General features: G+C 42.5%; 1 protein-coding gene across 3 annotated transcripts; it reads right to left on the bottom strand.

The window, feature by feature from the left end:
• Positions 1-12,164: 12,164 nt before the first annotated feature.
• Positions 12,165-64,985, bottom strand: TMEM196 (transmembrane protein 196). 3 transcript variants are annotated; one of them, XM_029070181.2, is made up of 5 exons: positions 64,129-64,985; positions 26,514-26,570; positions 18,113-18,367; positions 16,546-16,619; positions 12,165-15,069 (listed from the first exon to the last, which is right to left on the bottom strand). In XM_029070181.2, exons 1-5 carry the CDS (start codon positions 64,273-64,275, stop codon positions 15,063-15,065), a joined length of 540 nt encoding a protein of 179 aa, XP_028926014.1. In that variant the 5' UTR covers positions 64,276-64,985; the 3' UTR covers positions 12,165-15,062. The 3 variants fall into 3 exon arrangements, with proteins under 3 accessions (XP_028926014.1, XP_028926015.1, XP_028926016.1); XM_029070182.2 differs by lacking the exon at positions 16,546-16,619 and having other exon boundaries at positions 64,111-64,985; XM_029070183.2 differs by lacking the exon at positions 16,546-16,619.
• Positions 64,986-68,735: the final 3,750 nt, after the last annotated feature.

Below are 68,735 nucleotides of genomic sequence, written 5' to 3'. Positions count from 1 at the left end.
TTTTGCAAACCAGATGTGGAGCCCTAGATGAAAAAAATGTAAAAAAACACAGATGTGCCCTACTAGTTGACATAAATTAAAAATCAATCCATTTTTACATGGTATTTGTTAAGTATTTACTATGTGCCAGGCATCTTACAAAGCTCTGGGGTAGATACAAGCAAATTGGGTTAGACACAGTCCTTGTCCCACACAGGACTCACAGACTTAATCCCCATTTTACAGATGAGGTAAATGAGGCACAGAGAAGGTGGTAAAGAGCTACAAATGCCTTGTTATCTAAAATCATTTATTCCTAATGTTTTCTGCATATTTCTGAAAGAATCAGCATCAAGCAAACAAAAGGCCAAAAAAAAACCACCAGAAAGAATATAATCCCGTTGGTACTTAATGGTGATAGTGTTAACTGCCTTATTTTCAACCTAACATGAAGAAGATCTGCTTCTAATCATTTGCCATAAATCAGCAGATGAGCTCATATTGAAGATAAGCAAACTTTCTTTAATATTTTCATCCTCAAAAGTAACTGCAGTTTGATTCAGGGCCCTGTCCACTCAGAGTGGAATGGACTAAACTGAGGAAAATAATAGTGGTATTTGTTAAGCACTTACTATGTGCCAGGCACTCTACTAAGCGCTGCGGTAGATACAAGGTAATTGGGATGGAGACAGTCCCTGTCCCCCATGGGGCTCAAAAACTTAATCCCCATTTTACAGGTGAGGGAACTGAAGCACAGAGAAGTGATTTGCCCAAGGTCACACAGCAGACAGACAGGTGACAGGGCTAGGATTAGAACCCAAGTCCTCCTGACTCCCAGGCTCGTGCTCTATCCTTTAGTCCATACTGTTTCTGAAGATAAAACTCTTGTCGGGTTCTACGACTCAGGCTGAAATTATGAGAATTAAAATGTAGTCTCATATTTGGAACAGTTTTTAGTTTCAGTGTCTCAGATCATTTTAGATTGTGAACACTTGTGGGACCAGGGATTTGGTCTATTATATTTCTTTCTCAGCACCTAATAAACTTCTTTCTATACAGTAGGTGCTTAATAAATGCTGTTACAAGGACTACTATTAAAGTGAGAAAGCTAGAGGCCGATATTTTTAGCACTGCTAAGACGCAAGCAGATTCCATGCAATTTCTTTTCTACCCGTTATCAGGTTTATGCTTCTTGTACGTGGTTATAATCCCAGCTTCAAAAGAGGATTAATCAATATTTCATTATTTTTAATTCATCTGGGGTTGATAATTATAAGGAAAAAAGTGTTAAATTATTACAGCTTTTTCAAGCCTGAGTATTTTATATCCGTATGTCATCACATTTGGGAATGCTGAAATACTACAAGTTTTTTGAACTTAGGGTTTGAATAACCTGCCGGAGTTCAAATGTTCTTAATAGTTCTTGATAAATTGTTTCTCCCCTGAAATACCCAATCTGATTTAGAGCCTTATGAGGTTTAGAACTCTCAGGACCTTAGAATGTTTGTCTTAAACAAAACTACTCAATCTTAGGGTGGTTACCGATGTCACTCAAGAAACTAATTTAATGTACTTCCTCGAGGACTTATATTAATGTCTGTCTCCCCCTCTAGACTCTAAGCTCGTAGGGAGCAAAGAACATATCTCCCAACTCTGTTGTACTCTCCCAAGCATTCTGTACAGTGCTCTGCACATAGTAGTAAAGCCCTCAAAAATACCATTGATGATGATAACTTAGTATAATGCATCACAGTCATTGGGGACTCAGTTTAATTCAGAGCTACCCTTCCGATTCAGTGACACCATTGGCAGTCCAATTCACCTATGAGGGTGTGTGTTGTTGAAAAGGCCAACTGAAAAATTCCCTTAAATACTATTCTTCCTATACACCTGACGTTGCTTGATTTACTCTGGACCTACAGCCTAGTAGTAAGAGTAGTTACAGGAGCAATAAGAGCAGCAATACCAATTATTGAGGACCTCCTGGGTGTAATAATAATGTTGATATTTGTTAAGCGCTTACTATGTGCAGAGCACTGTTCTAAGTGCTGGGGTAAATACAGAGTGATCAGGTTGTCCCACGTGAGGCTCACAGTCTTAATTCGCATTTGACAGATGAGGTAACTGAGGCACAGAGAAGTTGTGACTTGCCCACAGTCACAGAACTGACAAGTGACAGAGCCGGAATTGGAACCCATGACCTCTGACTCCCAAGCCCGGGCTCTTTCCACTGAGCCATGCTGCTTCTGTAATTCGAGGTACAGACAAAAGAAGTGCCCTCCAAAACTTGCACTCTACGGGGAAGTCGGGTATAAAAGTATTTTCGACTAGAGGAGAAAAATGACTGGGCAGGTGGAATGAAAGAGAAGCAGCGTGACTCAGTGGAAAGAGCCCGGGCTTGGGAGCCAGAGGTCATGGGTTCGAATCCCAGCTGTGTGACTGTGGGCAAGTCACTTAACTTCTCTGTGCCTCAGTGCCCTCATCTGTAAAATGGGGATGAACACTGTGAGCCTCATGTGGGACAACCTGATTACCCTGTATCTACCCCAGTGCTTAGAACAGCGCTCTGCACAAAGTAAAGCGCTTAACAAATACCAACATTATTATTATATAATCGGGTCATGGAGCAAAGAAGTATCTGACTGGTGGTTCCTCTGGTGTGATAATTGTCATGCTAGTTGAGTGCTTATTATATTCTAAGCACTGTATTAAGCCCTGGGACAGATTCGGTAAAACCAGATCAGACACAGTCCCGGTCCCACATGGGGATCTCAGTCTCCTGGTGAGGGAAAACATGCATTTCATTCATTCGTTCAATCATATTTACTGATGTGCAAAGCACTGTACTAAGCGCTTGGGATGTACAACTCGGCAACAGATAGAGACGATCCCTGCCCAACAATGGGTTCACAGTCTAAACCGGGGAGATAGCAAAACTAAACAGAACAAAACAAAACAAGTAGTCTGGCGTATAGCTCACCTCCTCCAGGAGGCCTTCCCAAGCTGAGCCCCCCTTTTTCCTCTACTCCTCTTTCCCTCCCCATCACTCCTATTCCTGCCTCTGCTCTACTCCCCTCCCCTCCCCACAGCGCTTGTGTATATTTGTACATATTTATTATTCTATTTACTTTATTAATGATGTGTATATATCTATAATTTTATTTATTTTGATGCTATTGATACCTAGCTACTTGTTTTGTCTTGTTGTCTGTCTCCCCCTTTCTAGACTGTGAGCCATTTTGGGGTAGGGTTTGTCTCTATCTGTTGCCGAATTGTACTTTCCAAGTGCTTAGTACAGTGCTCTGCACACAGTAAGTGTGAAATAAATACGATTGAATGAATGAACGAATCCCCATTTTTTCAGATGAGAAACCTGAGGCACAGAGAAGTTAAGTACTTGCACATAGGGATCGGGGGCTGTTCTGCCTTATGGGTCCCGAGACTTTGAATACTTGCCATCTGAACCTTGGGAATTCTTGCAACTGTGTTTTGGGATCCCAAAATCGACCCAAGAGATCAGGTCAGACAGATAAACTCTCATACTTTGATAACTCTGATATTATTATATTGTACTCTCCCAAGCTCTTAGAACAGTGCTCTGCACACAGTAAGCGCTCAATAAATGCCATTGACTGACTGACTGCAAGGTTGCTCTGCAGAGTACAAATTCATTGCCATCTGTTCTATCTCACTGGAAAACAGAAATAGGAAGCAGTTTCTTTTTTATTCTCTGAAGATTGCTTTAAAGCTATGTTTTAATAAAGCCCCTGCTTACTGCAAGATCCGAGTGGGTGGAAAGTCACACAGATCTCTGACATAGCTATTTCCAGAGGATGCAGTATGGAAGGTTTAGGGGTGGGTGGAAGATAAAAATGGAATTTAGTGGGGGCATGGCAGGTGCTGGGTTTTAATAACTTGCTGTTGCAGAATGAGACCACCAAATCTTCGAGGAGAGGCTAAAGGGATTCCAGTCAATCATATTTAATGAGAGCTTACTGTGGGCAGGGCACTGTACTGAGCACTTGAGAGAGTACGATATAATGTACTCTCACAATATAATGTACTCACATTATATATAATGTGTTGGTAGCCACATTCCCTGCCCACAAGGAGCTTACAGGCTGTGTAATCAGGCCAGGGAACCCCCAGGATTGTCTTGAAATACGACCTGAAATGAGGATGTATGAGCTTCACCTAGACACTGTTATCTTTATCTATGTGCGGGTCCTTTTAGTGGGGCAATGAGGATTGGGGATATTTTGCAAGGTCCTTTGGAGATGATAAAGAAGAACAAGTTTCATTTCTTGCACAAGAAGAGTTTACCCTGTAACTGGGCCAAGAAACAGACCCTCTCTGCCAGCACTTTCCACTACCTTCGAGACACCTCTGCTGCAACCTCGAACTCAATGGGATAAAGAACTTTTGGGTTCCCTCTGTTTCCCTTCGGTGTATTACAATCCTATCTTTGTTCCAAGCTTATAATAGGGGTGACTGCAGATACCTCCCATCTTTCACCACCACACTGTTTTATGTAAACACGACAACCGCTACAGGAATCTATCTAATCTATCCTAGAGAGTGGGCTTAATCTTCAAATCCTCTGGGGAAAGAGAATAAAAATCCCAGATTATTAACTGCTAACTGCTAGAGATGCAGCATGGCCTAGAGGAAAGACCATGAGCCTAGGAGTCAGAGACCCTAGGTTCTAATCCTAGCTTTTCCATGTATCTGCTGTGTGACCCTGGGCAAGTCACTTAACGTCTCAGTGCTGCAGTTCCTTCATCTGCAAAATGGGGATTGGAGCCCTATTTGGGGCCTGATTATCTTTTATCTACCCTCTACACTTAGTCCAGTGCTTGACGTATGATATTCGATTAATAAATACCACAATTATTGTTATTGTTAATATTATTATTATTAATGAAATGCTTGATAGTCTGCCAGAGGAGAAAGCTTATAGACTTTTGTTTTACTTTGATGTAGCAATGAGATAGATTTGTCAGTTATTTTGCAAACTATTTCAAAGCAAAGTTGAAGTCCCATGTGGATCAGAGGCATCCTAAAGGTGGAGGACAATTCAGTCAATCAATACCAGTATTAATTAAGCAACTATTCTGTGTAGACCACTATATTAGGCACTTAAGAGAATACACTTGAGTTAGTAGGCAGGATACTAGAAGTAGAGGCAGACAGTAAAGTATTGGGAAAGTTGTGAGTACTTAAATGTTTAGGAATTGAAAGAGACTGTGAAAAAATCCCTTGATGGACATAGGTGAGAAAGGAAAAACATGAGGAAAAAAACATGTGGTTGATATAGGCCCAAACAAATGCAAAACAATTCATATTCTGGGAATAAATAGGCAGAGACAAGCACTCTGATAGGTGTTTATGGAGAAAACATGGGCTTTCTTGAAGCCCGACTCCCTATGATGAATAAAGAAGCCTAAAGCTCTTTGGACAAGAGCTGAATAAGTGAAGGGTCGAAAGTATGTTTGCCCTGATGTTTCATCCAAATTCTAACTGGGCTCGTTTGATTCTTGTTGGCAATTTCAAGTGTATAAAACATTTCAAGTTAGGGGAAGAGATGTACAATGACAAATGTCAGTGAAGCAAAGGGAAGGCTTGGTATCGATGAAATTTGTAAACTCCTTGAGAGCAGGGACCGTGTCTACAAAGTCTATTGCACTGTACTTTCCCATCAGCTTAGTACGGTGATCTGCACACAGTAAATATTCAATAAATATTATCGACTGATTGATGAAAGAGAAAGTCAGTATCCATAATTTGGTATGAGAGGGAATAAAGGTGATTCATATTCCAGCTAACAGGAAGTTTAACCTTGTAAAATGAGTTCGACTCATGTTAGATATTCCCTCCCTATAAGTAATCAATCAATGGTATTTACTGAGTGCTTCCTGCGTGTAGAACATTTTTTTAAGTACTCTGGTAGACATGATTCCCATCCTCAAGGAGCTAAGAATCTTGTGGCTCCAGTTGATAGAAGAATCCCCAAAACTCAAACTGTTACTGATTTGGTCTTTACCATCCTCTTTCCCCACTCTTTTTCTCAGATGAATAGGATTTAGGAACTGCTAAAGAAAAGTTTTGGTTTCTTAATATGAAAAAAATACAGTGTTAAACGTCCTTGAAATTCATACCTAAAACTATTCCATGTAAGTACAATTTTTTTGGCAACCTGTTAGAAAAATGTGCTGTATCATTGTGCTGGGCATCTACTTTTCCAGTGATTCCTGTCCTCTGTTTCTTTACTAAGAGGATCTGACAATCTGTGCTTTATGGAATTGGAATAATTGAATTTCTTGGCCGTCGTCCCCTTTTTTAAGAAATATCACATGTGTTTCCAGGGAAATGATTTAAAAAAGAGAAAATAAAATGAGTGAAATGAGGCCAACTTGATTTAGGAGCAAAGGTCTGACACAAAAGCAGTCAAAGCACATGTAAGCTTTTTGAAACTTGGATACCAAACACCTCTTGTAAGAGAGATTTGGAAATCAGACTCTTAAACATGTTATTCTGACAGTGGGAACTCAAATCTGCGCCACAAACTAGATGTGTTATTTTGACAAAGGTAACTCCAATCTGCTGTGTTTCCCATTCTTGCCAAATGTAGTGAGTGTGAGGATGTTCTTGGCACACACAATTGCCGGCAACATGAAGTATGTAAATATTTCCCAATCACACCCTCTAAATCACAAGGTGACTTTGTAACCCCTTTAACTAAACAGTGGGGCCTTGAAGGGGACCTTCACTGAGATTAAGATTTCCTGAAAACCCTAGGACTTTTAAGTAGATGAGATTCCTTTTCTCCTTTCCCCACTTTATTAATACCACAGGCTGAGCTTTACTGATTCGTGACTCCTATTCATATCAGTAGGTCAGCCCCGCAGAGAGGTCGAAAAAAAATCCCGCAGCCGGAGAAACATTTTCCCAGGGACCCAGATGAAACATGGTACTCATCTGTTGATGAAAGCTTGGCTGGCCAAGTCTCCCTCGAGATAGGCAGCCATGATGGGCCACGGCATCGTAATGAGCAGACACAATCTCTGCACCATCACCCCTGCAATGAAGACCGTTCTATGGTCAAGACTCTTAACCAGGACCATTCGCAGTGACCCTATGTCATGTGAATAGAGCTGAATTTATTGTCCAGTTCCCCCAAAGACCCTTGACCACTGAAATGACATCTCTTTTTGCTGACAGACCAACAGCCCCATGACCCAGAGAGCCCCCTGTAATAATAATAATAATAAGAAGAATATCTCTGGTATTTGTTAAGCACATACTATGTGTAAGGCACTGTACTAAGCGCTGGGGTGGATACAATCAAATCGAGGTGGATACAGTCCCCGTCCCACGTGGGGCTCACAGTCTCAATCTCCACTTTACAAACAAAGTAACTGAGGCCCAGAAAACTGCCCAGGGTCACACAGCAGACCAGTGCCAGAGCCAGGCTCAGAACCCATGACCTTCTGACTCCCAGGCCAGGGCCCTATCCATAGCAAAGCCCTTGCAGAAAATCCCTCTGCAGAAAACCCACACTCCAGCGTTTGAGCTTACACTTCACGTCCCACAACTTACGAGTGATTTTGGTCACTTACAAATCCCTGTCATGTTCCCGTTCCTTGTCAGTTTCCTACTGGCATCTGCAACTCTCTCCCTGGTGTTTTACTCACAATCCTGCCGTTAGCATGGGGCGCTGGTTCCCCTAGAAATGGGGACCTCCCCCATCAGGGCCATCTCGACATTCAACTTTGTCTTCCCCAACAGAGACTCTTAAAACAGGGCCACTGGAGGTGAAATTTATTTTTTTCTGCATGTTTCTGTTAAACATTACAAGCACCTCAATTTGTTGACTAAAAACTGGTGTTCCCCTGACTGACCAGACTGCAGAGTTTTTAGGCATAACTTTAAGCTGCCCTTTCCTCTAGGCTCCTGATTGTCTATTGCTTCAGTGGATAGCCAGTACTGCTACCTAATTATTTTGGAATTCCGCTACTGTGTACAAAGGTAGAGATGAACTAGGTATCAGTCTTGCATTTCCTCTTGCCTTCAAAACATCTCTTCTTGAATATCCTCCCATCCCCTCAAACTTAATAAGTCTAAAACTAAACTTCTTATCTTCCCACCCAAACCCTGTCCTCCCTCTAACTTTCCCATCACTGTAGATAGCACCACCATCCTTCCTGTCTCACAAGCCAGTAACCCAAGCATTTTCCTTGACTTCTCTCTCTCATTCAATGCACATATTCAATCCATCACTAAATCCTGTCGGTCCCACCTTCACAGCATCGCTAAAATTGGCCTTTTCTTCTCCATCCTAACTGCTGCCACATTAATCCAATCCCTTATCCTCTCCTACCTTGATTACCCTATCAGCCTCTTGCCAACCTCCCTGCCTTCTGTCTCTCCCCACTCTAATCCATACTTCACTCTGCTGCCCGGATTATTTTTCTACAAAAATGTCCAGTCATGTTTCCCCACTCCTCAAGGAACTCTAATGGTAATCCACCTCTGCATCAAACACAAACTCCTTCCTCACCATTAGATTTAAAACACTCCATCGCCTTGTCCCCTCTACCTCACCTTGCTACTCTCTTAATAAAACCCAGCCCACGTACTTTGCTTCTCTAATACTAACCTTCTCACCGTACCTAAATCTCATCTATCTCGCAGCTGACCTCTCACCCTCAACCTGCCTCTAGCTGGAAACACCCTTCTTCGTCAAATCTGACAGACAGTTACTCTCTCCCCGTTTGAAGCCTTACTGAAGGCACAATTGCCCTGACCTTTATTCACCCCCTCCCAGACCCATGGTGCTCATGTATATAGCTGTAATTTATTCACTGATATTAATGTTTGTCTACCCCTCGAGACTGTAAGCTCACTGTGGGCAGGGAATGTGTCTGTACTCTCATAAGCACTTAGTACAGTCCTCTGCATGCAGTAAACCCTCAATAAATACAATTGAATGATTGAAGTAGCTCCACCTTCGGCATGTGATTTATTTTTCTTTTCTCTCTAGAGGTTTCATCCAGTAATAAGCCTCTTCCATCATCAAAGGATTAATGAATAATAAAAAAAAATCACTTAGTGGGCCACAGCTTTCTTACTCCCATCTAAACACAAACACCCACACACCACATTTGACTCTGGAATTGTTCAGGATCCTGGAATTTAGAGTGATTCTTTATGATATCATAAACAAGGTGGTTATTTCATATAACACTATTTATATAGGTAGATCTAATCTTGCTATTCTCTATCCATGACTAGGCTGCATTTCTAATATATTAGCATGCTATGGGAACAAGGTAGCAAATAAAAGCCACCTCATCCTGGTGATAATGAGTTTCTTACCATGGAAATTAATATGCCTTTTCATCCATTTTTTGGCTTGGTTTATGGAGAAATATGTCATCTGTTTCAAAGAGGCAAGTTTTCTGGTAACTGACGGAATCAGAATCTATAGCATTTAAAATCTGCTAAAATATGCTTTGAGGACTTTCACGTTGACATTGCTATGATTTAGATGTCTAGCATAGTAATTACCCAAACGTTTCCAAATCTCTAGAAATTGGATCAGTGAAAAATCTAAAATACAACCATTAAAGATTGGAGGGAATTTTTGAACTGGTATGATTCATACTTCACCCAAAGGTATACTCATAAAGGAAAAGAAAGCCACATTTTTTAAAATTATTGCACTAATGTTTTTTGAAACTTTCTTGTAAATTGACAGGGCTTTTCTTAATAAATGGATGGAAGCCTTTGTCATAAAAATGTATTATTTAAATTGCAGATCCCCCAGGTTTGGATGAATTCCCAATTGACCTTGCAGATGAAGAACTGGACTGCATGTGCGCCCTGAGGTTCTCCACTCTCCATGAAGCAGGAGGCAGAACTTTCTTTGTTGGGGGCAATTTGGGCACTTACCTCAAACATTACACTTTCCTGTCATGGGCCAGGAGACTTGGAGCAGAGATGCTTTCTTCCAGCTAGTGATTTCCTTTGAAGAGCCCTTTCCCGATCCCACAGAATAGAAGAAAGACCTATCTCTATGCCTCCAGCTGCTGTTCATATCACTGATGCCTAGGGAGACTCCTTTATTTAGATTTGCTCACATTTCATTTCCAATTTTCCTTTAGTCTCACCTCAGTTTTATTTGAGGCAAATGGATGCCTATTTACTTCCCTGTGTCCTCTCTTCCAGCCATAACATTTTAGTGGTAGAGTGAAGTTCAATCTGGCTCTGCTGGCAAGTTTGGCCTTCTCTGGGAACAAATTCTGTGTTCTTTATGCTGAAAGCCAAAATTACTGAACTGGCTGGGCTCTTTTCTTGCTCTTCTTTTTTTTTAAATGGTAGTTGTACCACTCAGGCGCCGAACTAAGTGCTGGGAATTTACAAATAATTGAGTTGGACACAGTCCCTGTCCTACAAAGGACTCACAGTCTTAATAGCCATTTCACAGGTGAGGTAACTGAGGCACAGAGAAGTGAAATGACTCACCCAAGGTCACATAGCAAGTATGTGACAAAACCAGGATTAGAACCCAACTTCTCTGACTCCCAGGCCCATGCTCTTTCCACTTGCTAAACTGGTATCTCATGTTTGGACAGGGATGCCCTCAGTTATGAATGCCATTATAGGCTAATTCTTTGCCCTTTCTCTTGCCGTCCAAGCTCCCCTGGCAGCCCATCACCCCCATTTTTCTCGCTTCTTACCAGCTTCCTTGCAGCACATTTTCTTACACTTTGTACTAGCTTCTCTGTTTCCTGGTGTGTTCCTTAATTCACCATGGACCCATGTTTTTATTTGACACACTAAACTTCTTGATCAATCTTCCAAACAGTGAGGCACTTCTAGTAAGTTACTTTACCTTGACTAGCCCCTGGAAGTTATTCCTTCGCAGGATGCTTCTGAATGAAACAGAGTTATCAGAAGACGACAGTCACACGTTCCCTGTAGCTCAGAATACAGCGTGAAGAAGGGAAGCGTTATCCTGAATTTAAAAATACGTGTCTTTACCCTAGAAATCCCCCAAACCAATTCTCTGCCTAAAAGAACAATTTCTTATAATTTAATCTCACAGAGCACATCTGAATCTTATTCACTTACCATAGAGTAAATGAGTTGGCTAGAATGAAAATCTTGGGAGGTAGTATTACCATAAAAAAGAGCTGGAATCTTGTTTCCTGGTATTGCAGCTGCCTCTCACATTAGGGACCAAGTAGATTCAAGTTGAGAAAATGCTAGATAAAAGAAATGAGGACAACAGTATAACGTTGCGTTCTTGGTGCTCTGATATTTGCGAGCTGTAAAAGCAAAGAACTCTGGAGAGAGAATGTAGAAAAAGAGAGTTAATCTTGAACAATTTAAGTTTCATCTTACAGATAATCAACACTGAGGGACTGGTGATCAAACATGAAATATTTAGAAACTTAAGGGGACCCAAAAGATCACTTAGGGAGTCATATGGCTATTTGAAGCATCACTAGTTAGCTTTATTATTTAGTTTGTCATTATTTGGCACAAAGCCCAAGTCGTCTTTTGTACTTTTGTGAGCTGTAATGATATTGACCAATTCAAGAACTCTCTAGCTCTTCTACTAGCTAATATTTAAGAAGTTGAGCTTTTGGGGTTTTTTTTTTTTTAATGACGTGTTAAGTGCTAACAAGTACCAAGGACTTTACTAAGTAGTTAGCTGTTTAAGGGTTTACAATGCTGGTAGGCTTTAAGAAGCTTCTAAATGGTTGAGTAACTCATAGAACTTAATGATTTTTCCTGCAAAGATCAGAATGATCTTAGCGACGCAAGAAATTTCAATGGAGCACATGAGACCCAGATACATTAAAGTCCTTAAACTGGGAAGTCATCATTTTTTCTGACCCAGTTTTCTTTCTGCTCACCAAGCATGCAATGAATCCAAAAGATTATCATTCTAGAAATACTTTGGCTTGAATCTCTCTCTCCAAAATTTCATGGACAGTTTTGTTTTGTTTTGGGTTTTTTTCGTAAGGAACGCTGATCTTCTTGAACTCTGAATGCTACTTGTCAACTCACACCTACTGAATTTCCAAGTATAACAAGTTTCCACTTCCAAATTTGGAGGAAAATGACTATTTCATCATGTGAACTGTCAGCACGAAGACAGAGCCACAGAAGCCTGCAGATTCAAAACACTCCTCGTTTATTACGTAGACACACATCAGCAGAGTCACGGTTCCAAGCAATCTTTAAAATGTGCCAATGTTTATCAAATTAATACATATTTTTAAAATGTCCAGGGTACTCATTTATTTCCTCTGGGGACTCACGGTAACTTTGACAAATCAATAGTCAGACTCTACATCACACCACCACACCGGTTTCATTGACTTTTCTACCATAGATTTAACATACCATTTCCAGTGAGACATTGGCTCGGACTAGAATATTTAAGGTAACCACTAGTAAAAGAGTAGTCCAAAATTCAGTGGGTTTAGAAATTACATTCTCAAGCACTTATACAACACACCGGGCAATTCCCTCTCCTCATTTGAAAAAGGATCACAAACAATTTGCTTAAATCACTTTGTAAACAACTGAGTTTTAAAATTTTCTTGAAGTTGAAATCACCACATTTTCAAAGTACTATGGGCACAGTGTCAAATGCACGCTACAGTTCGTTTGCCATTATTTTTAGCATCTTTCAAAAATCTGAGCAAAGGGAGGATTGTTTTTTCTTTATTTATATCTATTATTTAAGACTTATTTCTTATTTTATAAAACACATTTCAGGAAAGGCATTAACATATTATTACTCATAGGACAGGCCCTATCCTTACTGCAGTGTATAAACATACTTAGGAATGAAGAAATAGAGTGTTAAATCATATGTGCTTATCTCCTTACTGCAAAACTATAATCCCTCACATAGAAAGTTTTTCCCCAGCAGAAAACAGAGAAAATCATTTAGAATAGAGATTTTATCAATAGAGCTGTGTGGTTCTTTAAAATAAGATAAAAGGTGATTCAACAGTTTGAAACTTAATGGAAGAATTTCAACTTGCCTTCACCAGAATACTGGATACTTGCCCTATCTAAAGCCTGAAGACATCCCCATTTGGAAATTTCAAGACTCAAGTTTATAAATGTGCTTCTCTATGACTGCCTGCAGTATAGTAACATAATTGGAGCAGCAGTTTTCTGGGATCATTCCAGTGATGAGAATGGACCCAGTCCAGTGAAAGTTCAGTCTTTAAAATGTTTCTCTGTCAATCAGAAATTACTCCAGTGCTAATACATCTCTGTTCCCAGAAATGTAATTCCAAAGAAGTGGTACTTCCTATCTATAAGATATGAGCTCAGGTAGCAAATCAAAAATCTATCTCTGGAGCAGGGGGTTTACTCTCACTCTTTAAAATGAAAATTCCCTTTATTTTAGGTGATTTGTTTCTTTAACATTTACTTCCAACTCCTTGAGGGTCTAAAGTTCAGACTAGTAATAGTCATATCTGTCCAGTGGGAATCCCCTCTGCCCCCTCCATAAAAAACCCAAAGCTAATTTTAAACTACCTTTTTTCCACCCTCTATAAAGCTATTAGATGTAAAGCAAGTTAAATGGGATACTTTTATAGACCAACACACCTTCATCACTATATATTCAAATTCATAAATATATAGGTGTGTAAAAAATGTATGTATATATATATATATATATACGGGCCATATTTATAAAATATTTGGCCACGAAAACTATTACACAAACTTTTGAGTTTCACAAATCATACCAAACCACTGGCTATCCATTTTCTTTAGCTTTTTTTTTCAGGTCAGGAAACTCCACCAATACCAGTGACATCGATATTTACAGGTACTAGTTGTATTTCAAAGGCCAAAAAATCTGCATTACACTCTTCTACAAAAGACAGAGATTAATTAAACATGTGATTTGGTAGGGCCAGAAAAGTTTGGGTAGGCCTGAATATTGGGATCTTCCTGACAGCAATTACATAGACCGGACTCTAAGCTCTAGACTGTAAGTTCGTTGTGGGCAGGGAACGTTTCCACTAACTCAGTTGTATTGTTCTCTCCCAAGCACTTCACACAGAGCTCAATAAATACTATCGAATAATTGATGTAGCCTTCCCAAACCTGTGGGAATCAAATCTTTACAAGACCCGATCTTATCACGGAGTCTCTTTCTCACACTGTATACAAATAGGTATATTATAAATATATGCTGTGCGTATTTTTCTATATTTACAGTATATATACACATGCCACACTCTATTCATATTAACATTGAGGAACATGCAGATAAGCCTGCACACTGTGATGAAAGAAACATTTTGAAATGACGATCACTTGAGGACCCTTCCTTCTTTTGTGCAAAAATGCAAAAATATTATACACTTCATATTCTTTCAAAAAAAGAAAAAAAATCACTTCCCTCTATGATTCAGATTCCATTTTCTTTTATGAACAAATTACGAAATCTACTCCATTCACAAACTGGAAATATTTACAACTTCTTTACAACAAGGCATTGCTGAGGTTTCAATTTATGGCATTCACTAAGCATTCTGTCTTTCAGAACAAAGACATCAGTGGTTTATTGGCATTCTCATAATTTGTTCATTTAGACTGCATATGAAATGCAAGCCTTTTATAAGCCTAATTCACATGCGAGGCAAAGAGTTGCTTGTGCAGTACTTGAGTCCTATTTCTATTTTATAGATTCCATTTTCTGAAAAATCTTCACGAGAACAATCAAAAAAGTCTATGTAAAGTAGTAGAACGCTTCTGGAAAGCTGTTCAGCCAACAAATGGAGCTGATCAATGCAATCGGGAAAATCCAGGAAGAGAAATTTCAATTGTCAATTCTAAGAGGAAATTCGGCCGGGCCGCTCTGTAGTTTAGGAAATCTGGAAGTGAATGCCAGAATTGTGTCTCATTCCTTCCTAGTCCTTTGGTGTCTCCTTGCTGAAGAAAAACCTAAAAAAAAGTTCAAATCTTTAAAAACCATTATTACACTCTTCCATTATATATCAGCGGTGGTGCTCCATTGCTCATGTTGTCTGTCATTTCCTGTCATGGAAATAAAACACACGGATTAAAAGACATTCTTACAGTGTGAAATCCATGCCCTAACAGTGATGCACACCCCAAAATTTTGAGACGTTTAAACATGGGCTGAAATTTTTGTTGAATTGAAGGAGCTGACTTTTCAGGTAAATTTGGGGTGCGTAAATGGCTCTGGATTCCCAGGCAAGAGACTGAAGTCCTCCAACAGTCAATCAATCACTAGTATTTATGAAGCACTTACTATGTGCAAAGCACAGTATAAGGCACATGGGAGAGTACAGTAGACCTAGAAGACATGAGCCCTGCTTTCAGAGAACCCTCAGAGAAGCTGCTTGGCATAATAGATAAAAGCCTGGGCCTGGCAGTCAGAAGGTCATAGGTACCAATCCTGACTCTGCCACGTGACTGCTGTGGGCAAGCCACTTCGCTTCTCTGTACCTCAGTTACTTCATCTATAAAACGGGGATTGAGACTGGGAGCCCCACGTGGGACAGGGACTGCGTCCATCGAGATCTGCTCGTATCCACTCCGGCTCTTAGTACGGTGCTTGTCACATGATAAGAACTTAACGAATACCGTCATTATCATCATGAGGTGTCCAAACTTCCATCAGTACATTATCTCCTGGAATCCCTTCTTCCCACTCCTCTTCTTTTATTACCCACCTCTTCTCCCCCTTCCCCAAGTCCCACCACGATCCTCTGTTTCAGAAGTGCACCAGCTAGAAACAAGAGAGTGGTTCAGTCTCAGAATGCCCAAATCCTAGGCCTCTATATTGCGTCTATCAACAAAGGGGGTCAACAATGTCAACATCATTGGTAATTTTGAGAGAAATTCAGTGACTGAGGGAGACCTTCACAGAGCCACTAGACAATAACCAAGATGGTCTTTTGTGAACTCCTGATGGGTCTCTTCAGCAATATAACTTATGCAATAAAACCCTCTGAAAATGGTTGTAGAGACCAGCTTTGATATGCTTCTCCATAAGGAAAAGTTCTCTGGAGAGAAATACAAAAGGACATACGAAGAGGTCTAAAAAGCTGAAGACGTCCCACAAGGACAGTTTACAAGTGAGAATTTCTGAAGAGCTCTACCGGATTCGTGATGGACAAAGGGTTGATTGTTCATGAAATTTCCACATGAAATACATAGACAGTCGGGTCTCGACTTGACATGAAATTATGGTTCTGTGCATGGTGACAGTGAATTAGAGACATGATGCAGCATAGAATAAGCAAACTGTGACTCATCCAAACAGAAGGGTGTTTGGATGCCTGTACCCGGGCTGAATATTTTAAATACTCAACCATCTTCCAAGCTCCAATCTCTTCCTGGAAGTAGCGTCCGTGAATGCGGTACTTCCAGGAGTGACAATGTAGGAACGACCAAGGCTGATTGGCTACCGCCAAGACTTCCTCTGAAGGGAAGTCCTTCCTGCAGTGACATAACAACACGGTAACTCCCTAGAATTCGGCGTACCTTGTAGGTAACTCTGGAGTCGGGGGCACGACCGGGCAGCTGGGCAAGTCGGTTATTTCAATACCCCTCAATCTCTAATATAAATATAACAATTATACAATAAATATTGCACAAACAGAAACATAGAAAGCATGGCTAAATCACAGTAATATCAAAAAAAAATTACACAAAAAGAATCCTTAACCTAAATGAACAACATGTAATGAAATCTCTGCCGGCTGATATGTTAACACTGGGGAATCACTTGAAGTTCAATTAATATTTTGAAGGCATAGGTACAACTAACTTGAGATTACCTCCGTCATGTCAAGTTAGTAATGCCTCCTTACTTCGTTGGATTTTAGATTAAGGGAGATACAAAAATTCACCCAAAACTGCAGGATAATGCTCTGCCCACCTTGTGCCATCGCACTTTTTCCATTTTCCTACTGGGCAGATTGAGGTTGTGGAAAAGAAAGAGCTAATATGACACTTCCATTTGCTTGGGGGCTAGGCAGATTTATTTGTACAAAACGATCCATGTGATGATATCACCCTAGTATGGTTTTAGGCTTTGGAAAGGGGTACGTATCTCACTTTTAAGTGTCCTAGGACATATGGCTGAACTGAGGCGGACACTAAGAATTAGCTAAAAATACAAACATGCTGTGAAATTAGTCTTTCTGCTAGAGTAGGTTTCCCAAGACCTTGGGATGCAGCATGACTTAGTGGCTAGAGCACAGGCCTGGGAGTCAGAAGGACCTGGGTTCTAATCCCGGCTCTGCCACTTGTCTGCTCTGTGACCTTGGATAAATCACTTAACTTCTCTGGGCCTCAGTTATCTCATCTGTAAAATGGGGATTAAGATTGTGAGTCCTGTGTGGGACAGGAATTGTATCCAAACCGATTAGCTTGCATCTACCCCAGCACTTAGTACAGTGCCTGGTACATAGTAAGCACTTAACAAATACCACAATCATTATTATTATTAAGACCACTGAGAATGGACAGCGCAGCGTTGAACCAAAATCCAGGCACAGTATAGAAAGGATCGACCAAGGTCCGGTGAAAAATGAAGCAGTTTTCTGTTGATTTCTATTATAAATACCAAAGAGCAATCCTCTGGGTGTCTTTATTAACAGACTTTTAGGCCCCTACCTCTAATTTACATAACCAAGGAGCACCTCCTGCAAGTAAAGCCCTGAGGGAGAACAGGGAATTTATTAGCTCTCTAAAACGGGCTCTCGTGGGTACAGGAAGCATTCTGTGTGTTTCTTCTCAGCAAAATGCATACCAACCCAGTGTGATGAGGCAATCAATTATTTATGAAATGCTATATTTAGGGACTGCGCCTTTGAATAGAGATGCCATGGAGGAATCATGCTGGAAATGGATGTACACATGGAGTGCAAAGATACAGTACCTAAAAAAAAGCTCTCCCCAATATAGCGGGGGAATGCTCAGAGAGGTTGACAGCGTCTCATTTCCCAGAAACTCTTGCTCATAGAAAGCCGCAAGTGAATTCAGCTAGGACAGATTGCATGCTTCAGCACATGACAGTAGCTGGAGGAAGAGGCGCCCAACTCACTTTCTCAGCCATCTCATGAGAGTGGTGGAGCGAGTGCTCTCGTTCCGAGAACATCCTCCTTTGTTCATAGCTGGCTAGCCGGCAAGTGAGCCATGAAGAAAGGGTGCAGCCCCCAATTCCGATGCATGCAAGAGACATGGAGGCGAGGTGCAGGGAGTAAAGGGAGGAGGACTTCTTGGTCAGCGCCCGGAGGAACTGAAAATTCAGGATGCCTCCGATCAATCCGCAGATACAACAGGCTGAAAAAAGGATCATCTGGTAGGAAAGAAGAAAGGCCGTGTTACCGAGGAAGAAAACAGCGAACGCAACATAACGATTATTTGGACGGAGCCTCCTCGGAGGGCTAAAGATGGGGTTGGCAGCTCCGTATTTTCCAGCAAGATAATATTTTTAATTGATCAGTTGATTGTTTTATTGAGCACAGAGCTCTATACTAAGAGCTTGGGAGAGAATAGTACAATATAACGGGCAAGATAATGAAAGAGGAAGTTTTTAGTCAATTTTCCTATTCTACGGAATTTTCCAAGATGCACTTTCCTTTGCAGGAAGTGGGATTAAAATGCAAATTTGAACCCTCTCAATCCTATTTCATTTCAGACATTTCCTTCTTCTTTCATGACATACACTGATTATAATAATAACAATAATAATAAATATGATTATGGTATTCATTAAGCACTTCCTATGTGTCAAGCACCGTTCTAAGCACTGGGTTAGATACAAGCTAATCAGGTTGGATACAATCCCTGTCCCACATGGGACTCAAAGTCTAAATCCCCATTTTACAGATGAGGTAACTGAGACCCAGAGTAGTGAAGTGACTTGCCCAAGGTCAGTGGCAGAGCCGGGATTAGAACCCCGGTCCTTCTGATTCCCAGGCTCTTGCTTTAGCCACTCCCAGAAGTCAACTGGCTGCCTACAAGGTGGCACTGTGATGCTGGATTCTCAGTTGTTGGTAAGTGTAGTGACTCATCCTGAACAGAGCCCAACCACATATTAATCAAAAAAAAGTTTCATGCTGTATAGCCTAAGGTGAACCTAAAGTCATGCCTCAAATGGCTTTTAAGGCAACGATTTATTAAAACAAGATGTAGGCTGCGTTGCATGCTGAAATAATAATAATGCTATTGATAATAATGATAGTCTTTGTGGCATTCATTAAGTGCTCATTGTGTGCCCAACACTGTACTAAGAGCTGGGGTAGATACAGTATTTGAAGAATGACCATAGTCCAAGTCTCACATAGGGTTTATAGTCTAAGGGAGAGTGAGGACAGGTATTTAATCCCAATTTTACAGATGAGGAAACTGAGGTGCAGGGAAGTGATTTGCTCAAGGTCCCATGGCAGCAAGTGGCAGACCTGAGATTAGAACTCAGGTCTCCTGACCCCTAGTCTCATGCTTTTTCCACTAGGCCATATTGCTTCTCCATAATCCATTTACAGCAAACAACGTTTTACATCCACATACAGTACAAATAAAATGGAGTCAGAGGACCTGGGTTCTAATCCCAGTTCTGCCACATGTCTGCTGTGTGACCTTGGGCAAGTCACTTCACTGTGCCTCGGTTACCTCATCTGTAAAACGGGGATTAAGACTGTGAGTCCAACTTGGAACATGGCCGATGTCCAACCTGATTAGCTTGGATCCACCTCAACACTTAATATGGTGCCTGGAACGTAGTAAGCGCTTAACAAATACCATCGAATAAAATGTATACATCCGTTAGCAGATACACGTGGCTTCATGCTGCAGGTGAGCCTTATAGAGAGAGAGATGGACTGTCCTGACCTCAGAATTTTCCCTAGTCTCACCCACAACTAGCCTATTCTCCCTTGAACTAGCCACAACTAGCTACTGAGTCAGAAGGTCTACTGGGTGTAATCCTGGTGGGTCACTGTGCAAACTGCTATATCTGGGCTTCATCTATGGCACAGAGGGTGGTGGATGTTGTCCTGTTTTAGGCTCTGGGCAGTGTCAGATTACATTAAAAAAAATGGTATTCTTTAAGCATTTACTATGTGCCAAGCACCATTCTACTGGCGGAGATACAAGGTAATCAGGTTGTCCCACGTGGGGCTCACAGTCTTAATCCCTATTTTACCGGGGAGGGAACTGGGCACAGAAAAGTTAAGTGACTTTCTCAAAGTCACACAGTTGACAAGTGGCTCAGCTGGGATTAGAATCCACGACCTCTGACTCCCTTCATAAGGAGCAAGTCCCAAGCAGCAGTCGGAAACAGCAGAGTGTCTGTTCATCTAGCACCTATTTCTTGACCCACCAGGCCAGAGATTTCCTCATATGTTTTTCAGAGCCAGTGGGGCCTTGTCTAACACCTCCTCCTGTCCCACCCCAAACCTAGAATGTAAGACAGAAGCAGTGAAGCCAATAATCACAGGTTCCCAGGAAAAGCTCGCACTTTACACTGAGAAACCCAGAAGATTCAATTATTAATTTACTAGTAAGTGAGCAAGCATTCTCTAGAGGGGTAGGGAGGTAGTCAGTTCTATTTGAAAATATAGAACTTGTAGTTTTCTGTTCCTTCTACAGAGGTCAGTGGGGAAGATACAATTGTCCCCCTTTAAAAAGTGTGAGCATCGGGTAGGCTGAATTAGAGGCGTCACAGGCTGGCCCAGCCCACTAATGGCCATTTCCCCATTTTTAATAATAATAATAAGAAGAAGAACAGTATTTGTTAAGTGCTTACTATGCTTGGCACTGGTCTAAGTGCTGGGGTAGATACAAGGTAATCAGGTTGTCCTACCTGGCGCTCACAGTCTTCATCCCCATTTTACAGATGAAGTTACCGAGGCACAGAGAAGCTAAGTGGCTTGCCCAAGGTCACACAGAAGATGAGCGGGAGAGCTGAAATTAGAACCCAAGTCCTCTGACTCCCAAGACTGTGCTTTTTCCACTAAGCCGTGGTTTTCAACTGATCCATCTTTGAGAAGCAGCGCAGCTCAGTGGAAAGAACATGGGCTTGGGTGTCAGAGGTCATGAGTTCTAATCCCGGCTCCACCACTTGTCAGCCGTGTGACTTTGGGCAAGTCACTTAACTTCTCTGTGCCTCAGTTACCTTATCTGTAAAATGGGGATTAAGACCGTGAGCCCCATGTGGGACAACCTGATTAACTTGTATCCCCCCTCAGTGCTTAGAACAGGGCTTGGCACATAGTAAGCGGGTAACAAATACCAATCCGTCCTGTATCTGTGTGGGCAAGGAGTGGCAGAAGGTTATCTGGCATTCTTGAGAGCTATCAATAACCACCAATTGCCTACAACAGGCTCAATGGTTCTTAAACCACCAGGCCTGGATTAAGCCCTCTGAAAGGGGAACCCAAAGCCTCAATTTCCAGTCACTGCCTCCATCCTGGGATGGGTGAAGCCAGTGACATGGAGGTTGGAGTTCTGCTGGTTAGAGGTGAGCTTGATTCAGTCCAGGAGTGCCCACGCCTGACTTTCTGGGAATGCTACCTCAGGCGAACAACAGTTTCATTCATTGGTGATTGTCCCCAAGCTAGTGGACCTACAACACCCAGCGGTCCACGGGGACAGCTCTGTGGACCTTAGAAACCCTCAGCCTCGAATCTGGGCTCACTTCAGCTTCGAACAAGCTCATTTATGGGCTGTTTTGGGTGTCCAGATATTATTCTATGGAGCATAGGCTGGTGCAGGTCCCCAGATTCCCAAGGCAGGAACCTAACAGAAGTGGTCATGGGTTCTAATCCTGGATCTGCAACTTGTCTGCTGTGTGACCTTGGGCAGATCACTTCACTAGACCTCAGTTACCTCATCTGTAAAATGGGGATCAAGACTGTGAGTCTCATGTGGGACTGGTACTGTATCCAAATTGATGTACTTATATCCACCCCAGCATTTAGTACAATGCCTGGCACATAGTAAGCACTTAACAAATACCATTATTATTATTATTCATCCTTGACCTGTTCCTGGAACAGTCACTGCTTCTCACCATCACTGAAGCCTGGCTCTCCCCAGATGACACAGTCTCCCCTGCTGCTCTCTCCAGAGTGGTCTTCATCTTCTCCCATCCCCCCAGACTCTCTGGGAAAGGAGGAGGTGTTGGCTTCCTTTTCATGCCCCAAAGCTGCTTTTGCACTATTCCACCTTGCCCATCCTTTTCTTTCCCTTCTTTTGAAATGCATATCATCTGCCTCTACCACTCACTCCAGATTCTAGTAATGGTCATCCACCACCTCCAAGGTTTAGTGTCCAGCTTCTTTAACCAGTTTGATCCGTCACATTGATTTCTCACATTCTCTCTTTCTTCATTCTTATGTTGATCCTTGGGGACTTGGATATCCACGTAGATGTTCCTGATAACCCTTCCGCTTCCCACTATCTATTGCTCCTCATCTCTACTGACCTCTTTCTCCACTCCATCTCACCCATTCGCCAACTCAAACACACACTCACTTGCATCATCTCTAGCCACTGCACAATCTCTACCCTTGCCAACTCTGAAATCCCTCTATCTGACCACAACCTCCTCACCTGCCTTCTCTCCCTCACACCTCCTTTCTGCAAAGCCGTGCTGTTCCCCAACAGAGACTTCTGATCTTTTGACCCCAGCAAATTTGCTTAACTCATTATGCCCCATTTAGCCTCCATACCCAAATTACCTTCCCTTAATGACCAAATTGACGCTCTCAACACCCTCTCTACTGAACTCAACTCTCATTCTCCCCTATCTCTTTGTCAGTCTTGTACCACTAACCCACAGCCTTGGATCACCTCCACAGTCCACCTCCTTTGATCTGTGCACAAGCTGCAGAGTGCTGCTGGCGGAAATCTAGAAATCACACTGACTTTGTCCACTTTAGTTTGTCCTTGCATGCTTTAATTCTGCCCTCTCCTCCCCCTAGCAAAATTATTTCCCCATCCTTATTTACACACATCCCATCATCCTCACCAGTTGTTCCAGACATTTAACTCCTTCCTCAAATCTCCTTCCCCCCGACTTCTCCCATCCCTTGCGCCTAATGACCTGGGCACCTACTTTACTGAAAAAATTGACACTATCAGCCGTGATCTCCCTAAAATCACCTCTGTTTCTTCCCAGTTCCTCCCTGCTCCTGCACCTTGTTCAACTCTCCCATCTTCCCCAGCAGGCTCGCCAGAGGAGATTTCATACCTTCTCTCAAAATCCACCCCTTCCATGTGAACCTCCAAACCCAATTCCTCCCACCTTATCTAAGCATTTGCCTCCCTCCTTCTTCCCTCTCTAACTGCTATTTTCAACTGTTCACTCTCCAATTGTTCTTCCTCACTGCTTTCGAACATGTCCAAGTCTCCCCGATCCTAGAAAAACCTTCCCTTGACCCAGTGACTCCCTCCATTTATCACCCCACCTCTCTCCTACCATTCATCTCTAAAATCCTCGGTCGAGTTGTCAACACGCGCCGTCTCAAATATCTCTCCTCCAAATTCTCTCCACCCTTTCCAATCTGCCTTCTGTCCTCTTCACTCCACAGAAAGCTCCCTTTCAAAGATTACCAGTGATCTTCTTGCCAAATCCAATGGCCTCTACTCCATCCTAATCCTCCTCTACCACTCAGCTGCCTTTGACACTGTGGACCATCTCCTTCTCCTGGAAACATTATCCAACCTTGGCTTCATTGACATTCTCCCCTGCTGGTTCTCATCCTATCTCTCTGGCCGCTCATTCTCAGTCTCTTTTGTGGGCTCCTCCTCTGACTCCCACCCCCTTGCTGTGGGGGTCCCTCAAGGTTCAGTTCTGTGTCCTCTTCTATTCTCCAACTATACCCTCTACCTTGGAGAACGCATTAGCTCACATGGCTTCAACTACCACCTCTACACAGATGAAACCCAAATCTCCATCTCCAGCCCTGATCTCTCTCCCTCTCTGCAGTTTTGCATTTCCTCCTGCCTTCAAGGCATCTCTACTTGGATGTCCTCCCATCACCTCAAATTTAATATGTCTAAAACAGAACTTCCTATCTTCCCCGAACTTCTTATCTTAGAGAAGCAGCGTGCTCAGTGGAAAGAGCCCAGGCTTGGCAGTCAGAGGTCACGGATTCTAATCACGGCTCCGCCGCTTGTCAGCTGTGTGACCTTGGGCAAGTCACTTCACTTTTCTTGGCCTCAGTTCCCTCATCCGTAAAATGGGGATGAAGACTGTGAGCCCTACATGGGACAACCTGACGACCTCGTATCTACCCCAGTGCTTAGAACAGTGCTTGGCACGTAGTAAGGGCTTAACAAATACCAACATTATTATTATTATTATTCCCACTCATACCCTGTCTTCCCCTTGACTTTTCCATCACTGTAGGTGGTACCACCATCCTTCCTGTCTCACAGGCCTGTAACCCTGGCATTTTCCTTGACTCTTCTCTCTCATACAACTCACATATTCAATACATCACTCAATCTTGTTCCATCTTCACAACATCGCTAAAATCTACCCTTTCCTCTCCACGCAAACTGCTACTCTGTTAAACCAATTACTCATCCTACCCCACCTTAATTACTTTATCAGCCTCCTTGCTGACCTCTCTGCCTCCTGTCTCTCCCCACTCCAGTCCAAACTTCACTCTGCTGCCTGGATCATTTTTCTAAAATACTATTCAGTTCATATCTCCCAACTCCTCAAGAACCGCTGGGTGGTTGCCCATCCACCTCGGCATCAAACAGAAACTCCATCCCATTGGTTTTAAAACACTCAGCTCACCCCCTTCAGAGAAGCAGCATGACCTAGTGGGTAAAGCAGGGACCTGAGAGTCAGAAGAACCTGGATTCTAATTCCAGCTCCTCACTTGTCTGATGTGTGACCTGGGGCAAGTCACTTAACTTCTCTGTGCCTCAGTTAACTCATCTGTAAAATGGAATTGAGACTGTAAGCCTTATGTGAGACAGGGACTGTGTCCAACCCTATCACCTTGTACTTACCGCAGCTTTTAGTACAGCATCTAGCACATAGTAAGCACTTCACAAATACCATAATAATAATAATAATAAAAAACCTCCTAACTTACCTAGGTGATTTCCCACTATTTGAATCCAGTCTAGACACTTTGCTCCTCGAATGCCAACTTATTCACTGTACCTTGATCTTGTCTATCCTTTTATGGTCTCCTCCTCTGCCCCCCACTCCCTAACTGTGGGTGTCCCTCAAGGTTCAGTTCTTGGTCCTCTTCTATTTTCCATATACACCCACTCCCTTGGAGAACTCATTCGCTCACATGGCTTCACCTACCACCTCTATGCAGATGAAGCCCAAATCTGCCACTGATCTCTTACCAATACCCTCCCTCTCTTCTACAAATCCCTCTTCCTCCATATTCGACAGACCCCTGCTCTTCCCACCTTCAAAACTTTATTAAAATCACTTCTCCTCCAAGAAGCCCTCTTTTCCCTTAATAATACTCGTTAAGCATTTACTACGTGCCAAGCACTGTTCCAAGCCCTACTCCCTCCCCGTTTTGTGTTGCCAACATACTTGGATCTGTACATTTTAAGCAATCCTCAGGCTTACAGCATTTATGTACATAGCCATAATTTATTCATATTAATGTCCGTTTCCCCATCTAGACTGTAGGCTCCTTGTGGGTAGGGAAGGTATCGACCAGCTCCGTTGAACTGTACTTTCTCAAATGTTTAATACAGTACTCTGCACTCAGTAGGCACTCAGTAAAAACAAAAGTTTTTACTGAGTGCCTACTGAGTGCAGAGTACTGTATTTTAACATTTGATTTTTGCCAGCATAAGGAGACCTTCGATTGGTTACAGTACTGGTGTCTGTTTATTGGTATATTGTACTCTTCCAAGTTCTTAGTACAGTGCTCTGCACACAGTAAGCACTAAATAAATACTAAATGAATGAATTGAATGAATAGTGAGGTACAATTGACAGATGCTAAAGTGGGCTTGTGGAGAGAACATTGGCCTGAGAGTCAGAGGACCTAGGATCTAATCCCAGCTCTGCCACTTGCATGATGTGTGATTTTGAGCAAGTCACTTAACTTCTCTGGGCCTCAGTTTGCTCATCTGTAAAATGGGGATTAACAACCCATACTCACTGCTTCTTAAACTGCGAGCCCCATGTTGGGCAGGGACTCTGTCCAATTTGATTATCTTATATCTACCCCAGTACTTAGTACAGTGCTTAGCATATAGTAAGCCCTTAACAAATACTTACAATTATTATTATTTTGTGCTATTTAAAATACTCATCAAGCTCTTCCCTTGGGTGACTTTATGCCAACATCTCACTGGTAAGGGCTTATATTTCAGTCATTTTTCAATGAAATGAATAACATTTCATGTACAGGAAAGTTCATGACAATTGACCATTTCCATCTCTAGACATCTACAATTCAAGAACTTACAACGCACAGGATATTCAGTGCAAAACTTACGACAAGTCCAGACTTTTTTTTGGCGCAAAATATTCCACATATGCCACAAAGCAGAAACTGCAAAGCAAAACAAATACCAATTATTCCATATTCACAGGTAGCTGAAGACCTTATAGCTTACAGATTAATAGGCAGCAGTAACTTCATCTACAGTTAAATTCACAATTGTTCAATCATGTCAGCCATTTTATTCTCAGTCTCAGATCCCAGAATGTCTCAACACTCACACTAAACAGACTCATTTAGGAGAGAATGGGTTAAGAAATGTTTGAAATATTAAGTCTTATGAAAGTGGGTTTTCCTTTGAAAAACTGCATATAAACCAAACATAATTTATTAGTTTTATCAATGGCTTTGAATGTCTGTAGGATTTGATTTGATAAGTGAGTAAATTGGACCATTGTGTAATTGCGATGCTCAAAAACATTCCAGATGTTGAAAGTGTTTAGTTTTCCAAAAACAGCCACTATTTGTTTTTTAATGCCTGTATGCAACAATTAATAAAAGATTGGTACTATATCAGCAAATTATTTGGATAACTTAGAGATAAAAATTCATTCATTCATTCATTCAGTAGTATTTATTGAGCGCTTACTATGTGCAGAGCACTGTACTGAGTGCTTGGAATGAACAAGTCAGCAACAGATAGAGACAGTCCCTGCCGTTTGACGGGCTTACAGTCTAACTTTGATATCAATTATCTGGATATTTCAGAGAAAAAAAATAGCTGAACTATCCTATATTTGAGTCTAAACCAAATTATACCTCAAAGCAGTTTATACCTCAACTACCAGGTAATTTCTTCATGAGGAATAGGATCCCCGAATGCAAAAACAAAAAGAAAGATTGGAAACCCAAACTGAATTCCAATGCCTTTTTGATGCCATTTCATCTCCAAATTCTTTTTTTAAATGCAACAATGCACTGATGGGCTGCATTAAGAAGATATCATTGGTCAACAGCTTGTCTCGAAAGTACTGTTAATCTTAAACTCATTTATGCTGTATAGAGGCTTTGGGCAGCTGAAAGGGGAAAAAAAAAGCAGTATGAAACAGAATCATTTTCAAGTCTTGGTGTTTCTGGACAAGGTTGCTGGAGTCAGAACCCTGTTGGCAGGGCTGTGAAGATTGGAAGAAAATAGTAGAGAGTTGATGGACTGTTTCTGTGATCAGGTGCTTTCCCCTATGGTTCTGAGGCAGAAAGATATTTTCATTAGGCAGAAAGACATGTTTTCCCAAAGGACTCTTTCAGGCATTTTCGCAACCCCTGTTCACTTATTAGAAAATATTTTCCAACATGGAAAGAGAATAAATTTTGCATTCTGTGTGAACATTTGCTGTGGAGACATTTCCAGAATATCCACCTGGGATTTCTCTTTTAAGAGTTTGGAGTATATTTCAAGTTACTTTATGAATAGTTAATACGTTCAGGGCAGTGAGGATGAATCCCTTAACTCACTTAATTTTCCACATGGTACCACATAGCTAAAATTACCTTAGTTCTAGTCCCAGGATTATTCAATGAATGACAATGAAGAACATAACAAAGACTGTAACCAGAAGACAAATAAGATTATAGACATTAAAAAGTCTGAATAGAGATCACATGCTGAAGCAGCTGGAAATTCAGCTAAATGTTCATATAGCTACAGGCTTGAATCATTTATGTTATAAATTCTTCTCATTCCTAATTCTCCTATTAAAAACTTGCCTTTTTTCAGTGCAGTTAAATCTTCCTGGGCTTGGTTATGGAAGATCCACATCTATTTTGGCAATCTCTTTCATGCATTTGGACGTGTTGATTTGGGGATGATTTTCATTGGCTTGAATCTACTGTAAGGACAGCCAGTAAATAGGTTTCTGGATGACTCTAAAGTTCTGCACTGTTGATACTTTATTTACATCCCTGAATGCTGGGACATAAGGGTGTCTTGGAATGTCCACCAAAGGATTGCTCTCTTCGCATGACTCATTAATGATTGTGGACCAGGTATCTATGCACTAAAAGATGGCAGACCAGAAGATACCAAAGGGAAGCTGAGTGGCTTAGTAGATAGAACATGGGCCCAGGAGTCAGAAGGAGCTGGGTTCTATTCCTGGTTTTGCCACTTGTCTGTTGTGTGATCTTGGGCAAGTCACTTCACTTCTCTGGGCCTCAGTTTCCTCATCTGCAGAATGGGGATTGATACTGTGAGTCCCATGTGGGACAGGGACTGTGTCCAACCTGATTAGCTTGTATCTACACCAGCACTTTGTACAGTATGTGGCACATAGTAAGTGCTTAAAGAATACTATTGGAAAAAAAAGGCTAAACCCGATCATTGCCAATAGAACTCATATAGCCTTTTGAGTCCTGTAGGCTGTAAACTCCTTGTAGGCAGGGAATGTGTGGAGATGGTTCAGTTGGAAGGCTTGTGTTCTGTTTCCAATTCTGCCATTACGGAGAGTTACCATATTCCACCATTTCCAAGATGAAACTAAAACTTGACTTCCAGCTAACCCATTGTATCAGGGACACTGGAGGTGGAAGCAAGTGATCCTATTTCTCCCTTCTCACCTTTCAAGTAGGAAGGTGATATTACTAGATTGTAAATTACTTAAGGGCAAGAATCTGTCTACCAATACAATTGTACTCACCCAAGTGCAGTGATCCCTTTGCAGGAAATGTTCAGTAAATACCACCAATTGATAAACTGGGCCCATTGTGATCAACCCTTGAAGAGGCCTCTTACATAGTCCCAGGCAGGAAGGTGGTTGACTCTTTGGGTTGGTTTAGAGATTTACCTTCTCATTAAGTGAAGGGAAGCACTATACCTTTCCATCCAATGAAGATCTTGGTCATGATCTCTCCAGGAGGAAGTTCCCCTCCTACAATACCATTTGGAGAACAGAAAGCCAACTTCCCAGAGTGCTGGCCTGCTTGCTAGGAAACCACATGACAACTCACCACCTGCACTTTGCTCACTAGACTACTGACCCCATTCACTTCATTCATTCATTCATTCATTCATTCATATTTACTGAGCACTTACTGTGTGCAGAGCACTGTATTAAGCTCTTGGAAAGTACAATTCAACAGCAAAGAGAGACAATCCCTGCCCACAACAGGCTCACATTCTAGAAGGGGAGAGACAGGCATCGAAACAAGTAAACAGGCATCAGAAGCATCAAGTGCCAAATGGCAGAGGAGGAATAAGAACCCAGGTTCTCTGAGTCCCAGCCTCTTGCTTTTTCCAGTTAGCCACACTGCTTCTCTGATGAAACTGTAGCAATTCCTCATAATGGAGCCCATTTGATTCCACTTAAGATTTAGTTAACTCTCACATAACTAACTCCATTTGCAAATTTCAGTGGAATGGTGTAACAGAATTCTAGAGGTAATATTTCACCCTTATTAAAAGTATTTCTTCTTCAAAGGTCTATGCCAAAATTCACTCATTAATCTTCACCAATGGACTGAGATAAACACACTGTAGTAACCCAGTAGGTTCGGTGAAGGAACATTTTTCTTTGGGAAGAATCAACTCTCAGAACCCAAACTAGGAGTTAAAATATCCTGCTTCCCAATCTTTTGACCAGACTGGCATCATGACAAATCATTTAAATAGCTGAAATCAAATTGTCTAAACTACTCAAATTCTTACAGATTTTAGCAATAAATTAGCTTAAGAGTAACATTAAACAATCAGTCCATAGTACTTGTGCTTGGCACATAGTAAGTGCTTAACAAATAACCATAGTTATTATTATTACTTGTTTCTACTGGCAAATAGTTGTGAAGATCTCAAGGAAGTGTTATTTTACCTTTTTAAGTGTTTTGGGGGGGATAGGAGGATTTTTTCATGACTAGGGAATTTAATTTCAGTTGCTTTTAGATGATTTATTGTATATCCCCAGAGCACTGTATCATATCTTTATTATTTCCTGCAAATTTGGGTTATAATTCTATCATTTATGAACTTTGGGGAAATTTTCCTCAATCTACACCCAAGTGCTTTTGTTCAGAGCTTGAATCATGTCTTATCTGCCTTTATGGTTTTTTTTTTATTAGCAATGCATTGTATAAACCCTTGCTGGCCATTTTTACCAAATCATCCAGGCACGATTTTGCTTTTCCTCCTAAGAAAAAGTCATAACATGCAAGATTCAAACTCCAGGGCTTTTCTTGTTTCAAATTCCTTTGCCTCATTTAAAGCTATTCATTATTCATGGCTGCAACAGAATTGAGGGCTCTTTGTGAATGAAACTCAGTTTTGGAGTTTTAGGGCAGTTCAAAGAATAGGCCAAATATTTTGCAATTCAATCTATAACATTCTTTTAAGTTAGGACATAGATATAGTTGCTTTCATTTTGTAGGTGAGGAAAAAAAACCAGAGAGTGAATAACCTGATTTCTCCAGTTATGCAGTTAACAAGAGGAAGAGAAGGAATTTGAATTCATGGCTCCTGACTCTCTCTGTCTTTGCTTATATGAGATCTCTGCTGTATTTCCAACTTTCTAATCTGTTATTTAGGATTATGAATAATTTGGCATAATGGGAGGAAAAGCACTAGCCATGTGGCTTAGTGGAAAGAGCCTGCGCTTGGGAGTCAGAGGTCATGGGTTCTAATCCCAACTCCACCACTTGTCAGCTGTGTGACTTTGGGCAAGTCACTTAACTTCTCTGAGCCTCAATGACCTCTTCTGTAAAATGGGGATTAAGTCCTTGAGCCCCACATGGGATAACCTGATCACCTTGTATTCCACCCAGTGCTTAGAACAGTGCTTTGCAAATAGTAAGCGCTTAACAAATGCCAATATTATTATTATTATTATTATAGGAATGAACTTGTTGGATCATTTAGCCCATCCATGCAACCAAACAGGGAAAGCATGCCCGCCCCTGAAAATGCATTTTCCAGTTCTCCTATGTCCCAAGACCTATGGGGGAGTGTACTAAGTGGAAGAATCGATGTAATCATCAGAGCACAATTTTACTAACTGGTAATTTTGACTAATTGGATAGATCAATAGCAGAGTTAAATGTTATGTCTTTTTACCTCTCTTCACAACAGTATCGGAACAAGAACAATGCCATCACTGGGTCAGACTGAAAGGTCATCCATCCCAGGATTCATACTCCAAGAGGGCAACAGGATGCTCAGAGGGACAATATAATTGGTTACCATCTTTGTAGCACACCATAATGAATAGTCATGAACCATTTAAATTCCTATTCTCTCTCCCTCCCTCAAGCACTGATTACAGACCACTCATCTGTGTATTTATCTAACCCCATTTCGAATCACTATTATTAAAGTGAACATAACCATTGATGAAACAGTAATCAATTATTGAAGCAGATCTAATGTATTTACTGTTGATGTGCTGAAACTTGGCTGCATGAATGTTGGCTAATGAGATTTTTTTTGGCTATGGTACTTGGTCTTTCAACTGTTCCAGTCTATCTGTCCCCCGAGTGGGGAGAGTGTTTGGATAAGATATTTAATATAATCTTTGGACAAGCCCCTGACCTCAGACAAAGTTAAGGTGGCATTTTTTAAGCACTTACTACGTGCCAGGCATTGTACTAAGTGCTGGAGTAGATACAAGTTAATCGGATTGGTTATGGTCCCTGTCCCACATAGAGCTTACAGTCTTAATATCTGTGTTTTCTCTGATAGTTCTACCTTCATGGGTTCTTGGATTCTAAATTGTTTACTATCGCCAACATCAACTACTTGAAATCCACGTGGACTAGTCGACAGAGCACAGGCCTGGGAATCAGAAATGCCTGGATTGTATTCATGGCTCCTCCGCGGCTGCTGTGTGACTTCAGGCAAGTCACTTAAATTATCTTTGCTTTAGTTAGCTCATCTGTAAAATGGGGATTAAGACTGTGAGCCCCATGTGAGACCTGGACTGTGTCCAATGTGATTAGCTTGCATTTACCCCAGGGCTTATACAGTGCAGGGCACATAGCAGTCAAATACTATAATAAAGTAGTTCTATTGAATTGTCTAAATATCTTTACTTTTCTACTAATTATCTCTATAATCATTCATTATTTATAAATATTTTAAATCCATTTTCCTCATGAGAGTATAAGCTCCTTTTGGACAGAAAATGTGTTTTGGCTTCTGTTGCACTTTCTCAAGTGTTTTGGAGAGCACAATGAAACCAGTAGGTACTCAATAAATAAAGTACCCACTACCATTGCTGGTCGACCTTATAAGGAAGTTCCTTTAATTTGTGGATGAGATTTGTTTAGTAGTGGTGAATGAGAGATGAATCACACCATGATTTGAAACTTGAGACCAATGATTTCCAATCACTGGCCCTAAAATCATTGGTCTGGAAGAGCAACTCAGAGACATCTTTTAATACCATTCTCCTGCCTTCAGGCTGGTAAACTCCTTGAGTGTAGGAACCTTGATTTTTACTGGTACTCTCTAGCACAGTGCCATGCACCCAGTGAGTCCTTGGTGAATGAATTAAAAAGATGAAACAAATACCTGGCTCTCCCCAGTTCTATTAGAACGTGAGTCTTATATGGGTCAGAGATTGTCCCTCATTCTGTTATCTATATCTACCCTAGTTCTTGGGTCAGTGTGTGGCACTTGGGAAGTGCTGAATAAATGTGATCACAATAATAATAATGATAACAATAACAATTCACAGTACTTATGTACATATCTGTAATTTATTAAATTATGTTTATGTCTATCTTCCCCTTTAGACTTCTAAACTTGTTGTAGGTCGGGAATGTGTCTGTTATATTGTTGTATTGTACTCTCCTAACCGCTTAGTAAAGTGCCCTGCACACAATAAGCCCCCAATAAGACTGATTGATTGATTAATAATTAGATTGATGACAATCTAGCCTACTTTAAATCTATTCCACAACTTCCCATGTAACCCAACTCAACTGTCCCTAGGTAATGCAAACAACTGTCAGAAAATCCTTCCAATCCTTCATGGCAGCTCACCTAAATCTTGTATTCTGCCTTCAAGCCTGTTTCCTCTTGTTCATCTTCTGTCGCTAGCTATTCACTCTCCTCTGTAAAGCTGCCCTTCATCTACTGGAAGAACATTATCTTCTTTCCCTTCAATTACTGGTCTCTTTCTTCCAGACACAAAAAGATAGAGCCAACTCTGATCAAGAGTTTAATCAAGCTAACTTCAAGATTGAAACATCAATCATTGTATTTTTAATCAATTATATTTATTGAGCATTTATTGTGTGCAGAACACTTTACTAAGCACTTTGGAGAGTACAACACCACAATATAACTGACACATTCCCTGCCCACAGTGAGCTTACAGTCAAGAGGTATTTTTCATAAATGTGGTTTAGAGGGCTACTATGAACACTGGTAGCCGGTTAAAAACCAATATTTTCTAGCTACCTTTATTCCACTCCAGTCTCTGATTCAGGAATTAATAGTGTTCATTTCTAAAGGTTTTGTTCACAATTCAAAACGTTAAGTGTCACAGAAAACAGAAGTGTTTCAATTAATTTTTATCCCAATCATCTGACCTAAGAACATGCTATTATGTATTAAAATATATAAAAAGCCCCGGGAGCCTTTGCCTAAGGAGACTGAGCCTACAAAGAGAAATGCCTATAGATTAACAGACAAAAAACCAGTGGCCCGTCCCATCATCCCTACTCGGTCAGACAGACAACACTAATAACTAATAACACTAATAACCAGTCTAAGCAGCAGGATGTAGTGGAGAGAACATGGGCTTGGGGGTCAGAAGGACGTTGGTTCTAATACTGGTTTTGCCACTTGTCTGCTGTGTGGCCTTGAGTAAGTCACTTCACTTCTCTGTGCCCCAGTCATCTCATCTGTAAAATAGGGATTGAGATTGTAAATCCCTCCTGAGAATGGGACCGTGTCCAACCTGATTTGGTTGTATCCACCCCAGGGTTTAGTACAAAACCTGGTACATAGTAAGTGTTTAACAAATGCCATAATTTGATTCACTTGCACCCAGATAAATTATATAAACAAGTTATTTATTGTTTGATAAGGAATAATGTATTCTAATTCCAGTGTACTCTCTCAAGATCTCAGTATAATGCCCTGAACAGTGAGCTCAAAACTAATATAAAAAGCACAGCATCTGGCTCTAATGAGGGAAGAAACACAATATGACAGTAGTGGGGATGACACAGAATGTAGTTAGTAAATGACACCTAACAGTACCTAATACTTGCCAATGGAAAGTATATTCCTCTGAAACCACACCTCTTCCAGGAGATCTTCCCTGATTAATTCCTCTGCTTTCCCCCTCTGGCTCTCGCCCCTTCTCACCATCTACTTCAATATTTCTTTGTCACTTCAGCCAAAGAGTCTTTAGCATTTAAGGATTTGGATGCTCCTGACTCCACCCTTCCTCCAGTACTATCCAGAACACATCTTCAAACTTACTTGTATTTTTTTTTTTTTGGTGGGGGGGGTGTATCTTGTCTTCCCCACTCGATTGCTAGCTCTTTGAGGGCTGGGACTGTGTCTAATAAATTTATTGTTCTCACCCAAGCACTTAGTTCAGTGTTCTGCACCAAATAAGTGCTCAACATATTACTGATTGATTCTAAGTGATGGTCAGGACTGGAGATGGTTTATATGGAAGTTTGGCTTCTTCCTGAATGCAAGTGGAGCCAATCAAAATGATGATCCATAGAGTCTCACAATAGTCTTACATTTAGAAATCACAGTTTAATGGTTTGAATCTATTTGAGCCCAATCAACTGCTCATTAGTTCATGCAGCCCCACCCATGCTTAAGGATTGGATCATTACTTCTTTGATCTTTGAAAACAAACCTTTCTGTGTTTGGGTGTGAGCAAGCATATGTGTGTATTTTATATGTGGTTAGTGAATGTATGTGTAGGTAAATGAATGTATGTACGTGTATGCAAGCATGTGGGTAAGATGTACCTTATTAAAGGCACAACTTCTCCAAGAGACCTTTTCTGCCTAAGCCCTAATAACATTTTTCCCTACTCCCTTCTGCATCATCCTGATTTGCTCCTTTTATTTGTCCCCCCTTCCAGCCCCACAACACTTATGTATATATCTGTAATTTATTTATATTAATATCTGTCTTCCCCTCTAAACTATGTGTCTGTGTATTATTATATTGGACTCTCCCAAGCACTTAGTATGATGCTCTGCATACAGTAAGGGCTCAGTAAATACAATTGAATGAATGAAGGGTGCACATCTATGTAAGCTTGAGTTATGTTGCATTCTGCTTCCCCAAAAGCTAAGATCATAGGTCAGTTAGTAAATGGGGCTGCTTGGAGGATACATGGTGGGAAGGAGAGAAGTGGAAGGAGGAAGGGTTCAGTGTTTGTGCAGCAGTTGAGCTTCTAAGGACACCTAGGAAAAGATTTGGAGTAGTTCCAGGATGCCAACCCCATTCCTGTCTATTCCAGCACCTCCCTAGTTCCCAGGTTGGCAAACACATGAATCAGGATTTCCAGAGTAGAAGTACCACTGGGACTGAATTCCTCCTATCCCCACAACCCTGGAGTCCTTAGCTCCAGCTCAGATCAGGAGCCAATCAATTAACCAAACAAAGGTATTTATTACACAGCACTGTGCCAGGCACTGTACCACTGCTGCTCCTGTCTCTTTCCATCCTTGGGGGAATCCTGACAGCAACAATGTGAGCCTCCTGCCATTTTGGAGAGCAAAAACATCACGTGCCAATCACGACCCAGTGATTTCATAACTGAGGAATCTTGGAGCAGATGGGAAGGTGTCCAAGGTTGCCAAGCATGAGGCTTTGAGAAAGAGCCTGCCCTCTTCATGTTCAAAACTTCGGCAGCTCTCGGATGGATGAAACCTTAGCCTCTGAGGAGCAATGACAACAGTTCTGCTGGATGCCCTAAATATCTGAAAAGCTTTTTGTTCTTTAATAGGGCAAAATCTCCCAGGATATTAGATCTGATGTCTTCTTTCCCCATCTCGAGTCCTCAAAAGTAATCCTTCTCCTTGATCCGAGAAGAATGCACCTTCCTATTCAAGGGAGGAGGTGAGACCCCCAAGAACCCAAGAATCAAATGGCTACCATCAGTCCCCCAAAGGTAGCTAGGGGAATGGAGAGCTAGGTCTCCACAGGCTGATGAGGAATTGATGGAAGCTTCTCAAAAAGAGTCAATGAGGCAGGAGGGAGGGAGGGGGTACAAGGGGGATTGTTCAGTAAAGGGAGATCTCAGGATGCAATTTCAGCAGTTCCCTCCTTTCTTTTTGGAAGAGAGGAAATAGTACAACGAATCGCAGAGAATTTGCAAGATAACAAATCCATTCCCTTCCTTTTGGATGAGACCACATCTACACTAACTCAAACTAAAGCAACTTTCCTGTTTTTATGGAGGATTCCACCCACAGCAACCAACTCCAGTGTTTCATTTCTACTATCAGGAAGTTTTAATACTAACAGTTAATAATAATGGTATTTGTTAAATGCTTACTATGTTCCAGGCCCTGTACTAGGCACTGAGGCAGATACAAGCAAATCAGGTGGGACACAGTCCCTGTCCCACGTGGAGCTCACGGTCTCAATCCCCATGTACAGATGAGGTAACTGAGGCACAGAGAAGCAAAGTGACTTGCCCAAAGTCACAGAGCAGTTAACTAGCAGAGCAGGGATTAGAATCCTCATATTTTCCCAAAACCAATCAAGTTACAATCTAAAAGCCTTTCTTCTTCTTTGATGTCAGTAAAGAACAGTTGGCCATGGTCCTCTGTAAAATTGTCCAGAACTGGGTAGCAGGGTATTATAACAAACAACAGAACCTATTCCTCAGCCCAAATAAACCCAGATTCTAAGAGATCTTATTTCCCAACTGAAATTTTAAAACTTTCTTTGAGGCTAAATTCTATGTTGTCTCCCCAACTTTGAGACTCCCCTTTCACATGGGTGCCAGCATCTGAAAGATCAAATTTCCTTTTCTGATAAGAAACAAGAACAGGGATTGAGAAATCCTTCCTCAGCAGCACGGAGGAGGATCAGCACTTTGCCAACAATCATTAAGGCCCTAGGTAATGAGATTCCAAAAGTGCCTTGGAAAAGCTTAATGGGATCCCACCCAACACTTCTTCCTATATATCATATTCCTCTTGAAAGCGTTGGGCCAATGAGTGAGCATTGTTTCACTTTCCAGTTAAACGCAATGTAATTATGATTCACAGCAAAGTAAAGAGTGGGTGGTTGTCCCTTCAACTTCCCAGCCTGTATTTCATCTTTATGTGAAGTAGAGGTTTATTATGCTGTGCACTTAAAACACACCTTTGTTCAGGAAATCATCCTGATATTGTTCCCCCCCGTGCTAAAGCAGATTAAATATTGGGATTTTATTGTCTGTTGGGTAAGCAAAAAGAAAATGGAAATTTGATAGAAAATGAAGGGCTCTTTTGTGTTGTAAATTGAACATAATCAGATTCCTTAAAATGTCTGCAGTTGGCAAAATGCTGATGATAAACAGAACTCTCACTCTAGTGTGGCTTTTAATAGTGTAGCTTTGCAATTCAAACATTTTAGGAATATATGCTTCAAGGCGGGAGCCGACATTTCATTATTACGTGGTTATTTCCTGACAGACCAGGTTTCAGCCAATCTAAAGAGACTGAATGGACAGCTGGGTTTGTCATTGGATGAGGTTTAATCTTGTTTAAGTGAACACAGGCACTGGTTACAGGATGCATTTGATTCCCTGCAGAGTAATCCCAGCACTAGCTGAGTTTAAAGCCCAGTCATCATTCCCCTTGTAACACCAGTAACAATAATAACAACAATAATAATTGCAGTATTTAAGGACTTACTTTGTGCCAGACACTGTACTAAACTCTAGGGTAGATACAAGATAATTGGGTCTTTTTTATGGTACTTGGTAAGCACTTAGTACGTGCTAGGCACTGTACTAAGAGCTGGGATAAAGACAGGCTAATTAGGTTGGACCCGATCCCTGTCTCAGGCAGGATTTACAATCTCAATTCCTATTTTACAGGTCAGGTGGAGGCTGAAATGGGGTCTGAAGAGAGGAGATGGGATCTGAAGGGAGGTGAGAGCAATGGAAATATCTACTCGGTTGCCCTCATTCATCCATTCATTCAATCATATTTAGTGAGCAGAACACTGTACTAAGCACTTGGGAACATACAATACAACAATAAATAGACATGTTCCCTGCCTACTTCACTGCCTTGTACCTATGGCAGGTGCCTTACTGGTCAGACTTGGCACCTAGTTGGGTTTCCTATAGCAAGACCCTAGGAGAACTAGAAAAGCAGAGAGTTCTTCTGAATCCTCACGAGTACACCTCCAAAGCCAGCCAAAACAGGCTTTCTATCCAGCAGCCCATTAGGAAAGTCAGTTCCAAGTGTCGACAAGATGAATCTTTGAACAGAGAGCAAGAGCTCATTTCCCAAACAAAATCTCTCAACAGGACAGTTGGTGTGAGCGATCTGTTATGTGCAGTGGAAAACATTATTGGACAATCACTCAATGTCCAACAGCCCCTCCCTCCCTAAAATCCCAAATTTGGCTGCTGAAGAGGCATTCACTCTCAGATTAGCTGCCTCTGCTGGTCCAAACCTAAACAATTCTCCACTTGCAGCAGCAAATGTTACTGCAACTTTCTCTTCCACTGCTCTGACAGACCACAGACAGTGGAAAAAGGAAGTGTTAGACACTTCAGAGGGCCCTTCCTTCCACTTCACTTTTGTACCAGATCCATGCAAATCACTTCCAGGTGCTGATATTCAGTCACCAATTAGCTTTTGGATGAGAGCCATCAGTTTTCCAATCAACCTCATCTAACCAAGGTAGTGAACATAGAAAATGGAAGGAAAATGCTCACTAATCTAAGTGGGATGATTTTGACTCAGTAGATATGAGTGGGGACACTTTATGGTGATAGTCAGAATTCAGTTCTCCTAGATTCAAATTACATCCAATTTATGTTATTTATTAAGCACTTAATATGTGGCAAGGTTTGTGATAAATACAAGATGATACAAATTGATCAAATCAGGAACAGACCTTGTTCTACTTTAAGAGGCAGAGAGAAGAGGTATCTTATCTCCATTTTACTGATAAGGCTAAGAGAGGTTAAGTAACTTGTCTGAGATCACACAGCAGACTGGAGCAAAGCTGATCTGAAACTTGGGTCTCCTGACTCCCAGGACTGCTTCTGAGCAAGGTTAACAGTGATTAGCAACCCTGCTTTGTGGGTGGTAGCTCAAATCTGGGACAGAAGGAGCCAACGTTTCCTGAAAGGAAGTGATTCTTGGGTCCTGTCTTCTGACATTCCAACTACCGGCATTACCTCCCCCTGATATTCTTCCCTCATAGCACTTAGCTGCAATCTGGCTTCAAGTTTATAACAATTAGAGCAAAGATTTCTTAGTCAGATGTCTGTGAGTGTAAATCCTCTTATCCATTCCTCACCATATGCCAAGATTTGCCCCTGTCCCAGATTCCTCAAAATAGATGTATGACAGTTTCTCCTACGTGTTTCTAGAGACTCAAGATCTCAAATATGCTTGCTTGCTATATTTCTGAGCAGTACTTTACCCATGCAATGTTAGTTATTTTCACAGCCTTCTCTTTGTGGAAGGAAGGACAGGGAGGGAATGATTAGGTATTATTACACTGATTTTCCTTTAAGGATCTTTGGGCAAGGGGTGATGAATATTTCCTCTCAAGGACTCTACTCTTTTTTTCCCTACACAAAGCAGTGTTCCACTGAATATGGTCATCTGCTGGTCTCTGTCTGGATTCCAAATCCTCCAGCCTCCCTGAGTCCAAGATAATTCATATGCCAGTTGCAACTCAGAGCCAGAGGGCATCTCCAGTTGGAGAATACAATAGCTCCCTTTCCACCTGAATCAAAGAGTCCAACAGAGGACTGAAAGCCATTCTTTTTTATGGCGAGTGTCATCTAAGACAGAAAGGGGAGAATCGAGCTGAATAGTCCACCCTTTAGAAGTAGAGGACCTGGGGATAGAACCATCCCTCAGCATTGTACTAATCTCTGGAGTAAGTACAGCAGAAGAAAGGCACATGATCCTGTCCTCAAGGACCTTATGAGCTAAAGGATACAGAGAATGCTAGATCAACTCAACAGCACAGCTGGAATTAAAATCTAACATTCCTAACTTGAGTTGTCCAGACTACTCTGTCCACTGACTTTTCACTCAAAAATCCACTTTATTGGTTTTCAACTCCTATTCATGCTATACTGATCAAATAACTCGGTTGCCTTATCTCTACCTTTCATTTCAGTCCCTGTGTTTGGCACTTTAAGAGTAGGTACCTCAGAAACACACCCACTTGGATTACGTGGTCACTAACCTTCAAGCCAAATTATAATTGCTACATTTGAATCGAAAAGAAGTGCCAGTTACTAGCTTAAACAAGTAATCAGAGAGCCAGCCACATTATTACTTCATTTCTTTCATTTTAAGTGAATAAGTGTAAGCTGCAGGCTTCCTTCTGAATAAAATGGAAATTGGTATGCATGGAGTGATTTTCTCCATACATTTACAACTGTCTTCTTAGAACTCGCCAGTTAATTCAGCATACTGTAATCAGGGCTTCCCCAAACAGGAATAGACTAGAGTGAAGGATTTCATATTGGGTGGTGGATCCATGGCTTTTTGACTGGGGCAAAACCAATTCTCATTTCTAAAACAATTTCTGAACACTGACTGTCCTGTTTCACTAGCATTCAAAAAGAGAGAAGATTGTGAACAGCCCATGTAGGCTGAATTTGGGATTGGATGGAAGCCACTGAATTTGACGCATGCAGACATTTCATGACTTTGATTCCAAGCCTCCTGATTGGCTGGAAGGCTGCCTGATTAACACCTCATGGTTGTCTTTTACAGTCCCTCACTTCTTTTGTTTGAATGTAACATAATAATGTTAATAATGCTGGTATTCGTGAAGCACTTACTATGTGCACCAGGCACTATACTGAACAATGGGGTGGCTACAAGCAAATAGGGTTGGACACAATCCCTCTCCCATGTTGGGCTCACAGTCTCAATCCTCATTTTAAAGATGAGGTAACTGAGGCACAGAGAAATGAAGTGACTTGCCCAAGGCCACACAGTAGACAAGAGACAGAGGCAAGATAGAACTCATTACTTTCTGCCCAGTTCTGTCTACTCTACCATGCTGCTCCTCAAGAAGTCAATCGTGAAGCTTGTTTCTTTGGGTCTTTCTGTTTTCCTCTAAAGCTAAAGGAAAGTATTTCTCAACCTGGGGTCTGTGGGAGACCAAACTTATTCTGCAGCAGAGAGCCCAAACAATAATTCCACCATCCTCTTCCCCCTCCCTCTCCCTTCAGACATGAGATAGATGATTCAGAGCCCTGCTGTTTTTAAAAGAGGTGATTATGTTAACTCTTGCTAAGTGGAAGGCTGAGAGTGAGAAGTTTAACTTCCCTCACTTCCCTCTTTAATCCCTAACAATTTTGGCAACTATTTTCTTAGTAAAATAGAAACCATCAGGTGTGAGTTTCTCCATAGGGAAGCAGCGTGACTTGCCTGAGAGTCAGAGGACCTGGCTCTGGCTCTGCCACTGGCTCTGCCTCTGGCTCTGCCACTTGACTCTTATGTGACTTTGGGAAAGTCACTTAACTTCTCTATACCTCAGTTACCTCATCTGTAAAATGGGATTAAATCCTACTCCCTTCTACTTAGGCTCCCATGGAGGGCAACCTGATTGTCTTTTATCTACCTCAGTGCTTAGAACAGTGCTTGGTACATAGAAAGGGCTTAACAGATAGTATGATTAATAATGATGTGCCTCCCTCATTTCTGCAATGCCCTCCTGGCCCCATGGACATATTCTTTTCCTTCCTAGCTTCCTCTTAACAGAGCTCCCACTTGCTCTCAAAACCTACTCCCACTTTCTAAATGCTACAGATCCTACTGCGGAATTTGTTAAACACTTACTATTGAGCCAAACTTTGCATTAAGCCCTAGGATAGGTACAAAATAATCAGGTTAAACAGAGTTCCTGTCCCAAGTGTAACTCACAGTTTAAGTAGGAGGGCAGAAGATGTACTGAAGCCTCATTTTACAAGTGAGTAAACTGTGGAACAGAGATCTTAAGCAACTTGTCGAAGGTCACACAGCAGTCAAGTGGTGGAGCTGGGATTAGAACACAGGTCCTCTGACTCGCAGGCCCATGCTCTTTCCACTCAGCTATGTCACTTCGTACAAATAATTGCTGCAGTTATTCAAACTCTCACCTCTTCCAAACTCATAGTAGTTGTACCTTTGCTTTCCCTTTTCTAGTCTCTAGTTGATATTTTTTAAAGGTGATAAAATCTAATACTTCATCAAAAGCCAGAGAAGGAACCAGAGACAGAAGTAGATTTAGGAATTAAATGTCTTCTTTCTATTTCATGACCATCAAATGATAATAATAATGTTGGTATTTGTTAAGCGCTTACTATGTGCCGAGCACTGTTCTAAGCGCTGGGGTAGACACAGGGGAATCAGGTTGTCCCACGTGGGGCTCACAGTCTTAATCCCCATTTTACAGCTGAGGTAACTGAGGCACCGAGAAGTTAAGTGACTTGCCCAAAGTCACACAGCTGACAAGTGGTAGAGCCGGGGTTCGAACCCATGACCTCTGACTCCAAAGCCCATGCTCTTTCCAGTGAGCCACGCTGCTTCTCTAATGATGGAGTCTGTCTCTCCAAATGAGTGTTTGAAAAAATATTTTTGAAAATTATTAAATTATCTATGGTTTTATTGCACCCCCGAATACAATGTGATACTTGTATGTTTCTGCTGTTCATAGGAATGAGAATTCCAGGGCCAAACTCTGAAACTTATAGATTTTGGTGGTGTGAGAATAGTGATGAAAGAATTAGGACAAATTTACATGGCTCAGAAAAAGATTTGACCATAGTAGTATGAAAAAGGTTTGACCGTAATGCGTTAGTACAAAGTGAGATTACTAGACTACACATAAATTCGATGGGGCAGGGCGATGTGACTGTTTATTGTTGTATTGTACTCTCCCAAGAGCATAGTACAGCACTCTGCACATGGTTAGTGCTCAATTAATCCGAGTGACTGACAAGTGACTGACATTCACCCCCCAAAAAACTTTTCCACATTCACCCCCCAAAAAACTTTTCCTTAAAGGCTCCCTGGAAGCAGCATGGCTTAGTGACAAGAGCACAGGCTTTGGAGTCAGAGGTCATGGGTTCTAATCCCCACTCCGCCACTTGTCAGTTGTGTGACTTTGGGCAAGTCACTTAACTTCTCTGTGCCTCAGGTACCTCATCTCTGCAATGGGGGTTAAGACTGTAAGCCCCTCGTGGGACAACCTGATTACCTTGTATCTATCTCAGCTCTTAGAACAGTGCTTGTAAGCACTTAACAAATACCATCATCATCATTATTATTAATATGTGGTGATTCCATTCATTCATTCATTCAATTGTATTTATTGAGCGCTTACTGTGGGCAGAGCACTGTGCTAAGTGCTTGGAAAGTACAATTCTGCAACAAAGAGAGACAATCCCTGCCCACAATGGGCTCACAGTCTAAAAGAGGGGAAGACAGACAGCAAAGCAAGTAAACAGGCATCAACAGCAGCGTTGACCAACTAAACAGCTCAAGATTGTGTCTGACCACTTGATGGCAGTAGGTACCCATTCAAATACGAGGATAGCGCCCAAAAAATTCTGTCCTCGTCTCTAAAAACAAAAGAGATTGACCCTCACACTCTTGGAACGTTGTCATTCCTTCCTTTCTCATCCTTTAGCTTCTTTTTTTTTTATTTCTTTTTTTATTTCCTCTCTCAGGTCTGCAGTTTAATATTTCTCCCTCTCTTCCATTCAATGAGATCAGAGGATGGGAGAATCTGTCCTCGAACTTTCCTGTTTATCTTTACAGTTTGGAAAGTGGATAATTTAGAGGAGGCCCAAAGGAGAACAATGGAAATTATGATGAATTTGGGAACAGAATCTGTGGGAAAGTGTGTGGAAATTGAGAAGAGAAGATTAAAATGCAATTTCAAGGTCAACTAATGGTGCAATCAGAGAGGAAAGGCAGTTATTTCATTATTTATAGTCATATCTGTCTTCCCCTCTAGAGTGTAGGCTTGTTGTGGGCAGGGAATGTGTCTACCAATTTTGTCAGACTACTCTCCCAATCACTTAGTACAATGCTTTTCACACAGAAAGTGCTCAATAAATACCACTGGTTGATTATCTACTGAAGAGTTTGACAGGAGGAAGGTGGGCTTCCCTAGACTCCAGTTTCATCCCCTCTGAATCCTCTCCTTAGGAGCTTCAGATGCCAGGCTAGTTCTGCTGGCATTCTACACTATCGGTTTCCACCCCTCAATGATAGCTTCTGGAATATAACCCTTCTAAGGGCAGGAAAATAGACTAAAACTTCTCTAAATTGATCGATTAAAAGTTTCTTTGCAATTCATTTTTCTCTGTTTCTGTAACCTAAATTAGTTCATTTTGGCCTGAGCAGAGAGCACTACTTGATGTAGCTTTATAAGGAGGGGCAAAAAAACCTGGATGTAGTAAGCACTCAAAAACTACTGTTGATTGATGACTGCTTGGTTGCCAATAAAGGAAGTCCATCCATCCTCATCCACCTGGGGCATAATCAGTCAATCAATTAATCATATTTATTGAGCACTTACTGTATGCAGAGTGCTTACTGTGTGCAGAGCACTGAACTAAGTGCTTGGGAGAGTGCAGTATAATGGACACAATGAGCTTACAGTCTGAAGCACAGAGAAGTGAAGAGACCTGCCCAAGGTTACACAACAGGTACGTGGTGAAGCTAGGATTAGAACCCAGGTCCTCTGACTCCCAGACCCATGCTCTTTCTACTAGGCCATACTATTTCTTTGCTTCTCTGGACCTCAGTTTCCTCATTTGTAAAATGGGGGTTAAATACCTTATTTTTTAGACCATAAACCCTATGTCAGGGACTGTATCTAATACAATTATCCTGTATCTACCCTAATGTTTAACAGGGTGCTGGCATACAGTAAGTGTTCAACAAGTACCCCAGTTATTAATATTAAATTCCATTTCTATAATTCAGTGGTGTGTAGTACACAGTTTTGTCCCTAGTGAATGTGATACATCTTCACATTAAGAGGTTCCAGTACATTGTCTACTCTTTAACACATGTCCTGTGTTCCAAGTACTTAATAAAATCCCTTAATAAATCCTGACTACAGTTGTTTTCACCATGAAGCCCATCCTTAAGAAAGTTGCTAGTTCTCCTTTTGCCTGCCCAGTTTTCTTTGACACTCTGCCTCTCTGCCGCATGAGACACCTCAGGTTTTAATTAACTCGAGAGAGCTATATTCCCCAAAGTGAATGTCTTTTCTCTCCTCTTTCTCCTACTCCTGCTCCTTTTCCTCCTCGACCTATTGACATTTACCTACGCAAAGCTTTGCTAATGAGTCAGATGTCATCCTCATCCCTCCTCTCATGCCAATATATTTTGAGATCGAATATTCTCTAGACACAATATACTTCACGTATAGATGATATTTTTACCAGCAGAACAAAGGTGTCCCTTGAAACCTCCTTGAGGGCAGGGATCACTTCTATAAACACTAATCAATCAATCAGTGGTATTCACTGAGTGCTCACTGTGGGCAGAGCTCTATACTAAGCACTTGGGAAGTAAAATACTACATAGTTGGAAGACCTGATCCCACCCCAAAAGGCACTAACATTCTACCAGGGGAAGCAGACATCAAAATAGGTTTGCTTAGTAGAGTGTTCTGCAAACAACAGCACTTACTAATTTGTTAATTGAATAGGATCACTGCTAACATTAGTAGTAGCCAGCTGGTTTTCCATTGACCTGGACACCTGAACCAAGGGCACAGTGGAATTAAAATCAATTTTCTAGATATGTTTCACTTCAAAAATGAAAAATATTTAGCACACCTCAACTGCACTTAAAAAAAAATCTTGGAATTAGAATTTGGAAATTGAAATCTACTTCCTAGAAACTCCGAGGATGAAATATCTGGATAAACCTTTGGTACATGATGTCTCAATGCCTGCCCAGATCTGCTCAGTGGCCAAGGGACTTGCTACCCGACACCTGGGACTGAACAAATTAATACATTTTTAAAAAATGAAGGCAGGAGCTATCACCTTAAAAGATATGCTAGGATAGTCATTTCCTATCCTACAATAGCTGTTTCAACCACAACATCACTGAGGCCTTTAACAGAAAAACATGCCCCACAGGGAGAGAATCAGAAGAAACTTGAGTCACAAGGGCCCCTCTCCCATACAGGAGGAACTAAGCATCAGTTGACAAACTCCTTAAAAAATAATAATAAAACGTTATCGGAACCTTACGCAACCACAGAAAACAATTAAATTAATAGACACTAATGAATAATATCACACCCTTTAAAGCCACTCATTCCTCTGGACCATAAGTGCATTAGAGGCAGGGAATATTATCAATTCTGTTGTATCGTACACTCCCCAGTGCTTAGTATAGTGCTCTGCACACAGTAAGCACTCAATGAATGCCATTGATTAATTGTCTAAATAATATTAACTTGACATCCTATGGTTCACTTGCCAGGATACATGTGGCCCTGATGGGGTGGGACAGAAGATATCCTCTCCTCCCTTCTCTCTTTCTACCGCCCACCCCGCACGCTCCGCTCCTCTGCCGCCCACCTCCTCACCGTCCCTCGGTCTTGCCTATCCCGCCGTCGACCCCTGGGTCACGTCCTCCCGCGGTCCTGGAACGCCCTCCCTCCTCACCTCCGCCAAACTGATTCTCTTTCCCTCTTCAAAACCTTACTTAAAAATCACCTCCTCCAAGAGGTGTTCCCAGACTGAGCTCCTCTTCCCCCTCTACTCCCTCTGCCATCCCCCCTTTACCTCTCCGCAGCTAAAGCCTCATTTTCCCCTTTTCCCTCTGCTCCTCCACCTCTCCCTTCCCATCCCCACAGCACTGTACTTGTCCGCTCAACTGTATATATTTTCGTTACCCTATTTATTTTGTTAATGAATTGTACATCGCCTCGATTCTATTTAGTTGCCATTGTTTTTACGAGATGTTCTTCCCCTTGACGCTGTTTATTGCCATTGTTCTTGTCTGTCCGTCTCCCCCGATTAGACTGTAAGCCCGTCAAACGGCAGGGACTGTCTCTATCTGTTGCCGACTTGTTCATCCCAAGCGTTTAGTACAGTGCTCTGCACATAGTAAGCGCTCAATAAATACTATTGAATGAATGAAAGATATCTTTCTGAGGGCAAGGATACAGCTCTACAAAGAAAAGCATATCAGAATATTAGCATAGGCCCATTAGGCATGATACTGAGTCACTCTGAGGTAGGAAGTGCGCTGTGATTCTGTTGGCATGATATTCTCCAGGAGCCAGTCCAGAAGACTGTGGCTAGGATTTTGCCATCATTTAAGAGTAGGGCAGTACAGTGAGAAACCACAGTTCAACAATTTACCTTCCATCTTGATGATGGTGATGATGGTAGGATCTTTGAGGTTCTAAAGAATCTTGAGGACAAGTCTGAGTAAGTAATTGAGCAGAATACCTCCTCCAGGCTTGGTGATTAAGCACATCATTTGGTCGATCACTTAATGGACATGCAGGGTAGAGAGTGGGAGAGTGACAATCCCAAGGCTGACACTAGAAATTGGACTGACCTGGGCTTGGCTGGAATTGCTTCTGAGTACTGCGTGGTTCAGTGGAAAGAGCACAGGTTTGGGAGTCAGAGGTCATGGGTTCGAATCCCAGCTCTGCCACTTGTCAGCTGTGTGACTGTGGGCAAGTCACTTCACTTCTCTGTGCCTCAGTTACCTCATCTGTAAAATGGGGATTAAGACTGTGAGCCTCTCATGGGACAACCTGAGCGCTTAGAATAGTGCTCTGCACATAGTAATCGCTTAATATATACCAACATTATTATTATTATTCTTATTACTGAGAAGGGTTTTAAGATTCAGTCAGCCAGTCAATTGTATTTCCTGAGCACTTACTGTGAGCAGAGCACTGTATTAAATGCTTGGGAGACTACATTACAACGATAAACAGAACATTCCCTGACCACAACTAGCTTACAATTTGGAGCTGAACTGCTCATCAGGTCAGCAGTCTTACCAGCTAGTTAGAGTGAGCCCACTCAGGGTTCTTACTCCTGGGAATTTCTCCCCTCTCTCGAATCATCCACCCAGTCCCTGCAACTTTTGAAGATTTTTGCTGCAATGGCTACAGGATTTTAGATAACTGACTGCTAACTTTCCCCTGATTGTCTGAATACTGGCTATAAAAAATCCTAAAGGCTGAAAGATATTTCAATGAACCATGACAGCTGTGATTTGTAGAAAATAAGGCTTACCAGAGATCTTGTGGTGCTTTTACTTCAGTTCTAAACCTTAAAGAACCTAATGCACACTGTTAAAGCTTGATCATTTCTGGTTAGAGAAAAATTCTTTTTTAAAATTTACCTTTTAGCCAAGAAGAAATTGTACTGAGACTAAAGCAGGTAAGGGTTTTTTCCATTTACCATTTACCAGAGAAGTAGCGATCCAATTTTTCAAAGGTGGGGCCATGCTTTGAGAAAAAGCTTAAGAAGAGACAGTGGTGGTTCAGGACTAGCACGGACTCCTAATTATTCAAGAAAGCAGTCCTGACCCAGTGTTAATGGTAAAGACTGGCCTTAGTCATCCCTGAGGGAGATCTCAGAATCTACTGGAAAAGGTCCATCTGCAGACTATTGAACATTTGGGATGGTTTCAGTTCTCTTTCGTGCATATACAGAGCCATATATTTCTTTCTCCTGGGTTCAGCAATCATTAGACAGTTGACCTAAATTTCCTAATATTGTATTGGAGTCAACCAATTATTTAGGAAGCTGCATACCCATAGATCGTGTTTCTTTTCAGTAGTTACCTAAGCATTTGAATGGAACTTGCACAAAAGGTCTCTATTTCCAATACAACACACCATCTGTTTTGTAGATAAAATATTTACATTTCAATTAGCCAAGAGATCTTCATGGAGAAATTTGATAGGTATCGACCCAAGATTTGGCTATTCTGTCAAAAATGAGATTCAGATTGAATTAGAAGGTAGCAACACATTTCTCTGACTGTGTCCAGTTTATTGTTCAGTTTAAGATTCCTGCTGACTCCACCTAAGGGCAAAGTGGAAAGAGTAAGGATAGTGAGAAAGTATAAGTGGACAAGGATGGGTTTTTTTCTGAAAAACATTACATATAGGATATTTTAAGATGTTAAAGTGCTATATCTTTCTAGATATTAATTTTACACTTATTCATATTTATTTTCTTTTTTTATGAAGCCTTTGGAAGCAACAGCACACCGCCAAATAGGAGAGTATATATGTCTTCATGTAAATGATTCTTTAAAAAAACCAAACTACTTGTAATTGTAGTTTGGATTCTTTGCACTTTTCCTGACTTGCTCTTGGAATCACCACATCATCCCAGAACTTTTGATCTCTTCCTGAATACCAGGAGCAGTCTGGGTCAGTTGAAAAATTAGTTTTCTTCTTCAAGTGCCACAGCACTACCTGATTCTGGAGAAGAAATTTCAAAATCTTCAGACAAAAATTGTTTCCAGGGAATAACCCATTAGGAAGGAAATTCTAGAAATTAGATTAAAGAGCTTCAGTTTAAATTTGAAAAATGCTTAGTATAGTGCTCTGTGCATAGTAAGTGCTCAATAAATACCACCTATAATTAAAGTCCTTTTCTTTTTCTTTAGGCTGAGAATGTTTTTGTGTGGATTGTTTTGGAAAGATTTGGGTCAGTAGCTGAACAACTGAATTTTTAAACCATACATTTCTAATCACCTCATGTCAATCTATTTCTAATCCCCAAAACTCAGAGAAGGAATAGCCTATTCCCGGAGGGGCAGCAACATAGCATGACTTAGTGGCAAGATCAAAGGCTTGGGAGTCAGAGGTCGTGGGTTCTAATCCTGGCTCTGCCACTTATCAGCTGTGTGACTTTGGGCCAGGCACTTAACTTCTCTGTGCCTCAGTTTCCTCATCTGTAAAATGGGAATTAAGACTGGGAGTCCAACGTAGGACAACCTGATTACCTTGTATCTACCTCAGTGCTTAGAACAGTGCTTAGAACAGTGCTTGGCACATACTAAGCGCTTAACAAATACCATCATCATTATTATTATTACAGATTGCCCTTCTCTTCTGAGAAACACAAGGCCAAGAAAAACTGTGGGGCTCAATCTCTGAAAAGCAGGTCAGTCACGCAGTAAGGAGGTTGTGTTAGGAGGGCAATGGAAAGGTTGAATTTGCCAAAGGGAGCATATTGGAAGTGGTCTGTTCACTTGGAAAAAGGAAAGCAGGATTTTAGTGGAGATGCCAGAGAAATAGAGGTGCCACATTAGACCAAGCTTTGGTTTGGTATGAATAGATAGATAGCCAGCTCACTATTTAGTCATTTGTTTATGAGAGCAAATGGGATTGTCAAAAATAAAAACACTGTGATTTGAGAAGCCAGCAATTTGCAGAGCTTCACATATTGAGGACTGCTTATCAAACACAGTTAAATTGATGCCATGATGATTCTGGATCATCTGATCATCTGGATCATCTAAGCATGATTATGCTTAGAATTCCTTAACTCCCATTCTCTCCTAGACCCCCTCCAATCTGGCTTCCATCCCCTCCACTCTACCGAGACTGCTCTCTCTAAGGTCACCCATGACCTCCTTCTTGCCAAATCCAATGGCTCCTACTCCATTCTGATCCTCCTTGACCTCTCCGCTGCCTTTGACACTGTCGACCATCCCCTCCTCCTCCATACCTATCTCACCTTGGCTTCACGGACTCTGTCCTCTCCCGGTTCTCCTCTTACCTCTCTGGCCGGTCATTCTCGGTCTCCTTCGCTGGAGCCTCCTCCCCCTCCCATCCTTTAACTGTTGGAGTTCCTCAAGGGTCAGTTCTTGGCCCTCTTCTGTTCTCCATTTACACTCACTCCCTCGGTGAACTCATTCGCTCTCACGGCTTTGACTACCATCTCTACGCAGATGACACGCAGATCTACATCTCCGCCCCTGTCCTCTCCCCCTCCCTTCAGGCTCACATCTCCTCCTGCCTCCGGGACGTCTCCACCTGGATGTCAGCCCGCCACCTAAAACTCAACATGAGCAAGACTGAGCTCCTCATCTTCCCTCCCAAACCCGGTCCTCTCCCAGACTTCTCTATCACCGTGGATGGCACGACCATCCTTCCCGTCTCTCGGGCCCGCAATCTCGGTGTCATCCTTGACTCGTCTCTCTCGTTCACCCCACACATCCTATCCGTTACCGAGACCTGCTGGTTTCACCTTTACAATATCGCCAAGATCCGCCCTTTCCTCTCCACCCAAACAGCTACCTTACTGCTACGGGCTCTCGTTATATCCCGGCTAGACTAATGTGTCAGCCTTCTCTCTGACCTCCCTTCCTCCTCTCTCGCCCCGCTCCGGTCTATTCTTCACTCCGCTGCCCGGCTCATCTTCCTGCAGAAACAATCTGGGCATGTCACTCCCCTTCTTAAACAACTCCAGTGGTTGCCTATCAACCTCCGCTCCAAACAAAAACTCCTCACTCTAGGCTTCAACGCTCTCCATCACCTTGCCCCTTCCTACCTCTCCTCCCTTCTCTCTTTCTACCGCCCACCCCGCACGCTCCGCTCCTCTGCCACCCACCTCCTCACCATCCCTCGGTCTCACCTATCCCGCCGTCGACCCCTGGGCCACGTCCTCCCGCGGTCCCGGAACGCCCTCCCTCCATACCTCCGCCAAACTGATTCTCTTTCCCTCTTCAAAACCCTACTTAAAACTCACCTCCTCCAAGAGGCCTTCCCAGACTGAGCTCCTCTTCTCCCTCTACTCCCTCTGCCACCCCCCCCCTCACCTCTCCGCAGCTAAACCCTCTTTTCCCCCTTTCCCTCTGCTCCTCCCCCTCTCCCTTCCCATCCCCTCAGCACTGTACTCGTCCGCTCAACTGTATATATTTCCATTACCCTATTTATTTTGTTAATGAAATGTACATCACCTTGATTCTATTTAGTTGCCATTGTTTTTACGAGATGTTCTTCCCCTTGACTCTATTTATTGCCATTGTTCTTGTCTGTCCGTCTCCCCCGATTAGACTGTAAGCCCATCAAACGGCAGGGACTGTCTCTATCTGTTGCCGACTTGTACATTCCAAGCGCTTAGTACAGTGCTTTGCACATAGTAAGCGCTCAATAAATACTATTGAATGAATTCTGGACTCTAAGCTCATGTGAGGCAGGAACGTATCTACCAACTCCGTTATACTGTTCTCTTCCGAGTGCTTAGCCTAGTACTCTGCATACAATAAGACTCAATAGATGCCAATGATGATTGGATGTTATAATTATATATATATAATTGAATAAATAAATACACCACAACAATCTGGAGAACTGAGAAAGAAGAATATTAACTCTTGAAAGATTGCAAGGGGCCTAATGGAAAGAAAAGGGGTCTGGGAGTCTGAGAACCTGGATTCTAATCAGAGTTCTGCAGCTTGCCTGTTTTCTGACCTTGGTAGTAGTCACTTAACTACTCTGTTACTGATGAGGTAATTGAGGCACAGAAGAGTTAAGTGACTTATTCAAAGTCTCACACAGTTACTTCATCTATAAAATGGGGGAAAATACCTGATTTCCCTCACTCTTAGACTGCAAGTCCCACGTGGGACAGGGACTGAGCCTAATCTGATTGTAGTTTATCTACCACAGCGTTTGGCACACATTAAGGGCTTAAATATTATCATTCTTTTTAATCTAAAACGTGAAAATAGTGAACTACACTTCTTTGACTCTCATTTCTTGATTGCATCTTGTTCATCTTTTAAAGATCAGGAAGTCCATTTATACCATTTTTCTCTCTACAAGATTTTATTTTCTTTGCCCTTTATTAACAATCTCGGAGATATTTTAAAGCCATCTCTCATTTTCCCCCTCAGCTGGAATGCTAATGCAAAAATGGGATGCACTCCCCTCACCAAAAGATAAACAGCCAGGTACACTGGAGTAGTGAAAATTACCTGATCTGCCCCATAAACAGATTGCCTTGAACTATGCCTGGTAGCCCAATATTTGGAAGAAGTAAAAAAAAAAAAAATCCCAGGACTTGATGAGCTGAAAATACAAAGATGAAACACCACTGATTGTGTATACGGGTTAAAGTTGGTGATGTCATTGACCATCTCCATTGAAAATGAAATCCAAGCGGTCTGGTAAAACACTAGCAGGGGGAGATTCAGAGTAAGCCAAACTAACAGACCTGGCTATTGAGTTAAATTACCAAGTGGAGCAAATGGCATGGGAAATTTCACCAGTGGAGGTAGTATTACTGCTACTTATTGAACTCCAACTGATGCAATGCAAAGTGCTTAGCACAGTGAGGAAAAAGAACTGAGACTAAGGGAGAAGAAAAGGGAGTGAAGCTTTAGAAGAGCAAAGCAGTCTTAAAAAGAGTGAGTATTTGACCAAGCAAACTTCCAAACTCCCATGGATCTCTGACACACACAATCTGTTCAGTGGATCAAGCTCCAAACAAAAAGCCCTCTGGCAGGAGCCCAAATCCTCTAGTACTCAGAACAAATTTCACTTTCTACTCAGTACCGTTCCTTCACATCTCCTCTACAGCCTCTCTTTTAAATGTCATGAGGTTAATGCGTTATGTATTGGGTTCTGTTCTGTATCTGTTTTCATCCTTTTTAAAACTTATCTGATCATATTGTAAAATTGTTAAGAGGAGGGATTATGAATGCCAACTCTCCTGTACACTCCCAAGTGCTTAGTAGTTGCTCTGCACACAGTAAGGGCTGAAAAAAAGCTACTGATGAATCCTATTCATTCTGACCAATTCATGAGATCTCTGGTTACTGGATTCTTTATACCATAAAAAAAGCCAAGGGAGATTAAAAACTCAGTTAGCAGAATTCAACACAAAGGAGCTGATTTTGAAATAAATCCACCTTCTAATTGCTCTGAAGAATCTTTGAGGTAGTCTCTGTTCTCAATAACTATTTCATTTCATAACACAATGCTACCACTAGTCTCAACTAAAATTCCATTCTTCCCAGGTTTCTATTCCAGGCAACAGATGCTTGGAGAACTGGGTGTCAGTTGACCTCCTGAACATTGATCCTAACGATAATGGATGTGACTATCTCCAGTCAATCAATCAATCAGTGGTATTTATTGAACACTTACGGTGTGCAGAACACTCTCTTAAGTGCTTGGAAAAGTACAACATAAATAGAATTGATAGACACGATCTCTATCCACAAGGTGTTTATAGTCTACAAGGGGAGACAGACATTAAAATAGATTAAGGATAAGGGAAATAGGAGAGGATAAGGATATTTGCATAAGGGTTGTTGGCTGGGTTGAGTATCAAAATACTCAAAGGAGTACAAAGCCAAGGGCATAGTTGAGCAGAGGGGAGAAGGGGAGGGGGAGGGACAACCTTCATCCATGAATTTATCCAAACTCCTCTGACAGTGCTGATATTTGCTGCCTTGTTCGTAAGGAGAAACAAGGGAAGAAAATGAGAAAACAGCACTGAAAACAGAAATCATAGCAGTGCTACAAGGGTCAGCCATTTGGTATCCCACTGTGGGCAGGACTGTGGCCAGAGAAGAAGCATGGCCTAGTATAAAGAGCATGGGTCTGGGATCCAGAGGACCTGGGTTCTAGTCCTCACTCCACCACCTGTCTTCTGTGTGACTTTGGGCAAGTCACTTAACTTCTCTGTGCCTCACATACATAAATTGAGGCATAAGAACATGAACCCCATGTGAGACATGGATTGTGTCTACTTAGATGATCTTGTATCTACTCCAGCATAGTAAGCACTTAACAAATACCACTAAAAAAAAAAAAAGAGAGAGACTGTTTGACCTGTATTAACTTAGTAAGCACTTAACAAATACCACTAAAAAAAAATAGTAGGACCTGTATTAACTTTTTCAGCTAAACACACATTCATCAGTGAGCTTCACCATCAGTCGTGTCTTCTTCCAATACAAAAAAAAAAAAAAACCCACACAGCTTCCTCAAACAACAAATTCCATATGCTTACAGCTACACAGGGATGATAATTTCATTTACTTTTTACCTATCACCTTCAAGCTTCAAGTTTCTTCTCTTGTCCTGGTGTTGGCTGAATGAAGATTTGATGAACACAATTCCATATTCACCCTATTCACATACTTTATGATTTTCCCCACATTAAAATCAGTCTTTCGTGTCTGCTTCATATTCTTTTTAAATTATACCTCCTTTTGGGTATGGTTACAGAGCCAAAAAAAAAAGCACTTTTTTGCTAGAAAGAAAGATTTCTAAAGTTGAGTCGACATGACTAATCTGCATTATTCTTTAGAGTGTGTAGGCATTTTTTGTGCTAAATACAACTGAATAGATGTACATTTTCAGCCTTATTTGAATGTACCATCAGAAATTCAATTATAGACAGATTATTTTCAGTTAATTCAGGGAGAGCTGAATTTGAATCTCATTTTAAAGCCAATGAGCAATGTATCTAAAAGGTCCCCGCTTGCAGGATCTATTGTAAAATAAAATGAACTCATTTATGCAGGTACCGCAAGGGGATTGAAACCCAATATTCTGAGCTTTACACTCCTGAAATATTCCCCATTAGGAGTGAAGGTTGGTAGTTGATTTTTTTTGAGAGGAGAAAGTGCACCCTAGTGGGAGATAACCCAGAGACTAGGTTCAGGACTCAATTTTCTCCGAGTTTAAACCATCCATTTGACCCTGGGGGCCAAGAAAGGGAAAACTTTATTCTGCTTCTCCTGGTGGGAGCAGCTGTGACAGGAGAAGGATTATCCTGAGTGTCTCTTCCTACTAAAGTCATGTATGGGGTAAGTAGTTGAGGAATAGAATCTGGGACTGACCCTAAAAACGGTCAGGCAAAACTCAGTAAACTACTGGACCACTATATGTGACTACACTAATTTAGAGGTGGATAGATGTGGTCATTCATCAAAAATGTCACATAAACTTTGGTCCCACCACTACTTGTGCATGATGAGGCATGTGTACAGGCCAAGAGGCCCAGTGTTGATCACAGCTTGACAATGTGCTATCTTGCTATAAGTGCTGGTCTTGGAGTTGTGCTGAAAGGCCCTTTTATTTAGCATGTTTCTCATTTGCTGAAGCAATTTGACACCTACTAGACCTATTTTGAGCTGTGAATTTCCAAGCAATAATGTAACCAAACCATGTTTTGTGGTTGGCTTTCAGTATGTTTGTCCTTTCCATCTGGTCACCTTTCAAGCATGGCCCAGGGTTAATCAATCAATGGTATTTACTGGGTTCTAATCCCACTTACTTACCGTATGCAGAGGACTGTCCTAAATTCTCTATAAAAGATCTCTGGAGAATAATTTTATCATCCACTTGTCAGGGGATATGGGTTCTAATCCAAAGTCTTCCACTTGCCTACTGGATGACTCTGGGCAAGTCATTTAACTTCTCTGTGCCTCAATTCCCTCATCTGTAAAATGGGGATTCAAGCAAACATATTTATTGAGTGCTTACTGTGTGCAGTCCTACTGCAATTGTGAACCCCATGTGAGAAAGGACTGTCTGACTTGGTTATCTTATATCTAACTCAGCACTTAATATTGAGTATGGCACATTGAAAATGAATAACAAATACCAAAATTATTATCATTGTTATTATCCTTATTATTGTACTAGATGCTGAAGCTGAACTCCGGTCATCAGTGCCTTGATGCCTATGATATGGCCAAATTGTAATAATAACGATGATATTTCTTAAGGACTTACCACATGCCAGGCACTGCACTAAGTGCTGGGGTGGATACAAGCAAAACGGGTTGGACACGGTCTCTGTCTGATGTGAGGCTCAAAGTCTCAATCCCCGTTTTACAGGTGGGGTAACTGAGGCACAGAGAAGTGAAGTGACTTGTCCATGGTCACCCAGTAGATAAGTGGCAACTGGGATTAGAAACCATGACCTTCTGACTCCCAGGCTCATGCTCTGTCCATTAGGCCATGCTACTTCTCAAATTGTAGAATCTCAATGTTTAATATGAGATCTTCTATTTTTTGATGGCTCTCCATCTCAGAGAACACAAATAGTACTAGTTAAATTTCTTATATTCCAATGACAGGGTGACTATGACTTCCATATAATGAGGTTTTAAAGACAGTGGCACTTTAGACCATCTTTGATAATAATAATAATAATAATGTTGGTATTTATTAAACACTTACTATGTGCTGAGCACTATTCTAAGCGCTGGGATAGATACAGGGTAATCACGTTGTCCCACATGAGGCTCACGGTCTTTATCCACATTTTATAGATGAGGTAACTGAGGCACTGAGAAGGTAAGTTCAGGTTGGTGTCTCTTTCCTTCCAGAACTTACCAGTTGTTGCACTGGCCATGCTAATACATCTTAAACATCATCATCAATAACAGCAATTTGCAAGAGAATCTTGCCCAAATAGCAGAATTTGGGGCACTCTAAGCTACGCACCATCATTGGTTGTCATTGCAGTAGATATTGTAGTGATGGAGCTGGGCCTCACTTGGAGCATGATCTCAATGTCCTTCAAGATGGTAGTCAGTCCTTAGCATTTATCTATTCAGATACTGTTTAATTTTCCTCAGATAGCTGCTGGTGGATGACAGCCATTGCCATCTTTGTCTTCATATGAAGTTGCAAAAAAAACTGAGTCCATTTTCTAAGCAATACTGCGTTTAGACTCCAAGATCTGTATCTTTAAATGCATCCATTAATCAGTAGTATTTACTGAATGCCTACTCCCAATAAGCTTATTTATGGTCTAGAGAAAGGTGCTTAAGGTCTAGAGGGAAGTGATTACAGTCTAGAAAAGTCAAAGATATCTCAGAAAAGAGCACCAGTGCAAGAGCTCAGCCTTGCTTAATTCCATTAATTTCAAAGAAGAATGTCAAGAATCAGCCCTCACGCTGAATTCTGATAGTCATTTCAGGGTGGAGAGACCTAGTGATGTAACAGATTTCTCCAGACAGCCAAACTCATGAAGAATGACCTCCAGGCCACCACAGTTAATAATAAAAACAATGATAATTATGGTATTTGTTAAGTGCTTACTGTGTGCCGGGCACTGTACTAAGTGCTGGGGTGGGTACAAGCAAATTAGGTTGGACACCATCCCTGTCCCACATGGAGCTCACAGTCTCAATCTCCATTTTACAGATGAGGTAACTGAGGCCCAGAGAAGTGAAGTGACTTGCCCAAGGTCACCCAGCAGACGAGTGGCAGAGCCGAGATTAGATCCCATGACCTTCTGACACCCAGGCCCATGCTCTATCCACTACTCCATGCTGAGTTGAAATTCTCTGTACGGGTCTTGGATCTGCTCTCTGCCTTTTTCCTGTATCTGTCTAGCAGCAAAGATCACGTCAGGCATGTCACATTCTTGACTGAAAGCCATTTCATCTTTCAGGAAGTATTTGTTTTTGCCAGGTGGTTACTTGGGTGGTCCAACATTCCTCTGGCTAGAACCTTCCAATCAGTGGCCAGGAGAGATATCCCATGACGGAAATGCCACAAAACCTAGGTTTAGATCTGGTCGTAGCAGGGATTTATTGTTTGTTCTCGGGCCAGCTGATCAACTTCTGCTACTTCAGGATGTCCATTTTGGAGAACAAATAACAGCACTTTCTAGGCCATGGGAATGTTGGGATGATAAATGAGATATTGATGAGAGAGATTTTTTAGTTCTGCAGTAGAGACATTGTAATTTGTTCTTTGAATGGACGATATTGGATCCATATTGAATGAAATATGGGAAAAGTTCTACATGCATGGTATCTATGGACTCGCAAAGAGGATACTGGTGGCCCCAAACAACTTGTCTGCCTGGAATGGAATCGTATACTTTCTTTTGTCTCCATTTTCTCATTCTCAAAACTGTTTTTAATATATGGATTTCGCTAACCAGGATAGGAACACCTGGTTTTCAAAACTGAGGAGCAAAATGAAATGATTTCTTTTATGTCCCATTAATAAAACCGAGTCTTTTTAAAGTCCAATTTTCTCCTTCAGCTCCTGCCAGTAAACCTATCCAGAGTATTTCCCAAGAGAGAGAACATCCTCACCGACACTTTCAGCATCTCTCTGGCAACTTGGATCTGGGTGAATAGTTCAATCTGCACGGTTTTATAAATAGCTATAAACTTCTCAGGAAGTGGTCAACAAGACAATTTTTGCAAATGTCCTCTGGCATTTCCCTAGAGAGAGGGAAGAGGTCAGTGATGGATCGACCCATTGAGAATCTAGGTCTGTGTGGCTCAACAGAAGCAGAGGGCTGCATGATACTCTGATTAATTTAGGACAGTCCACAGAACCAACCTACACCATCCCTATCAAATCACCTTGCATAAATCAGGCTCACTCAGGGCTCGAGGTCCAAATGATCCAGATTGTCTATTGAAAGTGTCAAAATCTACTAGAGAAGAGGGTTGCTATCGTTATCTCTAGTCCCTGTAATAATAATAATGCTGGTATTTGTTAAGCGCTTACTAGGTGCAGAGCACTGTTCTAAGCGCTGGGGTAGACACAGGGGAATCAGATTGTCCCACGTGGGGCTCACAGTCTTCATCCCCATTTTCCAGATGAGGGAACTGAGGCCCAGAGAAGTGAAGTGACTTGCCCACAGTCACACAGCTGCCAAGTGGCAGAGCCAGGATTCGAACCCATGACCTCTGACTCCAAAGCTCGGGCTCTTTTCACTGAGCCATGCTGCTTCTCTGTAGATGCTGCTTCTCCCTGTAGATGGGAGAACCATGTCAACCACACAGTACCTTGGACACACATCTGTTAACTCAGGGCACAGTTTCCAAGAAAAAGGGGGATTCTAGAATAAGCAACAGAATAGAGAAGGGAATGTTCCTTTAGCTTCTGCATCGCAGACAAATAGTGACCTCCTTACCATGCAGCTATTTGACTCTGGCTACATAAAGCTAGCCTTAGGCTAAATTGAGTTTACTCTGATAGATGCTTTGTCCTACACTTGAACAAATTAAAAATTCCTGAGAAGAATGGCCTAACAGGAATCATCAGCTACTTTCCTCAACACAAACAAAAATTAGGCTATAGCTGGTCAAAGGCGTGTTCAATTTTTATATACCTTAAGTTGCTAGTTCTCTTGGCATTTTACTCCACTTTGAATAGTTGACTGCAATAAAATCATTTGAAAATAATATTATCTAAGTTATCTTTAATACAGCATTTATGTCTTTGCACACTACACTATTTGTTGCTATATCATGCAACGGGATGTGTGTATATGTATGTGGATTTCATTTTGCTTTTGTTATTGGTTGAGTTGTTACCCTGGTGAGTCATATGAGTTCACTGAACAGGTGATTTTCTGAAGTATGATCTCTTCCCCACTCATTAGAGAAGAAGCGTGGCTCAGTGGAAAGAGCACGGGCTTTGGAGTCAGGGCTCATGAGTTCGAATCCCAGCTCTGCCACTTGTCGGCTGTGTGACTGTGGGCAAGTCACTTAACTTCTCTGTGCCTCAGTTCCCTCATCTGTAAAATGGGGATTAAAACTGTGAGCCCCACGTGGGACAACCTGATTCCCCTGTGTCTACCCCAGCGCTTAGAACAGTGCTCGGCACATAGTAAGCGCTTAACAAATACCAACATTATTATCATCTGGAGAATTAATTTTAACAGGTGGAACAAATCTTAATTCACAAAGCACGCTCTCAGAAAATTCCATGTGGTAATTGCAATTGACCTGTTTCAGTAACCTAAACGTTAATACAAAACCTTAATTTCTTTTAATTATGTGTCAAAAAAAGGTTCAAAGAAGTTCTTAAATGAATTCTAAAGGAAAACAAAAAGATATAATCCATTCACAATTCTCTTTGAACTTTATCTTCTGTTTATAACTTTTGGATCCTAAAACCTGAAACATCATATGATATAAGAACACAGTCTTAATAGTATGGTAACAGGGAATGCCATCTGTTTGAAATTGTTGTTAAACTCTAAAGTGCCAAGGTGTTTCACGAACCTGTCTCCTTTAACTTTTTGCTTAAGAAGGAAAACTCGTCTAAATCTTGACTCAGGTATGAAATAGTCACTGCGAATACTACTCCGATGCCTATCCAGACAAATAACAAATTAATTTAATCAATTTGGGTGACTAATCTGATCATTTGCATCAACAGCTCCTCTTTCTCCCTACTAGCAGATCTTTTGCACTCATGTCTGAATAGCTGACTCAACTCCCCGCTTTACTCCATTGGAGGAGACACAGCCTGAGATGTTTTTAAGCTTCCTTGAACGAAAACATGATGCAGTGAAGCAGACTCGTACTTTGTTAAATTTGACTTTCTCTACTTTCACAAATTTAAACTAGGAAGCTTGATGTAGTGCTTTGATAGTAAAAAAAAAAGGGAAAGAAAGAAAGCTTTGCAGTGTGGATGTGGATGCTACTTAGATACATTTTGCTATCACTAAGTTAGTATTCCATTGTAAAATCACCTCATGATGTAGAATTAGCCATAACTTGAATTTATAGACCACCACATTGCTTTAAGCCTGAAACATATTATCTACGTCAAACCCATCTCACTACCGGAGAGTGTACAGGTGATAGGAATGATGGTCCCTATTATTCAGAAAAGGAAACTGGGGTCCTGATAAGTTAAGTGATCTACTCTTTTTCCTCATCAGGAAATGGTATTAACTTGTGAATGGTATATCAGGAAAAGGACAGAGATCCTCTGCTTCCCAAGTCGTCCACAGATTACACTGCTCTGCTATACATTTTCACCTTTTATTTTATGTTGACTGGAACTTTCTGGAAAAAAGTTTGAAACTCAACTAAGTGTGTCATGTTATAAGATGCCATTTTTGAGATATAGGCACTTCACCCCTGAAATTACAAATGAAGATTTCCATTGTACATTTAGCCGAGGTACACTATTTTTTGGTGCATGATTTAGATAGGCTGTTGAGGATAGTGTCAACAAAAGGGATTTTTTATTTCATTTGGAAGTGCTGGCATGCTCAGAATGGCATTTTAGAAGATATCATTCTTGGACTTCATCCAATTTCAAAATTCATCTTATTCTGATTAGTTTGTTCTTCTGAGACTCAAAAAATGTCCATCTCATTTTTCACAGATATAAAACTAAGAGATCAATCATCCTAAATCTCATTCTGAAAAGAATAATCTTGGCAAAGTTATTATCTGTAAGATGGCCCTTGCAGACCAATTACCTAGATGCATTTTTTTGTAGCTCTATAATTAATTAAAATAAAAACACTTTTCCTCAGTGGATGATTACACTTAACCATAATGCTCATTTCCTCTTCTTATCTGTGACCAGCTCAGGCCCAAAGTCAAACTCTAACTTTGCTACCACACCAAAGATACGGTCAACAAAATAAAACCCACATGAAGACAGCAACACCAAATACCATTGGGTTGAACAGGAGAACCCAGTTAAAAGCACAGGATAGGGAAAAGTGTGTGTGTGTGCGTGCGTGTGTGTGTGTGTGTGTGTGAGCATGTGCTTGAGGGAGAGAGGCAGAGAGAAAAAGTGAGAGAGAGATACAGTTTTCACTCTTCGTTTATAAACTCCAAGAGACACCGGGTTATTCTTCAATCCTCTCTAAAGGGCTATGTGAGTGGGGGTGGATTTCCAAAGCTCTCTTCAAGCTTCATCGGTGGTGAAGAAGCAGGAAGTGTGTTGGCTCTGACGTTTTCTTGCTTAGGCAAAAGTAGGAAACCTGCTCTGACTAGAGACCCTGAGCCAATTTGCTCAATTAGGCGTATCCTCACCCCAACTGCCCCGTGGTTTTTTTTGCCCAGTGATTCGTCAAGAGCTCGGAAAGCTGTACTGGGGGTAATCGGTGAACGTCAAGTCAAGGAGCATACAGAGGGATGGAGTGACTCGAGGGAAGAGAATAACTAGGGTCACCCCTACAGCACATTAGCAATAACACACACCCTCTACCCAACAAGCCCCCTCACCCCCACGCCCGGATTCACCCCAACTGGACGGTCCTTTCTGTTCTTCCCGGGCACCGCCGTTTCCTAGGTAAATGGACAATCAGCCTCTAGATGCTCCTCCAAGTGAGAAAGTGATGTAAGACCTTCCCCTTCGGTCTTTCTCCTGAAGGGGCTAGAGGTCTCAGCGGACGTGCCCTTGACACACCTGTCCTTCTAGTAGCCCTCCTCCCCAGGGGAAACTTCCCCCCGACCCCTCACCCCCATCCCAGAGGCTCGGGCCAGGATCCTGGTTCTTGCTTTCCTCCAAGCCCAGGAAAAGCCCCACAGATCCAGGCACCGAGGGATGCCTCCATACCCCTCACGGGGATGGTTTATCCCTGTCCCCTTCTTCGGCCCCCTCTGGGGAAGGAGGGGGTCGTCCCCTCCCACCCCGGCCCCCCACCCCCGCAGTGAGCATCCCCGTAAAGAGTTAAAGAGAGAGTGAAATGGCTTAACGTACACACACCCCGCTCCATACCGGGGAAGAGTCTCCCAGCTGCGGCTTGTGGTCGGTGAGGGCCAGGCTGAAGCTGACCGCCCCCACGGCCACGCTGGACACCCCCAGCCCTATCTCCAGCACAGAGAGCACCAAGAGGCCCCCAATGATCTGGCCGCTGGTGCACATCCTCCCTCGGTCATCGTTCCTTCCAGATCAGCCGAGAAGACACACCATCCGCCGGCTTTCTCGCCCTTCCCTCCCCCAGGGCGAACCCCAAACTTTTCAGTCTTCCCAAGCAGGGCGCCTCCAAGGAGAGGGGGTGGCCCCCCTGCCCCCCGAGCTGGAGACCGCGGGGAGGGGGGACGAGGCCCTGGAAGAGGTTCACCTCCCTGGCTCGCCCAAGGGGAGGGAGGACAAAGGATTGTCCCGGCCGCTGGACGGTGGCTGGGGGTCTCTGGAGGGAAGGAGCCCCCCGTCCCCCGCGGCGAGCGAACGATCCGGTCGGAGAGATGCGCTCCGGGCGCTGTCCAGGGTGCTGCGCGTTCTGCCGAGCGTCCCTCCTTCGGGCGCTCGCTCCTCAGGGCGCTCGCTCCTCCGGGCGCTCCTCCGGGCTCTCCTCCGGACTCCAGGAAGGCTCAGGGGGCGCGGGTCCTGGCCGGAGGGTCGAGGGCGAAGCGCTCCGGACCCCTCCGGGCCCCTGGCCACCCCCGTCCCCTGCCCGGGGCCGGAGCCAAGTGGCTCTGCCCGGCTCTGCCCTGCGCGGGGGCTGCGCGGGTGGATTGCATGCAGAACCACGCTCCTCGCCGAGGCTGGGCTGGGCTGGGCTCAGAACAACCGACCTTGTCTGCCTGCCTCTTTCCCTCTCCCCTCCTCCTCCTCCTCCTCCTCCACCTCTTTCCCCTCCTTCTCTTCCTCCTCCTCGTCTTCCTTCTCCTTCCTTTCTTCTCTCTTTATCTTCCTCTCTCTCATTGCAGTGACCTCATTGGGATCTGGGAGGTTGATGGAGGAGGGAAAAGCCAGATGTATTTATGGGTCCGGAACCAATACCCTGGCCGGCTGGCACTCCCGGCCCCGCCCAGGGATCCAGAAGCTCAGGGGAGCCAAACACGCCTATCTCCCAACCCCCAGCTCGGCGCTCCCAGGGAGCCGGCGGGGAGAAGGTACCTGCGTCAACGCCGATGCTCCTGGTGGGCAAAACTTTCTTGGGAGTGCGGGAGGAGAAAGAGGAGGAGGAGGAGGAGGAAGAGGAGGAGGAGGAGGGAGAAGAAGAGGAGGAGAGGAGGAGGAGGAAAGGGAGGGGGGAGGAGGAGAAGCAGGAAGAGGAGAGGAGAAGGGAGAAGAGGAGAGAAGGAAGAAGGCGAGTAGGGGAGGAGAAAGAGAGAAGGAGGAGGAGGGAGAAGAGGAGGAGGAGAGAAGGAAGAAGAGGAGAAGAGGGGGAAGAAGAGGAGGAAGAGGAAGGAGAGGAGAGGAGAGGAGAGGAGAGAAGGAAGAAGAGGAGGAGGAGGAGAAAGAGGAGAGGAGAGAAGGAAGAAGAGGAGAAGGGGGAGGAGGAGGAGACGGGAGAAGAGGAGGAGGCACGAAGGAAGAGGAGGAGAAGAGGAGGAGGAGAAGGAAGAAGAGGAGGAGGAGGAAGAGGAAGAAGAGGAGGAGGAGGAGGAGGAAGAAGAGGAGGAGGAGGAAGAAGAAGAGGAGGAGGAGGAGGAGGAAGAAGAGGAGGAGGAGGATAAAGAAGAGAAAGAGGTAAAATGAGGCAGGGTAAACTGAGGAGGAAGAGAAAGAAGAGAAAGAGAAAGAAAGGAGGAGGAAAAGGATAAGAAGGGGTATAATGAGGAGGAAGAGAAGGGGGAGGGGAGGAGGAGGAGAAAGAGGAGGAATAAGAGAGAAGGGGAGGAGGATGAGAATGGGAGGAAGAGGAGGAAAAGGGGGAAGGAGGAGAAAAAGGGGGAAAGAGGAGAAGGAGGAGGAGGAAGAGGAGGAAAAGGGGGAAGGAGGAGAAAAAGGGGGAAAGAGGAGAAGGAGGAGGAGGAAGAGGAGGACAAGGAGGAGGGGAAAGAAGAAGAGAAAAGAGGAGGGGTAAAATGAGGAGGAAGAGAAGGAAGGGGAGGAGGAAAGGAGAAGATGGAGTATAATGAAGAGGAGGAAGAGGAAGGAAAGGTAATCGGTCAATTCTTGGTGAGCAAGGACCTACTCTATTGGACTATCCCAAGAGCTTAGTACAGTGCTTTACCCACAGTAAGAGCTCAATAAATACCAGCGTTTGAGTAAATGATTCATTGAGGAGTCAGAGGAGGAGGAGGACAAGAAGGAGGGAGGAGCCCTGTAAAACGGAGGGTACACATATAGACACACACTTAAATATACACCTACACATACACCTAAATTCACTCATATGTACTTTTAAATACATCTACACATGCCAGACCCACACGCCCGCTCCCACACACACTCTCTCACACACAGACACTTACAAACCATCCCGAAAAGACTTCTTCTCCCTTAAAGTTGAGATTCGTCAGGGCCTTGTGGAGTTTTTCCTCTCCCAGCTCTCCCGCCCCTCAAGGGAACCCTGTCCCCAGCCTTCAGGAGACTCAGTCTCCTGTCGGCTGGGGAAGGTACCAATCATGGAGGAAAGAATGCTCTGCCTCTCCCTTCTCCCTCCTCATCCCCTGCTTCTCACCCCACTGTCTTCCTCTTCTCTCCCTTCTTCTCCCTCTTCTAATCCCTTCTTCCCTCTCCTTTCTCCCTCCCTTCTCCCCCTTCTATCCCTTCTGTCCCCCTTTCCTCCTTTTCCACCCTCTTCTCTTCATTTTCCCTCCCTTTTGCTCTTCTCCCTTCCTTCTCTCCTCCCTCCCTGCCTTCCCCTTTCCTCTCCCCACTTCTCCATCTCCTCTCTCTTCTCCCTTCTTCCCTCCTTCCTCCCTCCCTCCCTCCCTCCTTCCTCCTCCCTTCTTCTCTGCCTCCTCCCTCATTTCTCTTCCCCTCATCTCTCCCTCCTCCCTCCCACCTCTACCTCCATCTCCCCAAGGCAGGAGCGAGGCACTGGACTCCCCAAGTCCGGGGCAAACGGCCTCGGAAAAACAGTTCTTAGCCAGGCACACCTGGCCTGGTTCTCTTCCTGGCTTACTCTCGCTGATGTTCAGGCCCAGGGTCGGGATGCTTCTGGGCTCAATCCATCCATTATCAATCAATCAACCAGGTTATCAATCCTTAATCGATTGGTGGGTGCCACCCTTTCCAGCCTGGCCACTAGGAGAAAACAGGCCTGGGTATTGTGGGGTGGCTGGACTGGGCAGTGGGCAAGGAGGATTAGGGGACCGGGTCAGGGCCGGTAGAGAGCAAAAAGGGGCATAATTGGACCAGAGCGCCAAGATCGAAGCAATTAGACAGGCCTGGACAACTGCCGGGGGTTTGGGGAGCGGGGTCAGTGGGAGCTTGGCCAAAGAACCACCTCTCTCCACCCTTCCACAGCAGCTAATGGTTTTCTGGGGCCAGCCATGTGGTGGGACACTCAGGTCCCCCCACCTTCCCATCCTCCACCTCCTTGATGCAGTAGTTTCCATTCACGGGTGCAGGATGAGCTCAACTCGTATAAAGTTAATGGCTCTCTTCTTCCCTTTAATTCACCCCACCAAAGGGGAAGCAAGGGGAACCTTTTTGACCATAAGTAAATGTATTTTGATTCTTGAAAAGAACACGTGTATTTAAGTTAACAGCTCCTACAGCTCTCTGTTTTAATCTTCTCTCATCATTCTTTCCCCTTCTCTTCTCCTGAACACTAGTTACTGTTGGCTAAGTGGCTATTTAGAAAATATTTCCTGTAATAACTCATTTTTTAAATCCATAAGAATAATTTATGGGCCAGTTTTTCTGTAAAACGACTGATACCTTTAGGCCTGGTACTTGTCACAATTTCCTAACTACTGGAAAGAGTCCCACTTTGGCTATAGGTTTTTGATTCCTTAATCGAATCTGGTTAATATTACAGAATCTTTGTTTTCATTGGCTTGTGATTGAGGGGGTGCAGGTGGACCACTGGAGTGCATCTGCTATATTATCCCAGCTAGGATGTGGTTGGTTAATAGAAAGTCCTGCTTCTGCACCTCTTCTGTTCTTCCCATCCTTCCCAACTCCTTTCCTCAGGAACAGCAGGAGGACCAGTGCTAGCCTGGGAAGAGAATAGAGGAGGCTGCCTGAGGGAAGTCAGGAGGAAACTTAGAGAACTGTGTTCTCCGTGACTGGTTCTCTCACTGGTAATGATAATGATAATAATGATGATGATAATAATATCTGTTAAGCTCCTACTATATGCCAAACACTGTACTTTAGTACTGGGGTAGATACAGGTCGGACACTGTTTCTGCCCTGAATGGGGTTCACACTCCAAGTGGGAGATGGAACCGGAATTGAATCTTGCTTGTTTCTCCCATTACTGATCAATATTTATTGTGCAGGCCATTGTATCAAGTACTTGGGAAAGTACAATATAGTTGTTAGACACAATCTTCCACACTACTGTGCTGCCTCTCCTGAAGCACTCTCCATCCTGTCGTAGATCTCCTCCCATCCATACCCCTGTATCCCCTCCCTTAGATTGAATTTCAGGTTTTGCTCCCATCCCTGGTTCCAAGTGCAAATCCAAATCAGCA

Source organism: Ornithorhynchus anatinus, chromosome 8, assembly GCF_004115215.2.
Source record: "Ornithorhynchus anatinus isolate Pmale09 chromosome 8, mOrnAna1.pri.v4, whole genome shotgun sequence".
NCBI lineage: Eukaryota > Metazoa > Chordata > Mammalia > Monotremata > Ornithorhynchidae > Ornithorhynchus > Ornithorhynchus anatinus.
This window is presented reverse-complemented; position numbering and strand designations above follow the sequence as displayed.

Excerpts from the sequence above, each read along its gene's own strand:
- TMEM196 (XM_029070181.2), bottom strand. The coding sequence starts at position 64,275 with ATGTGCACCAGCGGCCAGATCATTGGGGGCCTCTTGGTGCTCTCTGTG. Across the intron at positions 26,571-64,128 it reads AGCTGGGAGACTCTTCCCCG|TTTCTGCTTTGTGGCATATG; the intron begins GTATGGAGCGGG and ends TTTGCTTTGCAG. Across the intron at positions 16,620-18,112 it reads CTCATGAGATGGCTGAGAAA|AGATTGAGGGGTATTGAAAT; the intron begins GTGAGTTGGGCG and ends TATTTATATTAG.